The sequence below is a fragment of the Crotalus tigris genome, unplaced genomic scaffold, assembly GCF_016545835.1.
Source record: "Crotalus tigris isolate CLP2741 ecotype Arizona unplaced genomic scaffold, ASM1654583v1 scf7180000017638.2057652, whole genome shotgun sequence".
Lineage (NCBI taxonomy): Eukaryota > Metazoa > Chordata > Lepidosauria > Squamata > Viperidae > Crotalus > Crotalus tigris.
In genome coordinates, this window is record NW_024096531.1 from 997,369 (window position 1) to 1,069,457 (window position 72,089).

Here is a 72,089-nt window from a genome sequence, read left to right on the forward strand (position 1 = left end):
ATCACCGGGTGCCAGGTGGGCGTGGCCCACTGGGTGGGCGTCACTGTGGTGGTCATGGCAGATTGGGTGGGTGTGGCCAAGATGGGCATAATCACCTCAATGTTGCTCATGGGGAGGGACGTCTGTGGGGGCTGGGCAAGGTTGGGGAAGATCCAGGGGGTCTCTGGCAGGTGGGGCAGTGGGCTGGAGGCTCATCCTGCTGGGTGAGGCGAGGCAAGGCAAGGCAGGGCGGGAGTGTCATTGTCACAGGGAAAGGTGAGGCAGGGGTTGGGGTGGCTGCTGCCTGACACCATTGGCCCCTGCACACAGAGGCCAGCGAGCGCATGGGTGCTGGGATGCATCCGGCCATGTGGGACCTCGGCGAGTTAGTGGGCGGCTGGTTGAAGAGGGACAGTTGCCCTCTCTGGGTCATGGCACGCATGCCATAGGTTCGCCACCACTGGCCTATATCATAGTGTGGACCAGCTGAAACACATCAAACTAAATCATTATATTTAATCCTGTATAGATCCAGAAAAAGGTCAATATGCTGGATGTATTCTCATAACATGCTAAACTAAAAGAAGCTTGATTACAGTATGTCACAGGTTTAATGTTTAATGTTGCTTAAATGTTACCTGAATCTGAAAGTTTTGGATTTTGACAAATTGGATTTTTATTTACAGTTTATCACAAGTTACAAATGCCTGTTTCTGAAAACTCAGAATGGTATCCATTTCGAGATGTAACAATGTGATAAATCATAAATGTTGATTAAACAGCTATATTTGATGGGGAAAGATGGAAAATGGCAACATATTATCTGAACTTTTTTTAGAGGATATTGTACAAATGCAGTCATTATTTTACTAGAATTTCATCATACAACATTTTTTGAATAATCTGTAGCTAGCTACATGTAGTAAGAAAATAACATAGGTGTATCAAAAGAGCTTTAATCTAATTTTAGTCCATCTTTTTTCCAGACTGATGTCCTTGGGATGACCAAATTTACAAAATTTACAAAACCCAAATTTGCAAGCTTGGTAACAATACCTATTTCAGTGGGTACTGAGATAGCTGAAGACTTCTTAAGGTAAAATTGATTCTAACTAAAAAATACTACAAATTCTTTCTCATTGCTTGATCTTAGACAGATGCCCATATAAAAGCATGTAGCTGACAAAAACTATCTTCTAGTCAGGTCTGCTATTCTCATCATCTGTTTTGAGTTAAACATCAAACAGAGCCACATCATTCTTTGTTACATTCAAATCTTTTAACAGTGAGCCCTTGTTCAAGAAGAGGCAAGCCGTTCCTGACCAAAGCACACTGGGTTGAGTAAGTAAATGATTATATCTAGGCACTATGTACTTTTTTAGAACATAGAATAATAGGATTGGAAGGGACCTTGGAGGTCTTCTAGTCCGATTCACTGCCCATGGCAGGAGACTCTATACTATTCCAGACAAATAGTTGTCCAGTCTTTTCTTGAAAACCTGCAGTGATGGAGCACCCGCAACTTCTGGAGACAAAGCCATTCCGCTGATTAATTGTTCTGTCAGGAAATCTCTCCTTAGTTGTAGGTTGGGTCTCTCTTTGATAAGTTTCCATCTGTTACTTCTTGTCCTGCCCTCAGGTGCTTTGGAGAATAGGTTGACCCCCTCTTCTTGGTGACAGCTCCTCAAGTACTGAAGGCTGCTATCATATCCCTCCCTAGTCCTTCTCTTCATTAGATTAGACATACTTATTTCCCTCAATTGTTCATCATATGGTTTAGTCTCCAGATCCCTTATTCCAGGGATGTCAAACTGCCGGCCCACGGGCTGGATCCGTCATGCCAAAACCATGCCCACCCCATTGCCAGCAATGGAAAAAAAGTCCCCATACATTGCGACACGTCACATGATGTTGCGAGTTTGACACCCCTGCCTTAGTCTCTTTGTTGCTCTTCTCTGCACTCTTTCTAGGGTCTCAACGTCTTTTTTTTGTATCATGGTGACTGGTATTGGATGCAATATTCTAACTCTAGCTAAATCATGAAGTAACCTAGCAAATGCAAGAGGACTGCTATTATATAATGGGGGGAGGGGAGAAAAAAGTTGCCCCAGTTGGGAAGATTTTGGAAGGCATTCAAATGTGCACATTTAGAATGGGATTGATCTTCTCAGGAACCACCAGAAGCAAACAATTCCAGAGGACCTGTTTCCCTCTGAGAAGTAACAGTGGCTGCGTATATATCACCTTAACTAATGGGGAAATGTGCAGATTTATTCCATACATCTTAATGACAATTTGTAGCAAATACAACATTATTTCTTATAAGCAGTCATGGTGTAGTACTGCAAGTAAAATACCAGCTGGTTTATTGAAATCTTTCCATTACAACACCTCTTCACCCTGTCCCAGCCTCTAATTACACTTGAAATTATTGCAGTGAAGTTCTAGCATTATTAAGCACTCCAAAACCCTTTCATATTTCTTGATATGGCTGGTATTTGAAGTTAAAGACTAAATTACAATTTCCCATAATCTTTAACAGTCATCACCTTTGTTGGTAAATGTTAAAAGTGTTTCCATGTGGCTGGCAGAATTGGCTTATATGCCATAAAATGCCTTCTCAATTGACACAAAGCTACAAATTACATTCCTACATTGTACAGCTTAAGTGGTCCTTTCGTTTAATTGACTTCACAGGCAATTATATTTTCAATTCAAGATTGGAGATTGTTTAAAAATATAAGTGCTTTTAAACCTTTCTGGGCCAGAGTCACTATTTTTAGAGATCCAAGGACATACATTTTTTTTTTCTGCACTAAAATCAAGTAGTTCATGGAGATAGGGCTAATTTTCCGAAACCCTTCAGCAATATGATTATTTTAAGTTGCATTATCATTGGCTTCATCTTGGCAATTCAAAAACTCCCAGTGGGAATTCAAAACACAAAATGCAGCCCTGTGACTTGGGGGATATTACAATACACAAATACACATTTTCTCTGGAGATTCTTTTATTCTGTATCAGAAAACCTGGATAATCTTTCATAACTTTTTATCTTCCAGATAGTGAACTATAGTTCCATCAAACTACAGGTAGTTAGTCACTGAATTGAATGTTAAACATCACTAGCTGTGATGCCCCCTTGAGTCTCCAGGAACACTGTCTGTAAAGGAAGGGTCTAAACAGGCAAAATGGTGGCAACATAGAAGCAGGGGCTTCACTTGCAATGCAATTACTGATATTTTGTCCTTTTTCAAACATATTACAATTCGCACCCCCCCACCCTGGCAAATGAATGATGGTGGTCTCTAGGCAGAACGGAGAGGAAATGTACTTCTAATCCACAACTGTATACATACTAATTGCTTTTTTTCCATGAATTTTTGAATAAACTGCAATTTCCTGCCTTGATTAAATTATTGAGCTATCATTTGGTTTTACGAGAATGCATCCTCTGAAGTTTGAATTCATAAAGCATAGCTTGCACAGCACAGTGCTTATATTCCTACAATGTCAAAATCTAACAAGTCATATTACAATTCAATAGTCTATAACAAAAGAAGGCAGTCAAGTGCGTTGGGATTTCCCCTTTGCTTTTTCAGAGAAATAGAATTGTTTTGTAATTAATTGTTCAGTTCTGTTCCGTAATGGGGAAAAATGTTCAAATGTTGAACCATAAAAATTGTTTTGTTTTACTGTTATGTTTGAACAAGGTCACATAGCTTGGTCCATATAACATAGTTTATAATTACATTATCTGTGAATTTGGCCAGTGGATCAAATCACAGAAGCCCACTGTGTTATGCAGAAGACCCCCAGAAAATGAGGGGCTTCTTCACTAAGTTGGGAAAGACAACTTCTCAATGAACCAAGGTTTACAGTTTTCCCTTAACTTTTCATTTTATACAAATTTTGCTCAGCCCAGCAAAATAACTTCAAACTGAATTAAGAACTAAAGAAGTTATCAGAATGCTAGCATTTGATGTGCTGTACTAAGCTACAAGCCACCACATAGATTCCAAGGCACTTTGACTCTCCTATAAAGAAATTATTTGTTGGATAACTGAAAACACCTGAGTGCATAGAATTTCCTGCTGCAGTTCAGCCTTATTTCCTCCGATAGCAAAAAAAAAAAAAAAAGTGAAAGCAAGCACCCATCAGAATAAGTTGCCAATGCACTGTAGCAATGATAGTATTTTCAAAATTAAATTCTAACCTCCTCATGATTTGTTCTAAGTTACTTTTATTCAAACCATTCATCTGCCCCACCTTTTGTGTTTTAAGAACTTTTGTGTAGAACTCCATAATTATTAACATCAGTTTCCCAGTCTACCATTTCTGTGATCAGATATGTGGACCAAAACTATTGGTTTTGCTTGCTTGAATAATTGTACTGTATTGTGACTTTCTCTAAAGTTATTTAACACCAAAGTTATAAACATTTTCCTCTGCTCATCAATATTCATGGAAAGGATAGGGAGGAAGAAAATAGCTCTATTGAGTGGAGAGGCAGTTGTTTCATACTGCTTACTGGACACGGTTACACGCCCCCATACTGAGCTTGTGTACAATTTGGGGTCCTTCTGGATGCAGAGCTCCTGGTTGAGGAGCAGGTGGCAGCTAGGGGCCATTTGCACAGGTGCATCTTTTGTGCCAATTGTGCCCATTCCTGGATTAAGAGGCCTTGCTCACCATCGCTCATACCTTAGTAAGTTCCAGCTGAATTACAGCTCCATACAGGCTTTCCCTTGAAAACCATTCAGAAGTATTGATGAACTGATGAACTGATCCAGTTGTGCACACATTTTCTTCTTTTAGAAAAAAGAATGTTCAGTTTAGTAGCAATGCCCACGTTGCAGTTTTAAAATTTTATTCCAACAGTCTCTTTAATCTTTTCCATTTCATCACCTAGACACAAATCAGAAGTTTAACTTATTGTGAAGGGTTTCTCCAGTCAGTGATAAATGAAAGGCATCAGCCAGTGTCATCCACATAAATTGGAACAACCAGATCATGATGCATGATTTGAGTACAGTACACACTAGCTTTCAGTTAATGGTGTCTTTGGCTGTTTCTCCACATTTTTCTGTTTTCTTATGCTTTTGCTTTTTTGTTCCTTTTTACTTCCTATAAAGCAAATTGTATCCTTAATTTAAGTACTATAACTGAAAGGTTCCTCATATACATTTAATTTTTGTTTCAGGTGGTTTTGTACAAATAGAGTTAACATAATAATGAACCTTTCACTTAAATGATTTCTTCTTCATCACAACATTCTTGTCTTATTTTAAATACAAAGAAACACCCTTTTCTTTGTTACACCACAACCAAAATTTTGACAATTTATGGAGAAGTCTGGAAAAAAATAATCTAGTGCTAAGGAACAAAATTGAAGCACTTGCTTTTATATCACTTTTAAAAAAATCCATACAGCGCATGAATTTCTTTTGTGGACAATATTACGCTCTAGTTTATTCTATGTATTTTTAAAATCTATTTTTAAAATCTGTTGTATGGAGTCTCCTGCTTGAGCAGGAGGTTAGAATAGAAGACTCCAAGGTCTTTTCCAATTCTGTTATGTTATTTAAGGGGATTTTTTTTCCTAATGATATATGCAAGTGTTCACAGTGCCCTCTGCTGGTTGAAAATAAGAACTGCACCGTTTCTGCTAGCATTTCCCCTTTCAAGACAAAGGAAATTCTTTTACATTTCATAACATATTGTGAATTGTATTTATTTTGAAATATATGTTACTTTGTATAGTTGTAATATCCAATTCATATTTAGTACCAACTCTTTTTTACCCTTTGTATCCTGTATCTTTTATTTTGATTTTATCAGTGAGTTCATTTATATTCTGCCCATTCTCAACCTGCAAGCTGGCCCATAATGGATAATAACAGAATAAGTTACGTAATTTAAAAAGAAGAAAACATAATTTTATGTTTATTTATTAGTCTATCTAAAACTATAAGGAAGCACAATTAAATCAAACATAAAACAAGGCATAATTTTTAAAACATAACTAAGAGCCTGATTTGTCTCTATGCCCTCTTAATACGTTAATAGGATAAAGAAGGTCCATTTCACTGAAGTGTTTGGCTATGCACAAAAAGGGTTATATCACTAATCTTCCTTTAAGAACATCAGAGCTGGGGGCTAGGGAAGAATTGGCAGAACCCTAGTACCATCTTCTTTAATTGCATGGAACTTATATTCCTGATTACTACATGGGCTGGTGAGGGGAATGTCTCACTTCTAAACACATCATGTCCCTATCATGCTTTCCTCTCCTTATTTGGAATATCCACACCTTTCTTCACTTTTTGTCAGTTTGTTCTTTATAACACTTAGAGCGTTCTTATCACATCTAACTGCCCTCAGGACTCTATTCAAAACTTCCTTCATTATCTTCCAATCCATTAATACTTCCAGTACAGGATGTTTCTTTTCCTTAAATGGTGGGTTGTGGTGGGTTTTTTTTTTTTTTTTAGTCCCTCATTGGCTTGGCCTTTTTTTCTGATGATGATGATACTTATTCCTCCAAACCTAATCAATCAATCAATAGACTCTTAATGGACTTTATTCTTTGTTGCAAGTTGCTATAAATGAAGTCCTGAAAGTATCCATGGCTCCATACTATATATTTTTATTTCTTGAGTATTATTATCTTCTGCATTCTCATTCAATGACAGGAACTGCCTGCTTTATATGTGGAAATATGCAATCATGGCCACCTAAAAGCACTTGAAAGTCTTACCAGATCAGAAACATTCACATTTAAACAGAATGATCAGTATTGTTTATACATGTTTCAGTTAGATAGGTATAAAATTGGATTTTTAAACTATTTACAATTTAATATTAAGACAACTTTAGGATATGCTCATTTATTGCAATAGTAACAATGTGAACCTAAACTCAGAATCTTGATATTGTGCTCTGTCCTTGGGTTTTTGCAAATGTTATATCAACTAAACAAGTCAGAGCCATTTATTCTGTCTCTGAACTTCTGTTGCTGATCCCAAACACACGGATGCTGTAGTAGGAAAAAACCCTAGAGGGAATGAAACAAACTGGTTCTACAAAATATCACTGCCACTAAACATGGCTTTTATGAACCAGTGCTAATGCCCTGAAATTTGGACAGCTGTTCATGAGGTCCAATTTTGAAAGAGAACTCCTGGAATTAATTAAGAGCCTGGGAAGCAGAATTCTCCAGAATACAGGCTAGGATGCATCATTGCCAGCAATGGCAAAAAAGTCGCAATATGTCATTAACACATCACATGACATTGCGAGTTTGACACCCCTGGGCTAGATCATTCCGGAAATAAAAGATGCTGAAAATCTGCAGCAGAGGGAGAATGCATACATGTGCTTTGACTTCAACCTTTTCCCAGTGATGTACTTTAGCTTCTACCATCTTCTGAATCTCACTTTTTTAGGTGGGAGGTGACCAGCCATCATTTCTTTATACACTTGCATTTGGGCAATCTTTACTACTTTAATCATCCTTAAGAACCAGGAGCTAGGAACTGTAGGAGTGCAAGGATGATTATTTGTACATACGTGCAACCATTAAATGCAAATAAATACGGTATTTAAAAGAACCGTGTTTTGCTCTTATGACTATTTCATGTGATGCATGAATGTCAAATATATTTATTAAATGTATATGCTGGGAACAATTGGGAACAAGGGGCAGTAATCATAACCATATAAAATTTTCTGACATAGAGATAACCTTAGGTTGTGAACATCATTTCACTACAGGTTGACCATAGGACCAGGCACAAGGATTTGCTTCATGCAGAGCACTGATTGGTATGGATCTGAATCAAGTTGATGAACAATGAAACAATGAACATATTTTTTGTTCTACCCTTGAATCTGCTTAGAACAAGGCAATAAAATACATCATTACCAGCCCTTCCTAATCAATACACTCACCTTCACATTTACCTCATTTAAAAGGGGCTGTGACTCTGATTATCTCTGGACACGAGAAACACAAGAAAGGGGCAGGTTAATAGCTACTGATTATGTATTATTATGTTCAGGAACTGATTTGTTCACTGGATATACAAATCCTAGATAACAGAAGGAGAGTTGATTTGTCCAACAGGGAGGTCCCATATAATAAGCTAACAATTTTGCATTTTATTTATTTTTACCATATGTAGCCTGCAGTCTGACTCCTTTTTATCTTTCTGTTCACTCAGTGCTGGAAAATCATCTGTTTCAAACTTTTTAAAAAACTGTTGCCAATGCATCAATTTACAAAGATGTTTAACTCTTATTTATATTCAAGCACAATTTAACCTTGATTGTAAGAAAAATCATAAATTTTCTCCCTAGTGAAGCATTCAAAAATACAAAAACGCAGATGAGTTTATGTATTTCTATGTATTTTCATTTCTATTTATGGATCAAATGACTGTATCTCATTTCTAACTTTAGAAAAATTTAGACATTTGATGGATTAAAATACAAGCCTTAGCAGAGTTCTACTTTTGAACAGTAAAGCCAAAGCTTAAAATTTTCTATTTGAAAATTTTGGAAGATTGTAATTCAAGTTTAATTAAGCATAGCTATATTCTATTAAAATGTTGACGAGGAGGGATAATCTTAAGCCAATTTTTGTATAATTAAAATAAATAATATCGTTTCATACTTAGAAGTATCGATAACATCCAGAAAGGCTGTGGATAAGGAATTTTACTATTTGTTTTTGGGTATGAAATAAAATGTAAGAATCGTGTTCAGGATCAGCTTCATTATTTTTATAATATAACTTTATCATTAGAGAATTCAACTATACTTCTTGAAGATGTGTGACAAAGGAGATACTGGGTCTTATCCACCAACTGAGAAACATATTGTACAGTATTGTGGCTGTAATAATTCAACATGTGTAATACTAAGAATATATTAAAAAGTACTACATTTCTTCTTTTGTATGCTGATAAATGTATTAGTGATAATCTCCAAATGTCTTCCTAAGATGCAGCATCTTCTTCAGTTCTGACCAATCAGCATATTTCCCTAACATTATGAATTTGTATCGAACACTTGAAATAAAAAAGACCATTGTTTTCTGGTACATTAATACTATACCTTTTTCTCTTTCTGAAGAGAAGTGAGGTAATCAACTTTTTCATTTTTAAATCAAATTAATAGTGGAAAAATATTTGTATTAATATGTTTATTTCTAGTTGTTTGTTTGGGAGCTGTGGCACTTGATAGCATCTGTTTCAGAATCAATTACTGATCTTCTCTGGTACCATTTTCATGTTGAAATACATATGAACGTTACATATCTTCTATTATATTATTCCTATGTTCAGATGTCAAATGGACATAACAGATTCTCTTAGTCAACACTAATGATAAGACTCTAACTTGCATCATTCACATTTTGGTAGCTCAACTGCCACATCTCCCTGTTATCTGTCATCTGAAGCAAATGCATCATTAATTTAATTACTACCTGAAAAAGTGACCAGACTGCTTGTGGTCAAGAGGTGTTATGCAAGTATTCCATTCCTCTTTTCATTTAAGATAAATAAAACAATAGGAAATCAGACAAAGGTTACGAACAGAAGATGGACTCATTTGCACTCCACATAATGTTCCCTGCATTAGAGATAGTTGTCTGAGATGAACATGGTTTATTCATTGCTAACAGTATCTTCATGGCATCAATATTAAATAACTGATCTTCTATTTTTTGTGAATGGTTCTGCTGCTCATTTTACAAACTCCAAAAACTCTTTGAAAAGAATGGAATAGAAATCAAAGTTGTGATTTTGACATAACCATTAATATTGAAATGGCTGTATCTCTCTTCTCTTTGATGCATCTTCATTATTGCTTTGCTGAGCAAACTACCTCATTACATAGGTAGTTTGTAGTTATTTAGTTTAAAAATGTTGCTTACATTTTTTTATAAACATGTTATAGTTCATTGTTGGATTTAAATTATTTGCAGTGGTAAGGAATCCACATTTTCTATTTTAGGTTACTAATTTCATCTCTTCCCAAATTTACAATCTGTAACAGATTAAAAAACTGTAATGAAGACCAAAAAAGCATTTTCCTGCAAATGAAATATTTAATTGAAAGACAAAAAAATTGCTCTTTCTTTTCATGTAAATGTGCCCACTCTATTACATTTCAATAAAATAAAATATATTTTATTTATCCATATTTGTGATGATCATGGAAGGACCTGTAACCAACTATGTGGAAGAACGATTAACTTGTACTGTAAGAAAGCAAAGTTCATTATATTCCAGTGTTTCCATTTATTCTGCTTATTGTGAGGTTCAATTACATGAGGGATGGGGAGCTATAAAGTTCAGTCCTGGACCCTGAAGTCTGCATGTTTTGATTAATTTTAAAGAAGTAGCGTTCTTCAAGCAATTATTGTACCAGGGACAAAGGGACAGGCATCAGCAAAGGAGAGGCGCTTTTTTTTTTTTTTTTTTGTGCAGCAGAAGACGCCAGCGGCTCTCCTCGGGGATAGGAGAGAGCCAGAGGGAGCCTTTCGAGCCAGTTGCCAAGCCGCCGCTCCCTCTTCTACCCCAGGTTCGTCCCGGCAGGCGGCCGTCGAGCCAAGGGAGACCCAGCAGGCGGAGCCGCAGGGGGACTTACCTGCGGTCCCCTCGGCGCGGAGGCCTGGCAGCAGCGCCCCCTCACCGCTGCCCACCGTCCACGCCCCCCGCAGATCCAGGGAGCCTCCACGGCTGCTCGCCAGCCGAGAGAGGGTAAGCGGCGGCGGGGCCCTCTGTGCGGGGCCCCCCGCTGGGAGAGAGGCAGGCGGAAAAGGAGGGAGGAGCGCTACCCAGCAACGCGGCGGTGTTCAAAACGTCGCGGAAGCGAAGGGAGGGAGGGAGGAAAGAAGGAAGGAAGAAAGAAGGGAGGGAGGGAGGAAGAAAGGGAGAAAAGAAGGAAGGAAGGCCGAGGCCGCCGCCGAGCTAGCAAGCGAACGCGCCGCGTTTCTTCCCCGAGGCGGCGGCGGAGGAGGGGATGTGACGAGCGCTGCGCGCTGTGCATTGTGGGAGCCCTGCAGTTCGGCCGAGTCGTTCCAGTTCATGCGCGACGGAGCTCAGAAGGAAGCGAGAGACGCCGGGGGACATATTGCTGCCGCTGCTGCGTTGTAAGTGATCCACGCCGCGTTTCTTTCCCGGAGCCTCCAGGACGCGAACGCTGCCAGGCGCGGGGCTTGTCCTTTGTATGCCCACCGCTCTTCTCCCGGTCGCTTGGGAAGGTGCGGCTGGGAACGGCTGGGTCTTCGCTCTCTTTCTCTTCCCGTTGCAGCACCGAAGGTGGCCGTTGTGCAGGCAGCAGAAGCTGTCTTGCCTGCCCGGGAGTCGCCGTCGAGTTAAGCTCTTGAGCGATCTTTGGGAGAGCCCAGCCGCGACTTTTTTTTGGCAACTGTGATCTCGGTAGGGGGGGGCCTGGGGCATAGGAGATAAAAGATCCCTCTCTATCCGCCTGAGAACGGGATCGACAGGGTTAAGGGAGAGCTGGAAGACTTCTCCGTTGTGCCCTTAAAAGAGAATCAAGAAATAAACTCTCTCTTCCCTCGCAGGGTCGTTGCATCTATTCTCATTTTGACTTCATCTCGAGCTACGGGTAGGATTGGGAAGCGATCCGCAAAACCAGAGGAAACAAGCTCCGTTGCACCATAATGTTAAATAGTTAAAAAAAAAAAAATGATTTGGCTTGCTCCAGAAACGTTTCTCCTTCCCTCCCTCCGACTGTCCTTCACTTTCCTCTTTCATGTCATCCAGGTCATTGGACACGAACAGATAATGAACGGGGATTGCAAATATAAATGCTGGGGGGTTAATGGGGGTCATGTTCCCTGTTTCAGGGCAAAGGGTGCTCCTGGCCCCAACTTATTGGCTCAAAAGAAGCTTTTTAAACTATTATCAAAGAGATGGCTGAAATAATATGAGAGAAAATACCATGTCAGGAAAGGGGGGGGGGGACCTCTAGACAGTATTTTAGAAATCTGAACCAAAGCTATGATAATGAAGCTGCAAGATTTATCCTGTCTTCTGGAGCAGTGAACCATAAGAAAATGAATAATGAATGTGTTAAAAGGTTTTATAATTCTTGGATTATGATATGGTTGTCCCAAACAACTTTGGGACTTTAGAAGGTGAATTGAGGAAATAAAAATTAAGAATCAAAGCCAGTCATAGCCCATCCAAGAGAATAAAGTCCAAATTGAGGTAGTTCTGCTTGTTTACATATGGTCCACTGTCATTAATAAGATACTGTTTGAATCTGTTCAAAGTATGAAGTACACTTCTTACTGATTAGGATATTTCTCTGAAGTGTACATGCATGAAATTTTAAACTTACTTCCTGGCAAGTGTGTGTTGTCATTTTCTCTTTTGGGGACCAAATTGTATCTTGACTTAATTCATAACTCCATATGTAGATTTTTGCAATGTCGAGTTGTATCAGTTTTTTCAGGATCTGAGATTTTGTTCATCTCACTAGAGTATTAATATTTATGTGTTACGCCTATTGTGAGAATGTCACTTAGCAACAGGTGTATGGGGATTACTCTAGCTTACATGCTTCTCCTTCTGTTTCTTAGGGTTTGAAAATAACAAGCCCCAAAGTTAGTCATTCTTTCATTCAGACAAGAAATGCCTGGGTCGGTGAAGAGAGATCTATAGTAGGACTCTATATACTTTAGATTTGATTTCATAATAGCCATTTGGAGCATATAGAGGAATAAATGTAGCATCTGTGTGCAAGTTTTTGAAGCATCTGCATTTTGTTTTGGTATTGCATGGCTGTTCTCTGTAAACTGTATATGAACCCTGGAAAAGATGTGACTACTTTAAAGAGGAGTTTTAGGTATTACCGTATATTCCGGCGTATAGGGCGACCTGGTGTATAAGACGACCCCCCTAGTTCGACGCCGGGTCGCAGGACGATCGACGCTGAGTCACAAGACAATCGATGCCGAGTCGCATGCCTAGAAAGTCGTCTTATATGCTGGAAACTACCGGTATTTTCGGCATATAAGACGATCGATGCCGAGTTGCATGCCTAGAAAGTCGTCTTATATGCCGGAAACTACATTATTTCCGGCGTATAAGACGACACCGAGTCACATGCCTAGAAAGTCGTCTTATACGCCAGAAACTACCTTATTTCCGGCGTATAAGACAACTCAGCATATAAGCCGACCCCCGAGTTCAGAGGCTGTTTCGATGCTCTCAAAAGTCTTATACGCCAGAATATACGGTACATTAATGCACCCTCATAATCCAAAGCAGTGTTTTGGAATCATATCCAAAACATTGCATAATCCTAATATTTAAAGCAGTCAGAAACCAGAATAGCAGTTACTGATGTCTGAGAATACATTAATTTACTAAGAAATTTCTGTTGTGGGTTATAGTATATTTTGTTCTTGACACATATTCACCAATTTTCTTCTTTGACTAAATCTTTAGATTTAACTAAAACTATGTTTTTCTTTCTCTAACCAGATTCTAAAATAAGAAATGAGCAGTAATGCCTATACTTTGTGTATAATTAAAATCTTAATTATAAGTATTGATTATTATCAACTGCTGTATATATTTCAACTGTTTCTGCTATAGCTTTACACTAGTGTAATTGAGAACAGAATGTGAATACCATATTTTCCGGCATATAAGACGACTTTCTAAACCATGAAAATCTTCTCAAAAGTCGGGGATCGTCTTATACGCCGGGTGTCCTCTTATAGGGCTGGTGCTGAAACTTACCGAGCCGGACTGGAGAATCTGCGGCGCGTTAGTGCTGCAAGGGTGGGCCAGACGGGTGAAAGAGGCGTGTTTTTCTGGGCACAGTGCCGCTCTTGCTGCACTAACGCTGCCCCTGGGCACTTGCCAGACCTCATCATAAGTCTTTTTTGGAAGATCTCAGTGAGGGACAGCGTTAATAAAGGTACGGTACTTTTGAAATGTGGCCAAAGCAGTCTTTAACCTGATCTGAGCAGTCTAAAATGCTCAGATCAGGTGACAGACTCCCTTGAAGCAGCCCCCTCTCCCTGCTCTCTATCACATTGCGCTACTGCTCGGATTGTCTTGGAGACAGAGAGGGCTGGGCAGGCAGGGAGAGCTGACCCACCCAATCCAAGCAGGCTTTGTATACAACAACCAGCCAATCACCGGTAAGGTACATCACTTGCCGTGATTGGCTGGTTGTTGTATACTGGGTACATACAGTATAGCACCAGTATCTGTACCAGTTCATACAGTACAGCACCAGTACATACAGTACAATATACAAATGTCCAACAGTCAAGACCCCATCATGGCTCCACCAACAAGAAGAAAGAAATATGAAGTCAGTTTCAAACTTAAAGTTGTAAACTTTGCCATGGAACATAATAACGGTGCTGCAAGACAATATGGAGTAACAGAAAAGATGGTTCGGGACTGGAAAGCAAATGAAAAAACATTAAAGAATATGCCAAGGGGTAAGTGTGCATTAAGAAGAGGCACCTCCCATTGGCCAGAACTCGAAAAACATGTAGCAGACATGATGAATGAGCATCGCCAAAACGGTTATGTAGTGACACGAAATAAAATATGTTTGTTTGCACTTCAGTGGGCCAAATCTAACCCAGATCACAGCAACAGATTTAAGGCCACTGTATCCTGGTGTGCTAGATTCTTGGGAAGGCATAATATGGTACTGAGGCAAAAGACGAAAATTGCACAAAAATTACCTGCAGATCTTGATAGCAAAGTAGATAGTTTCCATCGATACGTAATACAACAGCGCACTAAACATGGCTATGCGTTAAGTAGTATTGGAAATATGGATGAAACTCCAATGAATTTTGATATGGTTGGAAATAAAACTGTCCATCAAAAAGGTGAAAAAACAATTTTAATTAAAACAACAGGACATGAGAAGTCCAGTTTTACAGTGGTACTAGTATGCACAGCTGATGGTGCCAAACTGAGACCAATGATTATTTTTAAAAGAAAAACAATGCCAAAACTCAAGTTCCCTGTTGGTTGTTTTGTACATGTGAATGAAAAAGGCTGGATGGATGAAGAAGGGGTAAAGCTATGGCTTGATAATGTATGGAGCAGGCGACCAGGTAGACTTATCCAAAAACGTAGTCTACTGGTGTGGGATATGTTCAGGGCTCATTTAACTCCCAGCACCAAGCAAAGGTTTTCAAGAATAAACACAGATGCAGCAGTTATTTCTGCAGGATTGACATCGTTGGTACAGCCACTGGATGTGTACCTAAACAAGCCATTTAAAGATTGCATTCGAGAACAGTGGAATGAATGGATGGTTAGCGGTGAAAAGTCATTCACAAAAGGAGGAAACATGCGTGCTCCACAGTTGGATGTTTTGTGCAAGTTTGTCATAAAAGCCTGGAATGATATTGATGCAGAAACAGTAATCAAATCTTTCAAGAAGTGTGGCATATCAAATTCATTAGATGGTATGGAGGACAACTACTTGTGGCAAGATGAAGAGGAAGCCGAAGCTGAGACCACACCATCTGATACGGAATTCGATCCATACGATGACTGCCTTACAAATGTATCACAAGATGCCATTGATGTACTTATGATATCAGATGATGAACAGGATGATTTTGAAGGCTTTTAAAGGGAAACTGTCACGCAGCAAAACCTGTAAAAATAATTTGCAGTTATGATGGGCGTTGCTGACTCGCCAGGGACTTGCCCGGCACTTGCTCTCTCTATTGTTTGTTATCTTCCTCCTATCATCAGTTCCAGTTTGGTTGACAGCTTAGAAAACAAACAGCATGGCAGCTCCCATGGGTTTATTGTCTTATCCTTCCTTTCAGCTTTAGAGTGAATTAGGAAAAGTTTAATCCACTTGCACTGTTTTATGTTTACATGTTTGATGACAAACAGCCTTATGTTTATAAGTGACAGTTTTCCTGCTAAGTACCTGCATGTCATAAGCATTTGAATTAAAATTACCATATTGAAATCAAATCTGAAGTTTTTTAATTTTTTATTTGGCGTGCGTTGGAAGAGGGGTAGTCTTATACGGCGAGTATAGCCCAAACTCTATATTTTAACTGGAAAAGTTGGGGATCGTCTTATACGCCCAGTCATCTTATATGCCGGAAAATACGGTAATTTGGTTCAAGTGACAGTGACAAATTTGGAGTTTGCATCTGAATGCAGTACATAGTCTTTGATTAGGGAATACACTGGCAGTTGTAGAGTCATTGAAATTTGGAGTTTGGAATTCTGCCAGTAGTAGACTTTAAAAGAACATAATTGGAAATAAAAGGGTTGTACCATTTGAGAACTGAAATAAAAGTGTGTATGTGCATGTAAGCACCATCCCAGAATATCAAAATGATTCAGTAAAAACTACTTGACAAACTTGAGGATGAATGGATATAAAATAACTGTCATTGTGCTCAGCTTTTTCCTGCATTCTATGTATTTATGTTGTCTCATGCTGAGAGTATATGTAAATAGGATCTCACACTAGAAGAAGTGCATACATAAGTTTTATGACACGATTACAGAAAAATACAAAAACACTGCAGAATGAGGAAATAGAGAGCATATACATTGCAACCGTAAATATTGCCAACCACGTCAGCGTTTTCTTTTACTTTGCCTCATTGGTTATACTTGGTCATATTTATTAGCATAATATGTGTTCCTTCAGCAGAGATAAAATGGAAAGGCCCAGTTCCACTTGTCTACCTTGTAGGTCAAACCTTCGTTATTCCACCAGATATGCTTTCCTGCCTCCCTGGGTGTGTGTGTCATTAATGCTTTGTTAATAGCTTCAAAAAGCAGATTTATACTATGCTTTAAAAAAAAGATTGTGAGAAGACTGTAAGTACTTACACATTCATTCTTTTTTTTTTTAAAGTTTGTCTAAGTGCTTTAGGTATACACTGTAACAGAATCAATGGCTAGGTTGGGTATTTATTTATTTATTTATTTATGAGACTTATATACCGCTTTAAGTGCAAGCACTCTCTAAGCGGTGTACACCAGTAAGCAATGTATATATATATATTTACATTGCCCCCAACAATCTGGGTCCTCATTTTACCTACCCCGGAAGGATGCAAGGCTGAGTCAACCTTGAGCCGGTGAGATTTGAACCGCTGACCTGCTGAACACAGTCAGCTAAAATGGCCTGCAGTACTGCACTCTAACTGCTGCGCCACCTCGGCTCAATCCGGGTATCATGTGTAAGTCCGTTCAACCAGGGTTTATTGATTTTAAGAGAAAATAAGATGAGGGTATTTAAACAGATTTGCTTTTGGTTCAGTCTTCATTAACAAAGAGAATTTATGTTCCATCAGGCAACTGTGAAGAACAGGAATTAAAGTTGAGGTTGACAGAGCCAGAGGTAGAGAATATTTCTTTTGAATGTATTTAAATCTCAGTGCATCCTAGAATACTGAAGGAATGTTGATAGTCTGGCCGAAATGTTATATATTACCTTTCAGAAACTTGCAGAAGTGAGTACCAGATAAATGGAAAAGTATAAAGCTCTCTGTCTTCAAAATCAGGAAAAAGGGGGAACTCTAAACCTGTAAAGGAAGTGCTGTGTTGCTTACAGGCGCACACTTTTCTTTCAATTCTTAAATGGTGTGCCACTTTCATTTACAATTGTCTTCTTTTAAAATCTAATACCACTGTTAGAATTCCAAACAAATTAAGAAAATATGTGGGAAGAAGTAAAGTAAAAAGACAACTCAGTTCTGGAAAAGGGGAAAGTGTGAGAAAGACACTCAAGATAATCCCACTTTTATTCTGTTCGCTATAAGAGAGGGAAGAGGGAAACTCTGCCAAAGTCTCAAGATTCAGTACAATTCCTCTAACCCTTGCACTGTTTCATGACTTGGCCTACCTCAAAACGTAGATTCATATGAATACTCGGGAAGATTCTAGACCAGATCACAAAGAGATGTATGTGTGAGCACTTTAAAAGGAACACAAATTAACAAATTTGCAGATGACTCTCAATTATTGGGATTATTTTGATGGGATAGAGAAATGGGCTGAAATTGCAAAATAAGTATTGAATGGAAACATATTCTTAGCTGTTTAAATAAAATGAAATTCTCAGATGTAAGTTATGGGATAATCAGCTTGGTAATAATACTTAGGAAAGATTTCTTGGAACATGTAGTGCAGCTGAATGCTTACTGAACATGAGTCAGCAGTATAATGTGGCTACACGAAAGCAAATGCAATGTGCGTGCCATCAAGAGAATGCTTGATCAGATCCCAGCTTGAATATTGATCGAATATTGAATATTTACAATCTCCAATTGCCAACTTCATTACATAAGTTCAAGTTGAAGCTTGATGCCTGTATGGTAGGGATGCTTTAATTAAGATTCTTGCTGCACTAAACAAAGGATTGGACTTCATGGCCTAAGAGACCCTTGATTTCAGTTGACCTGAATCATGGTGGTTTTACACAAAACCCTAAGCTAAAGCCAGACCTTATTGTGAAATACAGTGTGTGAATCAAGTCTTCACCAAACTAGGATGCTTTAAAAAGAAAATAGGGAATTTATGAAAAACATGCCAGTGCTTAGTTATTCTGGATATATTTTATATATCTTGTTGTCAGTGATTTGGGACTGAGATCTTGCTATTGTACTGATACTCAGTTTGTAACCTTCAGCTTGGTGTCTAAATGGTCACCAAGATTCCTAATAAGATAAGTCTTTTGTTTGATTCAGCAAGGATAACCGTATGGTCTTAAAGCTTGTTCTTGCTTGAATTTCCCAAGGACACATAAAAAGATGTCAGCAGTGGTGATTACTTTTTGTCAGCATTTCAATAGTTCAAGGAGAAAGATGTGGATAGTTCCAAAGAGATCTGCATCTTCTTTTGAAATAGCCGGTTTATTTTGGTCAGACATAGTTTTCCTGTGTCATAATAATTAGTTGGGTCCAAATGTACTGATTCTATAAATAATTTGAATGTTCAGGGTTCATGGGCTTGAATGTTGCTTTGATCTCACTATCTTAAATATACAGTATAGACCAGGAGTCTTCAAACTTGGCCCTTTTATGACTTGTGAACTTCAACTCCCAGAATTCCTCAGCCAGGCATGCTGGCTGAGGTATTCTGGGAGTTAAAGTCCACAAGTCATAAAAGGGCCAAGTTTGAAGACTCCTGGTATAGACAAATGATTCTACATAGAGCTGGAAGTAGAACTTTCTTGAACAGTCTCGGCAGTAGAAAGTTGAGTATCAAAATATTTCAAGTTCCACAATTCTGGGTGGAAAGACCGCTTCTAGCGTCATCTCTGTAGCAAGCACTGTGTTTTAAGTGCTGAATAAAGAGGAAGAACACAGTGAGTGGTATGTACAAGTGTTTTTTGTTTTTTTTAACACAGCCCCACTTTACATTGAGTAACTTTCTTGATGCTGTTACACAACTTGTAATGTGGTGTTAATCTGGGATTCTACCCTATCTGTCAATAAGAGTGCAAGAGACAGTATTACATCTTGGAGAAAAAAACAAGAAATTCTGAACAGCAGAACTTGATTGGCAGTAGTGTATTGTAAAAGGAACATCGTTCAGCTGAATACAACAGCAGAGAAATCAATAGATAAGTACACTGTGCTACACAGCGAAGGCCTGAATATAAATCTCAGCTCTTAGTTTGCAGAAATATTTTCTTTCCATAGTCAACTTCACATGCTTCTTATGAAGGTATCATGTGGGAGTTGCATCCCCTTAATTTCACACTACTAATATGGAGAGCCATATAAATGAATAAAATGAGTTCTGATGGGCTAGGTTGAAACGGTAGCCATCTGATGGCTATGAATTCACAGTCTGCTGGCTGTTCAAGATATAAATGGAGTTCTAATTCGGCTTGGCTTTTATCCAGCCTTAGGAGCTTATTATCTAGTAGCAGTGCTGTATGTAACAAAATCTGACATGTGTATGCAAGCAGTCACTGTCCAAATGCATTCCAGAAGAAACAAGCCACTGCCACATAGATATTAAAAATGAACTCGGCTGAAATATGCCCAACTTCTGAGGGCCAGCTGTCAGTCTGTTATTAAGTTAACCTTGCCAAAAATGCTTCAGAAGCTAGCTTTGTCAGTGTGAAACATGTGGCCCAACTTGCTCATTGGTACAGTCTTCATCTCTTAAGATTGTGAGATGATGTAGTGATATGTGAAAGTTGCCTTAGGAGAGGGTTGGAAGAGCTGCAGATTGGACAATCAATGTGTAAAACTACATCAGCCCAGAGAGGGCATGGGAAACATTTTAGAAGTGTGAGCCACCTTTGTTTTCTGGAGAATAAAAGAAAAGGAGGGAAGAAATACTTTTTTGCATGATTTTGTTACTATAGCTTTAAAATAAACATAGAGCTACTATTTCTGGTTGTGCTTTTTGTCTGGACTACATTGCAGTGGTGACATCCTTTTAGTTGAGCTTGATTTCTGGTGACTTCATGGTCTTGCCATATAGTTTTGTGGCAATAATATTATTTTCTTCAAGATTTTTTCCCCAATCTGGTTTGTAGTCTTAGTAATTGATGAGGTATTCAAGTCCTAACCTAGTTCAATTTTGCTTAGCTTTTTAAGATCAGTTGCATGCTATCACTAATGGGGATACAACATTGTAACACACCCAATGAAATTGGAGCACTTCTGATTAGATATAACTCCCCCCCCCAACTTTCAATCTCCTGTCTTCATTTCTGAGCTACCAGCAGAAGTTTAGCATCTTAAGGCTAAGAATATGTAGCCATGGCTGATTCCCTAAGAATATTATTTGAATTTGACCAAAATGGCTTGTTCCAATTCTGTGATTCTTTTGGAAAATGCTAGATTGGACAGCTTTGTGAAAATTGTCACATTGCAGCAATATGTATATTAATTTTAAGAAAATACGTTAAACAATTTAACTTCAGATGGCATCTCAGTTTGTAACTGTTATTAATAAACCAGTCTCTTCTCAATTACTGGTAGATTTTTTAAAAATTAATAGATGTTGCTTTAAAGTTGTTTTAAATGATTTAGATTGAAATTTCAATTCAAAATATGAAAAAATCAATTACTATTATTTTATTTAGAGGTAAATGGTTTTATAATGCTCAATTTTCAGATTGACTAAGACCTCTATTGTTTTTAAAGACTGGTAGAAGACCCAGAATTAACCAGATGTTTTGTTAGTTACATGCCAGTTTTCATTTTTGTTTTAATTCCAGAATGAAAAGAATAATGAGATGGAGTAAAGCTTCTTAACTTTTTTTTTTACAATGTTTCCTTAAGTTTCTGAACAATAGTTGCTGCTGTGATAAGAGGCTAAAACATATAAGGAATGGTTGCTGGAATTGGATATGTCTAGTTTAACGAAGAGAAGGACAAGGGGGGACATGATAGCAGTGTTCCAATATCTCAGGGGTTGCCACAGAGAAGAGGGAATCAAGCTATTTTCCAAAGCGCCTGAAGGCAGGACAAGAAGCAACGGGTGGAAACTAACCAAAGAGAGAAGCAAAGCCACAGCACAAAATCAAAAGTGTAAGATTTTGGAAAGTTTTTTTTTTTTTTAACCACCAGTTCCCAACAGAACCACAATTTCTGAGCTTGTAAACTACTCCTCTCCATGGAGCTTTTTAGCATTTTATGGTAATGCCTATCCTCTTAGAAAAATGCAAGATAAAAATTGCAGTCACTCTGCAGAATTGTCCATAGTAAATGGACAATTGGTAGTAAATTAACTTGCAGGTTTTGGGCATTTTCATGGGTGTCAAGTGCAATTATGTTTGTGGAAAGTAGTTGTCAGACTGAAGTTTATGAAACTCCATCTGGGGAATGGCATAAAAGCCTGGTTGGTAAAGAGATGAATTCTACCATTCCACATTCCAGGAATTTAATTGCAACTCTTTATCCTTTCCAAAAAGATAAAAGAACTATATATTATATATGCAAGTGTTGTTTACAGGGCTTAGTAGGAAGTAGGCCTTGCTAGCCTTGGAATTTGCTTTAAAGGTCAGTCCAAAAACTTAAAAGATACATTGAAGTCTAGTATACTTTCATGTGAAAAATGCCTGTAGCAAACTTTATTCAAGTGGGACTAATCAGAACCATATTGTGCATCCTATCTTTGTCCCTCCTTCCCTCCCTATCTCTTGCAACAATCAGTAGAGGAAGTTTCCATGTCTTTATAAAAACAGGAAGCAAAATTACCCATTTCTAGAAACAACTAGTAGGTGGAAAAATTAGGCTAGGGAGAATTAGTGTTGTTGTATCAACAGGCTTTTCCGATCTGGAAATTAGTTGGGAATGTTATTGCACATTGTCCAAATCCCAGGCATGTTTTATATACTTGATGCACGTGTATTGGGTGGTATTTGTACATCTTTTGTTTCACCATTATAAATAAATAAATACACACACATATATGGTTTCAGTAGAAACTATTGAAAATAATACAGGAACTCTGCTGTTTTAAACAACTATCTATTATCAGTTATATATCTTTTGTAAGAAAATAAAACATCAAATGTAAGCAGAAACGTATAACAGGATAGAAGCCATACTTTTCATCTGAATAATATTTATGTAATTATATAGGTAAACTTGGACAATCTTGGATTTGATATTTTCAAAGTCCCTATTAGGACTCTTAGTGGTTTTAAGAAAATATAATGCACATTTCCTGGAGATGAAAACTGTTGAGATTTATTCCTTAATAAAGAAGCACTGAAATGTATTTCTGAAACATCAGATTTATTATTCTATTTTTACTTTGTTTTCTTTCTCCTAAATATATCATTATGGATGTACATATTGCTGTTGCTCTGGGTTTTTAAGCTATCACAAAATACCTGGTTGGGAAAAGTGCTTTTTAGTATGCTTATAACTGTTGTTCTGACCCTGTTATAAATTTAATGAATGTGGTCCTCTGAAATTCCATCATCTGTCAAAGATACTAACAATAAAATGCAAACATCAACTAATCTGCAGTTAATACGTTTTTTAAAAAAATGTGGCCATCCACAACTGACTGTTTTGAAATTTCTGTTTTGTGTTGCAGTGTTATCTTATTTACAATTGTCATGTTTTATAGAGAAAATGGAACGAACAATTGCACATTACACATAAATAGCAAAATCTAGAGCAAGGGTTCCCAACCAGGGGGGCTTGCACTCCCTGGGGGTGTGAGACAATATTCCAGGGGGTGCGAAAACTTGGGTTTTCAAAATTATAGTGTATATGCATAATTTGTTGCCGTTATTTCGAACTTCATAAGGGGTACAAGAATATATAAGGAGCATTCTAGGGGTGCAGGGTATAGAAAAGGTTGGGAGCCGCTGCTGTAGAGTAAGTGGATACATATGTGCACCTTGGTATAATGTTTGCTAAAGATAAGACAGTAGATGAAGAAATACTAAAATATGCAAATGCTGTTAATACAAAGTAGAAGGTAATGTGTGGTTGGTTGTGAGGAATGAATGGCCAAGGAAGCAAAAGTGGCTTCTGTCAATTTTTTATATAGAAGTAAAAGTTGTGTGTGTCAAGAGAAACACAATCTCAGGGGCTGCCACAAAGAAGAGGGAGTCAAGCTATTCTCCAAAGCACCTGAGGGCAGGACAAGAAGCAACGGATGGAAACTAATCAAGGAGAGAAGCAACCTAGAACTAAGGAGAAACTTCCTGACAGTTAGAACAATTAACCAGTGGAAAAAACCTGCCTCCAGAAGTGGTGAATGCTCCAACGCTAGAAGTTTTAAAGAAGAGACTGGACAGCCATTCGTCCGAAATGGTATGGGTTTCCTGCCTGGCAGGGAGTTGGACTAGATGACCTCCAAGGTCCCTTCCAACTTTATCATTATTATTATAACATCACATAACATTCATTCTACATGAATGCTATAGGAACGGGGCACTTTAAGATGTAAAGCAAGAAAGAGTCAAGAATGAATAGGTGCTGAATAAACATGGCTATATATAAAAGCGAGTGACCAAACCTACATTGAAGTGGTATGGTTACATAAGGAGAATGAATGAGACTGTTATCCTAAAGCAAATATATAAAGAAAGACATGGCGGCAGCCACCCCAGCCCTGCCAAACTTCACCATCCATCCAAGCATCCATCCCACCCACCCAGCAGCAGCACATTCCTGTCTGCTGGGCTGCTGGCAACCCACTGAGGACTTACAACTTTCTACAGGCTTCCCCACTGACTTTTTTCTTCTTAGAAACTGACAAAGTTGCAAGGACATCCTCGTTCAACAACTTCATCCTTAATGATAGCAATGGAAACTGCAAAGATTGCCATCACTAAACAATGTGGTCATGTGACATCAACTGCATCACTTAGTAATGAAAGTTGTGGTCCCAATACTTGAGGACCACCTGTATTACATTCTCCACCACATCTTGAAATGGTGATTGTGGACATCCATATGCTTTATTATCAGAATTAGAATTATGTCATTTTGCAAAATTAATTGGCGCATATATGCTTTTCACAATTCACTTCTAGAAGCTGAATTCATGTTGGCAAAGAGTGACGTAGACTATTTCAATTCTGTAATGTTCTTTTGAATTAAATATAACTTTTGCTTTAGAGATTTTATCAGGCCTTTTTTATATCTCTTCTGTTATCTCTTCTTTGCCACATAACCTAAAAGAACTCTACTCTCCAAAAAGCTGCATCATGCATGGAAATATTGATTATTTTGGAGGCTGTTTTTGCTTACATACTAACAATGCTTAATTCCATTTCCATTGTTGAAATACATTAAATATCCTATGATTGTGATAATATGGCAACTGAAATTGCAAAGTGCACTTAGAAACCATAGACCTTATTTAGTTGTTAATATTTTGTAATATTAAGGTTTTATTATTATTTGAAATAAATATTATGGAACGTATGGGTAGTCTTACTTTTTTCTTTGTTTTTAGTGTGCTGATCCAGACCCCCTTGAAAAAAAATGTCCAGCAGGGGTGGAAAGAAAAAGTCAACCAAAACATCTCGCTCAGCAAAGGCTGGGGTCATATTCCCTGTTGGACGAATGCTTCGTTATATTAAGAAAGGTCATCCAAAATACAGAATTGGAGTCGGTGCTCCAGTATATATGGCAGCAGTACTTGAATACTTGACTGGTAAGTTCATCTTAATAAGAGAATAGTGAGAAAGCAATAAAAAATATAAAATAATCATAAAAGTAATTCATTAACAAAGTGAGGACGAGGTTTGGTATAGAAACATTATCCACATAATCCAGTTTGTCACGTTTTAATCCACGTTCCTTTTTTCTAATTCTTGGAAGTACTGTGCCATATAATTTGAGCAGTTGTAAATGGTTTTTTAATGGGATTTACAATAGATTTCTCTTAAGATTTGTAGCTTTTGAATAATTGTTTGTAATGCTTAAATACCAATGCACCCCTATAGTAAGTAGATCAATATTAAATAATATCAATATAAAACTAAAGTATTCCTACTATTCAGTTTATGTGCCCTTAAGTCTAACTCAATTACTGATTACATGGATGCGTCCATATTGTTTCTTGATAAACTGTGCAGATGGCTCTCCATTATTCCCTTAAGGATGTGAGGTTTTTTTCAATTTTTTCAGATCTGACATTTCCTAAATCTTTCATTCAAATACTAATCAGGTTTGACTCTGCTTAATTTTTCAAGATCAACCATGGTCATCTAGAAATTGCCACTTGTTAAGGCTGCCAGGTCTTCTATTAGCCTCTAAATATGTCATTTGAGATCAAAATAGTGTATTCTTGAGTTAGTCTATTATTGTGATCTAAATATCTAAATTTGTATCATTATGCATTTTCTTGGGAATAAAAAGAATGCTTCTATCAGACGTGAAATCTAAATCAAAATATTCAAAACTGCATGTCCTTTTACAAAATAGTCTTTACCGTGTGTCTTATTTAAAAGAACAACTTGCAACTACATGTATTGCTAGAAATGTTTATGAGCAACACATGCCTCCAATTATGTAACTGTTTTCCTCACTTCTGTCAGCTGAAGTATCTTGAACAGAGAAATAAAACGAAGCATGAAGATCAAATTTGGAGGTTGGCAAGGATTGGAGGGGGGATAGAAGAATCTGGCAACTTGAGAATTTGTAAACATGGTCTGCATTAACTAAGGAAGATATTATAGAAAGAACTGAGAAGAAGCCATTGTCTACTTTTAATTAGTTCCATTATGAGGAACTGTGATTACCTGTGTATGTATTCATGCACATGTTTTCTTTTAATTGCCTTCATGGTTTTTCTGTTTGACTAATTTTTTAAAGAAGCAAATGGCTGATTACTCTAATGGCTGTCCCCATTTAAAATGCATTATGATAAAAAATGAAATTGTTTATTTGCAGTGGCAATGTGTCATTATAGCTATTTGCTTTTATGAAACAAACAAACAAGTACTCCATTTCACAGTCCTTTGAAATGTCAATCTAGAATACTGTTTTTCAACCTTAACAAATTTAAGATGCGTGAACTTCGACTCCCAGAATTAGTGCCTAGCTGAATGCTGGCTGTGGAATTCTGGGAGTTGAAGTCCACACATTCTAAAGTTGTCAAGATTAGAAACTAGTCAAGACGATCAAGTAAAATTCATCCATTAGACAGCTTCAGTTCAGTTCAGTAATTAAGTAATGTTACCTAGCAGTAAGTAAGTAAGCAAGTAAGCAGCATGTGTCTTCTGGAACAGCACCCCTACAAAGGTTTACAGGACCATCCCCTATCTCAGCAGCCTTTAAAAGAGCATTAAAACCATGGCTTTTTCTATAGGCCTTGGGGTTCCCAACCGGGGATGCAAGACAATATTCCAGGGAGTGTGAAAACTTGGGTTTTCAAAAGTATAGTGTAAATGCATAATTCGTTGCCGTTATTTCAGACTTTTGTAAGGGGCATGAGAATATATCAGAATATAGGGATGCGGGGTATAGAAAAGGTTGGAAGATGCTGCTCTAGGTCTTGGGGTTGGATGATAGAGGAGGGCTGTTCATTTTTTATCTCCACTGGGGGAAAGAATTGGTTGATACTTACTCCAGATGATGATATCTATTGAATTCTTAAGGGTAGTCCTCAACGTATGACCATAGTTGGGACCAGAATTTTGGCTGCCAAGTGTTGCGGTCATAAAGTGAAGCATCAGGTGACAGGATTACTTAGCCCAGTGGTAGTGAACCTATGGCATATGAGCCAGAGTCGGGACCCCATTTGGGGTCGAACAACCATTTCACGGGGGTCGCCAAACAACGCAGTCTGCCATTTTTTTCCCCTTTTCCTTAGCTGTGCTACTCCCTTTTATTTTTGTTGGCTTTTGAAAGCCAAGAATAGACTCTCTTGAATAGAGTCTAATTCTATTGGCTTTCAAAAGCCAATAGGAATTGTCCAGGCTGTCTCTGCCCTGCTGAGCCCACCAAAAGTCCCATTCTGCAAACGGTGCTGCACCAGTTGAATAGTCCTTGACTTAGATCGGTTGAGTAGTCCTCGACTTACGACCGGTTGGGGGTCGCAGCATTAAAAAGGTTGAGAACCACTGATCTAGACAATCCCCACTGCTGTCATTAAGTGAAAATTACTGGTCTTCAGTCAATCCAAGGCATTCCAAGCTTAGTTTCTCCCAGTCGTGAGCCTCAGTAAGCCTCAGTAAAGGTAAAGAACTGCCTCCAACTTCCCCCCACCCAGCTTTCTCTCCCTATCTCTGTTCTTTTGGTCACTCTGAGAACTGTATGGCTCTGGGGCTGCTTGCAATGCTCCAGAAGCTGCAGCCACCCACCATTCCCAATCACCCTGTGCTATGGGACCCCTGCCACTCTGTGCTCTGTCGCCCCAGGTCACCTTTGCTTCTTCCTTTTTTTTTGCTCCTGTAGCTGCTGAGAGATGCCTAGCCTGGTTGCTGGGTCAGGTTGGGGCTTTGCACTATGCTGTAGCTTAGGGATTGCTTCCCTCTCCCCACCCCCCAGAGCTGCAACACGCCAAAATACCCCTTTGCACCGTGCTACCAGGCAGGGCTGGAGCTGGCTTTGGGCAATGAAAAAGAAAAAAAAAAGCTGGGCATTCATTATTAGCAAGGGGAGCCACAAATCAGCAAAGTTCAGGTGTTGTGATGGAGGGCAGGCAGCAGGGGGCCAAAAGGGCAGAGATGGGGGAAGATAGGTGGGTAAGGGAAGATGCAGCACCCCTGCAATCACTAAGTGCAGGTAGGCAACCAAGCACACATATTGTGATCACATAACGTGTGTGTGTGTGTGTTCGCAGCGGCTGTAACTTCAGGCATGGGTCAAAAACCCCTTCATTCAGCCCTATCTAACAGTCACTGAATAAATGGACGTAAATCGTGGACTCCCTGTATTCTGGATTTTACTCTTGATATGTGTTAAACAGCCTAGAGTTGTTGGAGCTGGAGTTGATTGGCCTAGAAAACTGATTAATAAATAAAATGTTTATAATCTTTGTCTCAATCCTGTCAGTTGTACATTGTGACTAAGGCTAAGATTTTGGGTACAAAAATCCAGGTTAACCCTAGATGGCACTTCGAACTCTCTGTAGGTTTTTTTGTTATCTAGTAGCCATCTGGAGTTGGGCAGCCTATGTATATTTATTTAATTATTCACTTATTATTTACTGCATTTATACCACAGCTTTCCACGGGATAACATGCAAGGTGCCTCACCCTTAATTTTAAACTAACAATAACCTTGTGAAGTAGTACAAAGTCAGAGATAGTGACTTTCCCATAGTAAACCAGTTATCCTTTCGTCACTGAGAATATATAGGAATCTGGATTTCTCTACTCCTAGTCCAGCACCTTAACCAAAGCTCCTAATTTCAATGAACATGTTAAGATGCTTGTGAATTTAAGATTTAAAATATTGAAAGAATTCAAAAAATGAGAATAGGTGATTGTAAATATCGTATATGTATTTCTTTGACCTGAGAACTCATGACAGTTACAGAGTATTGACGTTTTGTTCAAAAAAGGAGCTTTAAAATAGCTTTGGTCTCTTTGCTTCCTAAATTGCAATGCTGTTTTTCTGTTTCTTCTAAGATTATTGTAATTCTAGAACATTAACAAAATGTAGAGGCTCTTAGAGTCATTAGTCTATGATGAATGGATTTGTGACATACTATATTTATGAATATGTCAAACACTATGCTGTTTTGCTTTTTTCTTTAAACTAAAATTATTTTATAGGAAATTCAGTATGCTGTACTGTATTAATATAGTCCCATTTACAGTGACCCCATGTGTTCATAAAACATTAAAATATGCAGACATAAAAATTTGGTAGAGAAAATTTAAAGACAATAGAAATGAACTTTATGGAAATTTCTGTTAATTTCTTGCTGTACTGAATTGAAGAAAACCACAACAATGAAAGAATGAAGTTTATAAAACTGCAGGTGATGTACAAAACATACATTCCTCAAATATACTTGTTTATAGTTTGTTAGAAAAGTGCAGTAGGAAGAATCCTGGACCTGTCTGCTTTGCCTATTAACATTTTCCTTAACTGGAAATGACTTGCCAATACATGCATTTTATAAATTCAAAACAAACAAATGCAAAAAAAAAAAAAAAAAATAGCCTAGTATTGTAACTTGCCCTTGGAGGTGCTGATTTTGAGGTTTTATTCTTGTGTATCATGGCATCACCAAAATCCCCAAGAAGTTTCAGATAGTATAGATTCAGATTTCTGTTGAATCCTAATTCATTAATAGGATGGAAATTTATGCTAAGTCATTGAATGCTTGAACAATAAAGCTCTCTCCTACTAGTGTGTTTTACTTATCATTTTAAGTCCTTATTATATTAGTTGTCAGAAGTCATTAGCTTGAACTCATTTAACCCACAATGTTACTTTTTTTCCTTCTCTGGAAAAATTGAAGTAATTTAAAAGCATGGGGCAACTGTGTCCAAGTCAAAAAACATAATTGTTTAAAGAATGTTGATTGAAACATCTGAGAGGTGTAAAAACTAATTTGATTTGATGAATAACATTTAAAGGCTTTGAATATTACTTAAAATGCATCACAAGAAGGAATAAAAAGTTTTCAGTGGAAAATGATAGTATCCTTTTGAACACATGACATTCCTGCATATTGTTGTGTGTATGATTTCTATTTATGTTATGCGTGTCCAAGTTAAATGGCTCAACTAATACCCAAAACAAAATATATTTTCTTGAAACCTTCTCAAATTGGTACAGCCAACAATCCCCTTGATAAGCAGCAAGGATGATATTGTTCTGATAACAAAGGTCTAAAGAAGGTTCCGTGTTATATGGGACAGGGAATGTTGTTGAAGGACTGAAATCTCAGAATTGCTGACTCCCATCCAGGAGGCTTTCCACTGTAGTCACACAACTGCCTGTTCTGAAGGAGGTCACATAAGCAGGCACCAGAGAGCAGAACAGGCAGAGAAGTTAGGAGGAAATTACAAAAGGTAATGAAAGAAGTGAGATTGGGATGAGGAAATGCAGGGCCTCTTAACAAGGATTGCCGTTATTGAACTGTTGGCTCTGTATACTGTTCTCTAAAGTGGCAAGAATAAGCAAAACACTTTTATAGTTAAAATTATTGAAGTTTGCTGCTGTCTTTGAAAAAGGAGTCATGTACCATTACAGGTAGTCCTTGACTTAACAACCATTCATTTTGTGGATGAGAAGCAAAACATTTTCAAGAAAAAAAATAAGAAAATCCAGTTGTCTTAGGTCGTGCATGACCATACAAAATTACAGCAGCACTGAAAACAGTGACTTATGACCATTTTTCACTCTTAACAACTGTTGCAGAATCCCCATGGTCATGTGATCAAAATTCAGATGCTTGACAGCTGATTCATATTTATAGCAGTTGCCATGTCCCAGGATCATGTTTTGTTACCTTCTGACAAGGTAACAATCTTGGGGAAGCCAGATTCACTCTACATTGGTGTTACTAATTTAACAATTGCAGCGATTCACTTAACAACTGTGGTTAAAAAAAGTCTTAAAATGGAGCAAAACCCACTTAATAACTGTCTCACTTGGCAGTGGAAATTTTGGGCTCAACTGTGGTCATAAGTTGAGGACTACTTGGATTCTATTATTGTTCCTTTTAAGTGAAAGCCAATGAGAAAGTATGAATTAAGTGCATTTACAGCTTTAAAAATACACAAAACAAAGAGCTTAACAGTTTGTTTTAATAATTACTTTTCTGTCTTCTGACTATGCTTTACTTGTTTGGATTTCGGTTCTAATTCTTGTTTTTGTTTTCATCTTTTCCCTAATTTTTGTCCTGTCTTTTCACTAACTATTTATCCCATCTAAAAAGCAGCAGTATTTATTTCTGTGATTGCATCATATAAATGCTGATGGATGCCGCATTGAGGGTGTTTGAAAAACATAATAGCTTGCCAATGTCTCATGGTCACTTTGGCAGGAGGTTTAATAGACAGTATCAATATTTGAGATTAGAATGTTCCTTATTATCTTAACTAGTAACTTATCTTCCATAGTAAACCATCTCTATGGTTAAGTGTTAGAGTCCTTCCATTATATCCATCATATTTAAAAAAATCTATCTTTTGCAAAAACAGATATAAAAGCATTATTTATAACACAGATTTCAATTTGGTATTTTTTTTCTGATTTGATATTTCAGTGCTATGCTTGAATTTAATAACAGACTTGGGTCTTTTATTGACATAAACTCTTATTTGATAACTTTTAAATATTCTATATTTTAGTGGTATATTTCATGTTGTAGTTGTTGTTTTTTCTTCTGTACCCATTTTTTCAAAAATTGAATAGGCACAAATCTCTCTCTTTCTCCTCCCTTCTCTCTCTCTCACATACACAAATCTGCCTCACAGCCACACATTTGAATGTTCTGTTTCTGCTGCTTTTCAATTAGCCTGGTTCATTAAGGTAAGGAAATCACTCATAAGCCCTATTCCTGTGAAATTCTTTATTGGGTTCATAAAGTTAGAAGCCCCTTTATGGATTACTGCCTTGTCGTGGCGAAGGGGCTTGCGTAACTCAATGAAGCTATAAGCTATGCCGTGCAGGGCCACCCAAGACGGACAGGTTATAGCAGAGAGTTCTGACAAAATGTGATCCACTGGAGAAGGAAATGGCAAACCACTCCAGTATCTTTGCCATGAAAACCCCATGGACAGTACTAAAAGGAAAAAAGATATGACGCTGGAAGATGAGCCCCTCAGGTCGGAAGGTGTCCAATATGCTACTGGGGAAGAGCAGAGGGCTAGTACTAGTAGCGCCAGAAAGAATGAAGCGACTGGGCCAAAGCCGAAAGGACGCTCAGCTGTGGATATATCTGGTGGTGAAAGGAAAGTCCGATGCTGTAAAGATTTTTTCTCCATAGGAACCTGGAATGTAAGATCCATGAATCAAGGCAAGCTAGACGTAGTCAAAAAAGAGATGACAAGACTGAACATCGACATCTTAGGAATCAGCGAACTAAAATGGACAGGAATGGGTGAATTTAACTCAGATGACCATCAGGTATACTACTGTGGGCAAGAATCCCTCAGAAGAAATGGAGTAGCCTTCATAGTCAATAAAAGAATAGGAAAAGCAATACTGGGATACAATCCCCAAAATGACAGAATGATCTCAATTCGAATCCAAGGCAAACCATTCAATATCACAGTAGTCCAAATCTATGCCCCAACCACTGGTGCTGAAGAGGATGAAATTGACCGGTTCTATGAAGCCCTACAGCACCTTATAGAATTAACACCAAAAAATGATGTCCTTATCATCATGGGGGATTGGAATGCTAAGGTAGGAAGCCAAAAGATAACCGGAATAACAGGCAAGTTTGGCCTTGGAGTACAAAATGAAGCAGGGCACAGGCTAATAGAATTTTGTCAAGAGAATACGATGGTCATAACAAACACTCTTTTCCAACAACCCAAGAGACGGCTCTACACATGGACATCACCAGACGGTCAACATAGAAATCAGATTGACTATGTACTCTGCAGCCAAAGATGGAGAAGCTCTATACAGTCAGTAAAAACAAGACCAGGAGCTGACTGTGGCTCAGATCATGAGCTTCTCGTTGCAAAATTTAGGCTTAAATTGAAAAAAGTAGGGAAAAGCACTAGGCCACTCAGGTATGAACTAAATCATATTCCTGATGAATATACAGTAGAGGTGACAAATAGATTTAAAGAACTGGATCTGATAGACAGAATGCCTGAAGAACTATGGATGGAAGTTCGCAACATTGTACAAGAGGTAGCAACTAAAACCATCCCAAAGAAAAAGAAATGCAAGAAAGCAAAATGGCTGTCTGAGGAAGCTTTGCAAATAGCTGAGGAAAGAAGGGAAGCGAAAGGCAAAGGAGAAAGAGAAAGATACACCCAATTGAATGCAGAATTCCAGAGAGTAGCTAGAAGAGATAAGAATGCCTTCTTAAATGAACAGTGCAAAGAAATAGAAGAAAACAACAGAACAGGGAGGACCAGAGATCTCTTCAAGAAAATTGGAGATATGAAGGGAACGTTTCATGCAAAGATGGGCATGATAAAGGACCAAAATGGCAGAGACCTAACAGAGGCAGAAGAGATTAAGAAGAGATGGCAAAACTACACAGAAGAACTATACAAGAATGAGCTTAACATCCCAGATAACCACAATGAGATGGTCACTGACCTCGAACCAGACATCCTAGAATGTGAAGTGAAATGGGCCTTAGAAAATCTGAGCAACAACAAAGCTAGTGGAGGTGACAGTATTCCAGCTGAGCTATTCAAAATCTTAAAAGACGATGCAGTAAAAGTGCTACACTCAATTTGCCAGCAAATTTGGAAAACTCAACAGTGGCCACAGGATTGGAAAAGGTCAGTTTACATTCCAATTCCAAAGAAAGGCAATGCCAAAGAATGTTCAAACTATCGCACCATTGCACTCATTTCACATGCTAGTAAAGTTATGCTTAAAATCCTACAAGCTAGACTCCAGCAGTATGTGGATCGAGAACTACCAGAAGTACAGGCAGGATTTCGAAGAGGCAGAGGAACTAGAGATCAAATTGCCAACATACGCTGGATCATGGAGAAAGCTAGGGAGTTCCAGAAAAACATCTACTTCTGCTTCATTGACTATGCAAAAGCCTTTGATTGTGTGGATCACAACAAATTGTGGCAAGTTCTTAAAGAGATGGGAGTACCAGACCATCTCATTTGTCTCTTGAGAAACCTATATGCGGGTCAAGAAGCAACAGTGAGAACCGAACACGGAACCACTGATTGGTTCAAAATTGGAAAAGGAGTCCGGCAAGGCTGTATACTGTCGCCCTGCCTATTTAACTTATATGCAGAGCACATCATGAGAAAGGCAGGGCTAGATGAATCAAAAGTTGGAATTAAGATTGCCGGGAGAAATATCAACAACCTAAGATATGCAGATGATACCACTCTAATGGCAGAAAGTGAAGAGGAACTAAAGAGCCTCTTGATGCGGGTGAAGAAGGAGAGTGCAAAAGTTGGCTTGAAACTCAACATTAAGAAAACCAAAATCATGGCATCCGGCCCTCTCAATTCCTGGCAAATAGATGGGGAAGAAATGGAGGTAGTGACAGATTTTATTTTTCTGGGCTCCAAGATCACCTCAGATGGGGACTGCAGCCAAGAAATTAAAAGACGCTTGCTCCTGGGGAGGAAAGCTATGGCAAATCTAGACAGCATTCTAAAAAGCAGAGACATCACCCTGCCAACAAAAGTGCGTATAGTCCAGGCCATGGTTTTCCCAGTTGCAATGTATGGCTGTGAAAGTTGGACCATAAGAAAGGCTGAGCGCAAAAGAATTGAGGCCTTTGAACTATGGTGCTGGAGAAGACTCCTGCGAGTCCCTTGGACTGCAAGGCGTTCAAACCGGTCAGTCCTAGAAGAGATCAACCCCGACTGCTCTTTAGAAGGCCAGATCCTGAAGTTGAAACTCAAATACTTTGGCCACCTAATGAGAAGGAAGGACTCACTGGAGAAGAGCCTAATGCTGGGAAAGATTGAGGGCAATAGAAGAAGGGGACGACAGAGAATGAGATGGCTGGATGGAGTCACTGAAGCAGTAGGTGTGAATTTAAATGGACTCCAGAAGATGGTAGAGGACAGGAAGACCTGGAGGAATGTTGTCCATGGGGTCGCGATGGGTCGGACACGACTTCGCAATTAACAACAACAACAAAGTTAGAAGTGGATAAGGTTCAACCAGATCTTCCTGTGGTGCCAGCAACCATAACTGTGCCACTGGTAATTTATTTTTCAAGTTTTTTTTTTAATTGGGGAAAAAGAAAGTGAAGCTCAAAGACTAGCTTTCTTTAGGAGGCTTAGATTATTGAAAAATCTTGCCATTGTAGTACAAATCCAGCTATTCCTAATTTGTGTGATGCCAAATCTGGTACAAGGGAGATTTATTAATTTGTTCAAATCATGGAATAAGCACATAATAGGAATGAATGATTGTGGCTAAAGTTAGGCCTCACTTTCTTTTCTACCTGTAATGTACCCTTAATCAAGCGTGAAAGAGGTAACCCTCTGCTCCAGCAGAAGGTACAAGGACTTGTCCAGTGTTGTATCCAAAGAAATTAGTACTTTGTAATTATTGATGTTAATGTATAAGGGGACACACTTTCAATGTGATTGGTGTCTAATTTGTGTAATTACTAGTTTATAACAAATGCCCTTGGAACTTAAGGATGTAAGCCAAGAGCAAATTTAAGAGCACAAGACCTGTCTTGAGTTGTAAACTAATTGAGCCAAAACTTGCATACTGCTTTCACTCAAGCAACATCTGGCAGTTCTTAGTCTAATCATGTTTAGATGTGTTTAAAAGGGGGGAAAAGCATGTGTAAACTGTTAAAGAGTAACAATGAAGTGTAAACTGGTAGGCAAAGGAAACACCATTTTACAGACTAATTGAGAGAAGGAAAAAGAAAGAATGGGGACAGAGGAAGCTAGTATGAAAGGATAAAAGTTTTGACTTCTTTTTATTAGAGTCTATAAGAAAACAGCTTATATTTACATTTGTTATCAGGTTTTGGTCCTTTCAGTTCTTTTTTTTTTTTTAAAGCATCTTAAAATCATAGAATCATAGGGCTGAAAGGGACCTTGGAGGTCTTTTAGTCCAATCCCCTGCCCAAGGCAGAAGTCCTTATACTATCCTGGATAAATGGTTGTCCAATCTTTTGTTGAAAACTTCCATTAATGGAGCACTCAAAATTCTAGAAGCCAAGCAATTCCATTGATTAATTGTTCTTACTGTCAGAAAATTCCTCCTTATTTCCAGGTTGAATCCAGTGAGCTTCCACCCATTGCTTCTTGTCCTGCCTTCAGATGCCATGCCACACTCTCTTCTCTGTGATAGCCTTTCAAGTATTGGAAGACTGCTATCATGTCTCTTCTGAGCCTTTTCTTCATTAAGTTAAACCTATATAGTTCCCTTAGCTGTTCATTGTATGATTTATCCTACAGATATCTTATCATCTTTGTTGCTCTTCTCTGCAATCTTTCTAGGGTCTCAATATCTTTTTTGTATCATGGTGACCAGAACTGGACGCAGTATTCCAAATGTGGCCTCACTACACTATATATTTCTTGTAGTTCAAAAGTAATTTGAGAAGAAGCTCCACTGAACTCCATTAAGAGCTAAAGTAATATGGTGTTTAATAGTTACATTCCCATTTGGATGACTTTGGCCAATTGATCTCTCTAAACCCAATTTACCACACTAGGTTATTGTGAGGATAAAAACAGGATTTGAAATTTCTGTATGCTGTTATGAATTTCTAGTGAAAAATGTGATAGAAATGCAATAAATAATAATTGAATGTCTAAATATGCATGGAGTCACACTCCTGTTGTAAAGTTATTAAGTCAAGCATCAGACATATCAAAGAAACGATTCCAACAAAATTTGTCCAGTGCTGCTTCCAAGTAGCTTCTGCCATGTGCTTGTCCTTGCTTATTGTTGGACGTTCACAGGAGTGATTCCTACAAGAAACCTAAAATAGATTTCCACCTAATATTTTTTCCACCACTTCTTCTATAGCCAATTAAAATGGAAAGAAGAATACAGCTGAGCAAAGCATTTGAAAGAGGTGCTTCAAAAAGTACATTAACCTGAATAAAGGACACTCTTTGAAGCATTAAATCAATCATGTCCTTGCATGGTTTATATGACTGCTTCAAAAGCTACTCTTGATTGGTTTGCATGTGTGTTTTCACAGATACTATCTTATGCTTCAAAGGGAACTGCTTTGTTCACCTCAGCATGTTTTATAGAACACTTAATTATGTAGCACAGCCTTAAAAAATAACATCTCCTTTCTTACCTCCCTTTTGCTTTTTGGAAGCCTACCTTTTAGAAACACCTGCAAGGTTGAAGGAAAGGATAGAATAGTAATTTGGCTTGGGGGGGATTTTAATTCCCAGAGGTTTCTAAAATGAAAATGTAAATTCCATTAAACACTGTTCAGTCAGCTGCATTGTTAAAAGCTGTCCCTTAAACATTTAATGCACAGGCTGGGTGAACAGGTTTTTCAAGATACATCTGTGGAATGATCACTGTTGACTGTTAATTATGGCAAAGGTAAGCCTGGCATTTTTTAAAGAATTATTTCTAGAGAAAAGAAGTACTTTTTTCAAAATAAAGGAATGTTCAAGAAAAACAATGCTAATTCTGTTAAAATAATTCAAAATTATAAGATGATCTAATCAACTAGTCACTAATAGAAGACTAATTTATGTATGTGTATAACAGGGAAAGGGAATAAGAATAAAGTATCTGTATGGCTTAGAAATTGTTTATTACAGTTTTTTTAAAATTGTGAATGCTAATATCTCTCAGTTTGTGGAGTTTTTCTCAGATTTCTTTTTGGCTGAAGGATTGAGTTTCACACACTTTTTACACTTTGGCTTTGAGGGTGTTGGAAATGCTGGCAACTGCTCAGCATGTCATCTGTTAGCTGTTAGAAACTAAATTCTCAACATTATGACTTCATTGCAATGAAGTAAAGAATGGCAAATGTTTTTGAAATCAGAGAAATGGTTTTACTCAAGACATAAAATTTCTACCCAGAAGGGGAAACAAAATCTAATCAGACTTTGGATGAAGTCAGAATTCCTAGCTGTCAGGTATATTCATATTTGCATAGCAAAAGTCCAGGTCCTGAACACCTGACAATTACCAAGGACTTTTTGCTTGAATTAAGTATTGAGAAAAGAAACCATCATGCAAATTTAGCGTTTAACTTGTGTTGTATAATGAACAACAGATTTGACATGAGAGCTGACATTTAACCTACATTTAAATTTCAAAAGTATGAAATTGCAGAATCATTCCATATAAATTTCCATAGGGTACATCAAACTTTGAGTTTGATCAGTTACTTCCATTTCAGTACTGTTTTATATGTAAGGCTCTGCTTTAAAACATCATGGGAGTTCTACAGTATTTGGAACACCATTGTGAAAAAGAATGAATGCAGTATGTTCAGAGCTCTGACCTTGGTTAATGCCATATATCATGAATCTCATTAGAAATTTATTGTGCATGTAAAAATGTTTACAATCAGAGATCACAGATTTATGGGGTTTGTAACCAAAGTTGCTAGAAAATGCCTATTTCTCCCAGTTGTCTGAGATTATAGGATATAATAAGAGCATGATTATTGTGAAAAGTACTACTCTTCTTAGAAAATTCAAAATTTTCCAAATTATGATATCCACTTTGTATTTTCTATTAATTTTTACAACAGTGAATAAAATTGTGAGAGACAAAAAAAAAACAGGTTAGCGTGCAAAAGAGGAGGCATGGAATTCTTTACAAATTTTAACCCTTTTAAAACGGAATCCTTAAATTGTGACGTTGTTATCTGATTTCTGAGTAGGAAACTCTCCAGATTGAGATTTAGGTGGAACTGGGAAATACCTGCATTTCAAACATTTGCTAGTAGCTTACCTTCTCTTGGTATATTGCTAGTAGCTTGGATCTCAATTTTGTTTTTAACCCCGATTGTTTATTTGAGAACTGACCATGACTATGGTTTTGGATTTTTATGCCTCCCTGGATACCAGCATTTGACTGGACTTTCTACTCAGTAATGCTGTTGCTACTGACTTTCTTCAAATTTGATTTGGTTATTTGCTTTCCATTCAAGAGCCCCAAACAAGATAAATTGCCCTCACCTCCAAATCCTTGGAATTGGGGAAGAAAAAAGAACTTGTAGGGAAGTCACAATTTCCAGCAACTGTTAGGCATGTTGTTGAAAAATTTTCAGGCATGTGTTGTGGAACAATGTCTAAGTGTACAGTATGTATCTTTTTCCTGTGGTCCAAGATACCCCTATTAAACCTTGGGATTCTAAATCTCATAGGCTTTCCCTACTCTGATATTTAATACATACTTTCAAATTGGGCTAGGCCTGTGTCAAATTATATTAATGGAAATCTGGTATAAAAACCAGAATGTTTCATGAGAACCAAAGAGCTGCAGGTGTAAGTTACATATGAAGTTTCCTGTTTGCTACAAGCTGGAAAAGTTCTGTGTGTCTGTTTCCTTTCCTGAAGAAGTTGCTGGTTTGGAGGTTCAGGTTTTTAAGTAGTGGGTTGCAGGCTTGGTTTGTTTTTTGTAAAATATAACTATTGGTCACTTGTTGTATTAAAAGGAAAAGTTCCTCAAACTATCTGTAAAATTCCCCAAACTAGATGGAAAAATGTACTGTGGTTATATTGTGTCAATCAAGGACTGTGAGAATGGGATGCATGTGTTTCTCTTCTGTACTTGCATTCTTTTTGCTGTATCTCCAATTTAAATTCTCCCAGTATATTTGCATCTTGTATTTGACAAGAGATTGAGATATCCAAAGATCTCTAAATGATTATTTGGGGTGGGGGGTCCCTTTTACAGAGATAACCTTAGAACATTTTAAGAGATAGGTGAAGGACAAAAAAATAATTCCAGTAGAATTTTAGAGACTACTCTAGACTGTATGATATGACTTTTTCCATGTTAGATCAGATGTTAAGTTAAAATCTGTTCCTAGTCTCTAATTAAAGGCAATGAATGGAATTGCTTGCTACCATGTAGTTATTAATATAGTTATGGAAGAGAGAATCCTATCCCCAAACTGAACAGTGCAATTCATCATAATGGATATTGATAACAAGTACAGTGGAGTATGAATTAGGTAGAAGATAAAATTAGCAAGGCTGTCATCATTTTGACTGAAGCACTGAAAAATTATTTTCTTATTAATGAAATATATTCACAGCTTGTCACAGATTTCCCAATAAACTTTAATGACCAGATTATTGGTAAAAAAAAAAAGTCCAGAAAGCATCTGTAGAAGTATACACCCTCTGATCTTGTTAAATGTATTCAATATTCTTTTATTACTGAATTTACCTCAATTTTCATATATTCCAGTGCTGAAGCAGTTTACAATGCAAATAAGTTTAAGAAACCACAAAACTGATATAACTAAAAGCAACATTAAAATGAGCCATTAAAATAATTAACAGAATTTCTGTAGAATAGGGTGCTTTGTTGAAGTTGTTTAAACAAATTCTATTATTGCTTTTAAATATACCAATAACTAAATATGTTTATGTATACAGTATGCATATTTTAGTTATTTATTAAATCTTCTATATCCATTCTGCTTGCTGATTTTGCATTCTTGATCTATTAACTATTTTTATAATTATCTGTGCAATTCTTTCCATTTAAATCTTCTTGCTTCCTTTAACTGTAGTTGCTTTTTAGTGTACATTGCCATGAAACATAGAAAATTTGGGTATTTCCATTGTTTATTTAGCTGGACAGCTAATCCTTGCTCTTTCCTTACATATGTTATGTACATAGTTATTAACTTTTTTACAGATCAAGTTATTATTAGCAAAACCCTTAAAAATCTGGTTGATTTTCAAGACTATCAGATGTGTAAAATACATTTAAAATACTTCCTGAAAGTATTTTTAGAGAACATCTTTGGAGAAAACTAGCACAGATGAGTATTTCTGATGTCACATAGAATTATATTGTCCTCCCTCCCTATGCTGAAATAAGATGTTACCAGATTATGTGCAATTAATTCTTATCAAACATATTTTCCTATTTATTTTATCTTAATGTTATTGTAACAGTTATAGTTCTTTTACTGATTTTAAGATTGCATTTTTAAAATTCCTGGATAATGTTATGCATTCTATTTTTAAAATAAGAAAAAAGACTGAAAACAATTTTACCTTTCTTGGCAGCGGAAATTCTTGAATTGGCTGGAAATGCAGCACGAGATAACAAGAAAGGCCGTGTCACCCCTAGACATATCTTGCTGGCTGTAGCAAATGACGAAGAGTTAAATCAGGTGAAAATACATTCCGTGGTTTTAGGGGTTCATTTTTCTTTCTTTTTTAATTTCCTGCGTATTCTGCCTAAAAATGTAACATCTGTTAAATAAGTCGAAATTGCTTCAGTTGAATTATATCATTAGAAAATATATCAGCAGTTGTTAACTCTGAAATTGTCATAGAGTCTCATAACTCAGTAAGGACTCGACTCTTAATTTGGGTATTTCATTATCCTTTTCTTCAGAATCAAAATCTTAGTGTCTTCAAGTTTTAAAAATCCTCAGAGATATCTTTTTGTTCCACTTCTTTTTAAGTTGTTGAAAGGTGTCACCATAGCCAGTGGTGGTGTATTACCAAATATTCACCCAGAGTTGTTGGCCAAAAAGCGGGGTTCAAAAGGAAAATTGGAAGCCATCATCACTCCACCCCCAGCTAAAAAAGCAAAGTCGCCACCACAGAAGAAAACCACAACAAAGAAAACAAGTGCAAAGAAAGTAGCAAGAAAGTCTAAGGTATGCTTTTTTCCCCCCCTATAATCCATTTTTACGCATTTTTGCTCAGAAACAATTAAGTTGCTAGATGATTAGTAAAATATATCTCCAGTCTAATATATTGTAAAAGGCAATTACACTAAATTATTCTAATTCATAAAAATATCTATATTGGATCTAGGTATTTCAAAAGGGGATATGTAAAATATTGACTTTTCAGATACCTGCTAATAAAAATTCAACTTCTTTTATAGATTTGGATGTATAGATAGACTTTAGGGCAGTGCAGAGTGTTACATTTTCAATTCTAGTTTATCTGCTCATTCATTCCTAGCTATAAAGAGAGTCCAAAAAGCCAACTATTTTTGGTGCTATTACACCAATTATTATTTGTTTTTTAATACAAGAAAATAGATGTTGCTCTTGAAAAGAGATGTGGGAGGGATGGCCTGACTTCAGCATTTAATTTAAAAATCAAAATTTGTGCTAATTTTCTTTTCTCTCTGGAATCTGCTTATCCCAGCATATACCATATTTTCTGGCGTATAAGACGACTTTCTAAAGCATGCAAATTGGCTCCAAAGTTGGGGGTCATCTTATATGCCGAGTTGTCTTATACACCAGAAATTACGGTAGTTTCCGGCATATAAGACGAGTTTCTAAGCATGCAAATCGGCTCCAAAGTCGGGGGTCGTCTTATACACCGAGTCGTCTTATACGCCGGAAAATACGGTAGTTACTCTCTCCCTCTTCCTCTCCATGTGTGTGTGTGTGTGTTGGTTATATAATGTTTAATTAAACTTGGATTTGCTAATAAGCTGATTGGTTAACTGATTTATATGTGAAAAGAAACAGGGAGAAGTCAGTAAATCAGCAAGTGCTGACAGCACAACAGAAGGCACCCCAACAGATGGTTTCACTGTCTTATCCACCAAAAGTCTATTTCTTGGGCAAAAGGTAGGTTTGTGCATTTAATCAAAATATTCTGTGTGTGTGTGTGTGTGTGTGTGTGTGTGTGTGTGTGTGTATGCGTGCGTGGGTGTAGTACATGCACTTAATTGAACCTAGAGATATACATGAATAAAAGGGCATATCTGCAACTTATTTTACATGTATTGTAAATTATACATATTAAGTACAGAATGCCATCAATTTATAAAATGTAATTGATTAAAAAACCAGACCCCACTCCAAAGAACAGTAAAATTTAAACAGACATAAGATTAATAATAAATATGAATGAATACAGTTATGTACACTTGAAACTCCGTTACAATTGGGAATAATGATTTGGAGGTTAATACAAAAGTCTCAGAAAAGACAGACCTCTAGGTTAGGCATCCCCAATCCCCGGGCTGTGGACCAGCCCTAGTCCATAGCTTGCCAGGCACTGGGCTGTGCAAGCGAGCAAAGCCCCATATGCCCATATGTGGGGTCCAGGCGGCATGCGAAACCATGCCTACTCCAGTCCACAAAACAGTGCTCTCCATGGAAGCAGTCCTTGACATCCAAAAGGTTGGGGAGGGGACACTGTTCTAAGTATTCGTAAGAGGAAGACACATTGCTTTTATTTCCAAGAAGAGAGAGAGAGAGAGGAAAGTAGTCTTCAAGTGGATTACTCTGGCAGAATAGAGGGAACCAAAGACTGGGCAGAAAGTTTTAAAAAATAGGTGAAAGTACAGCCATGAAGAAGTCAGGACATTGCATTTATTTTGGATATAAAACAGAATAAAAACCTAGTAAAGGATATTGATGAGGAACACCATTTGGCTAAGTAAATGATTCATAAAACTGAAACATTTTCGTAGCGATTTAATAGAGATAAAAAGCCTGAACTATAATTGTAAGGAAAGGGTTTCAGTAATCCAGAGTAGCAATAATTAAGCACAAGAGAAAAAAAGAGGGAAAGTGGGCAATATCAAGCTTAGAATTAAGGTTATCATCCTCGAAATAAGTTGCAAGCATAAATAGGGACAGGAGGGGATTAACTTAGTAACCCAGAGTTACAAATTAACGTGAATAGAATTTACGGCAATAAAAGAAGCATGCATCAGTTTCTAAAAAGGATGTGCTACTATATAGTAAATGATAATTCTGGTAAGTGGAGCTATTGCAAGAGGATTCAAAGACCTTTCACACAGGCTTAACCCAATCCCAACTCATACACTGAATGCATCTAAGGGAGGAAAGAATTTTGAAAACATTGGAGGGATTGGTGGGTGAGAGAGACAGGTCTTCGTACTTGACCTCTCCACTTCTTAGGTTTTTCAAGGCATATGAGGACTTAAAAACTGCATATTTTTATGCAGTTCACATGTTGCTACAAATTTCCCTTGCAATTTAAAAGTTAAATTTCTTCAACATGAATTACATCAAGAAAATGATTAAAAATAAAGTGTACCATATTTTGTTACAAAAATTGTAAACAGATTTCTTCAGGTGTCATAGTGTCACATTTCATTGGCTGTTATATTGCATTGAAATACTAGAGCTTGATATACATATAAGAAACTTTCAGAGATAAATTTTCACAGGAATAGAGAAGATTGTTAATGCGTTCAGAATACATTTGTCTTTTAACATGATTTATATTCATATAGCTTCTAATCATATTATTCTACTGTACTGGCATGATGATAATTGAAATTCTTCATTAAGACACATCCATAAGTATTAAGAGCTATTTGCTAAAGGTTGAGCAATAAATACTGGTTTATAAATAATAATGTATGGAGATATTCAAGATAATATGAGATTGTATCATAGCAAGAATCCATATATACAAATAGAGAATTTTTTTGTACCCAAGAAGGCTTTGCGTATATATTTAGCCATATCTACAAAGTTTAACCCTGCTGTTCTAAATGTTATTGTTTGTTATCATAAGCTTTGAATACTGAGCTAAAATATTATCTTATTTTATATTGTATTTATTATATTACATTGATTATATTTATTAGTCATATTATATTACTTTACTATGTGTGAGGCCCAAAAAAATATATGTTACGAATCAGTAGTGGTTAAATGAAAGTGATGTCAAAAGACTGTTACGTGGAGCATTCTTAATCTCAACCCTCTTAATCCTGTTAATGTCATGGTGTTCTAACCACATTCATTTCACAAGCTGCTAGTAACATACATGGAAGCCTGTAAGAAGTCAAAGAAATCTTTGGCTCTTGGAAAGACACTAATCTGAAATAGTGGCAGCAGATAATAACAATAGAAATACCTCCCTTTTTTAAGTTGTATAACTGGAATTATACCATATACAGACTGGTTTCGAACTAACGCTTATCCATGACATAATCAACCCACGTAGCTATCATGTGCCGTACAGTATAAATTGAAGAGAAAAACATCTTTTGTGACAGTGGGGGGAGCCTAAGGGACAATATCGCCATCTGCCATGCTTCCATTCAAAAGAACTCCTTTCAACAAGCAGGAGAATGTTCTGCTGTCTAATGGGGGAGGGCACTGAACATTTCCTTTGAGAAAAGAATTGTTTTGCACAAAATACAATTTGTTGTTTACAAGCTTAAGTGTGTAAACTCTCCACTAAACATACAACATGCTAAATACATTTTCTTTTTCTATGCCTTTTTTATTGGGTCTAAATGCATAATTGGAAATTTATTTTCAAATTAAGATCCTTCTCTTACTGGATTTGTACAGTAGGCTGTCTTTCAGTATGTGCTTATTACTTATGGCATTTTGAAAACAGTGGAATGTAAGCAATGGATTGATTCAGACATAACATGTGTTGATTTAACTGAAATTCAGAAAGCAGGAATAGATGACTGGTATTAGCATTTCCATGTTTTCTTTGCTTTAGGCAAGTCCGCTATCTTACCTCTCATTTAGTTACAAATGAAATATTAAAATAATAATTAAGACTATAATCCAGCCAGAACTTCGTACATATACATATAACAGCATGAACCCTTCCTTCATTAATATTTCATTTCCTTTTTAGATGAGTCTGATTTTTTTCTTCTACCCCCCCCCCCCACTTTTTTTTTTTTTTGCAATCTTAGTACAAGTTTCAAACAACAGAACATAAAAAAAAACCCCAGAAAATATTAGAAAAGAATAAGATATTTTACCATGTCTCTGGTGGTGTTTAAGAATGGATATTTATATCATTCATTTTAATCCAAAAGTAAAATTTTAAAATGGAAGTACTACAATCAAACTTTTCCGGGCGTCTCTGCCCTGTTTGCAATGCAGTCCATGTCTATTGGGAAGTACATCTTACTGGCTTCAGTTGAAATTACTCTTGATTTTAGGATGCTTCTTACTGTTTTAACTCAAAAACTATGTAGTGATACTCATGCATTCTGCCAAAATAATTTGAACAAATATGACCTCTCTACCCATCACAAAAAATAACAAACGAGTAATGTGAAGGAAGGCTATTTTCATATCAGTTTAAATGGATACCCTGTGTAATTCCAGCTATTATGATCAATAGGCTTGCATGAGCAAGATTTAGTAGCAATTCCGAGCAACTTAGCATCCTTGGACTTTTCCAGACCCTTCCTGTCTGGCATTACAATTCGTAAACTAAGCCCTGTTATGTCAAATTTTGACTTCCCATGTGGAGAATCATGTTAGTGTCTAGAGTTTGAAACATATTCTATGTTTGTTTATAAGCAACTTTCTTTATGGCCTGCTGTTTATTTTTTGCACATTTGCCTTCAGAGATGCTATCCTCATCTATGTTGCAAAGCTTACTTTGACTGCAGCTTCTCTGTGATTTCCCAACTGTCCTGTTGTTATTTCCCACCTCATGCTTTTCTTTTCAGCTGAACCTAATTCACAGTGAAATCAGTAATTTAGCCGGCTTCGAAGTGGAGGCCATTATCAATCCCACCAATGCTGACATTGACCTTAAAGATGATCTAGGTAAATGGGGAATGGGTGGCTATAACTAACAGTCACATGAAAATTATGGAATTTGCAGATTATTTTCATGTAATAAATTTAATATTTTATCGTGCAACTGAATGCATGTTCCTCAGATACAAATCCCATTTGATTGCACGGGGACTTAACACAGGTAAGAAGATAGAGGAGCGCATCTTTAGTATTTAAAATACATAGTGGAAAGACTATTAATATGTGGTAGCATTCTCTGGATACTACTTGCATGAAAATGACTCTCTGAGTAACTCTGAAATCATTGAAATGTTGTTCCATAATAATCAGATGTGACTGTTGGTTCCCTTGGGAATATTTTGCATATAAATTCTGAGGACTGAAATAGCTCTTTATATCATCAAGTTGGCTTCAGACTAAGCAGTTTCTCCATTCTGATTTCAGTTTTCTATTTTCATTGTTTTAGCTAAAGACAAAAATGGATAGACATAAATAGTTAAGGATGCAGTCCTACACTGACTTACATGGGAACAAACTCCATTCAATACAATGGGAATTGGTTAGGATAGCTCTATAGCATTGTGTCCTTCTGGGGGTTTTCTCTAGGCAACTGTCTTATATAAAATATAAAAGTATAAAATATAAATATAAAAGTATCATCTTTTGGAACTTAAACTAGGAAACTAGTACTTTTTTCATTAAAATGAAAAACCATGGTGAATTTCATACAGTCCCATGTTTCTGTTTATTTAGAAGTTATAGAACAAATATGCTGAAATCTCTACATATATTTATTCTTGGATTTTCAGTTCCTTAGTCATAAATCTACTAGTGGGAACTCTAGAGCACATTATAATCTATTATTTGCAAATTATTTACATCCTTCAAAGAGCTAGTACTTGGTCATATGGTTGTTTCCTATTATTAGTTTCAGAGGGAGAATTTAAAAATTTTGCCTCAGGATAACATCGCCATTGCATTCATCTCCACCACCACTGCTTATTCAGGCCAGAATGACTCCAGTGGACTGTCAAAGTAAAAGGCTATGTTTCATTTTCTCCCTTGCCCCCAAGACATTCAAGATATCTACCCCTTTCAACAGGGTTAAGCAGTCAGTAAGTAGCTATAGTACTGCAAGCTGAAAACGCTCCCAGAACCTCTGGGGAGTTAAACTGCACACTGATTTCTGTAGGTCCTAATGCATAAATATTCCCAGCATGATTAATACATTGTTAGAGGGAAAAAAAAATCAAGGAATATTGTAAAGATAGTATATCAGAATGGAGAAAGTTGCTTTGTTAGATTTGATGAGCCAGATTGGATGATGTTATCATCATGTTTTTTAAGATTACATTTTTACAGGTTCTGCAAAACCATGAAGAATCTAGCTGTTCTTTATACTTCCTTCCTGAAATGCAGTGTCTTTGACCTATTGGTCAAGTATTAAAAGTTATGTATTTGATGTTTCTCTATCTTCTCCTTTCATTCTCCCTTTTCTCAGCACATACCTGTACACTGACTCTTAGGCTTTATTGTGATGGTTTATTATACATATTTTGGATCCCAAAAGGTAGGATAAAGAAGGATGTTGGTATGTACATAAATGTAGATCCTGTTCTGGGTCTTTGACCAACATGGTTGATACACATTTGTTTACCTATTGTAGTTGCAAGTTGTTCAGGCTGACATTGCCACAATCGACAGTGATGCTGTCGTTCACCCGACAAATTCTGACTTCTACACCGGTGGTGAAGTAGGTAATGGAGAGTTCAGTGCTGCAGACTTTGTGTGTGTATGCATGACCAATCAGCAGCAGCAACCTTGTCTCTGCTCTGCAGAGCTGTATTCTTTTCTCACTTCCAGCAATCCACCTCAATTTCAGAACAAATTCTAAATGCTTAAGTGAAAAAAAACCTCCTTTTTTTCAAAGCCACCTTGATTGATCTTGAAAAAAAACTAAACAAGGTTGGACAGGGTTGGTGCATAGATGCAAATCCATCTGAAATCCACAATTCTCTGCAATAGACTAGCAAGTGAATATAAAAGAGTTTTAGAAAAAACACAAGGCAAGAAAATCTAGGTGTATGGTTACTAATAATTTGTTTATTAATTTTGGGACGTTTCAACTTTACCTCTATCACATAAACAGTGATTCTGCCTCATTGTATAGTAAGAATGAGTTACTTCCCTTGCCCTAAAAACTAGAGCTACATGTGGAACATTTAAGAGAGGTACCATTTAACAGAGGCATCTCACTAAAGTGCATTTTTTTTGAGAGAACACTAATTTCACAAGCTTAAATCCAATTTTGATTGTTCGATTATGTGACATCAAGTCAGTATGGACTCTTAAAGACCACATAGATAGGTATTCTCCAACACAAATATTACTTATTAATAATTGTGAAGATTAAGTAATACCATCAAAGCATAATAATACTGGGCACCTGTTCCTAACTGATGTTCTGGAGGTGTGGGGGATCTGAAGAAGAAACAATTTGGGAAGTGTGTTTGGAAAGATGAGCCTGTGGGAAGCATGGAATGACAGCCTACGAATGTATTATCAAATTAAGGGACTGTCAGTATTAAAACAATATTTGGGAGGTAAATTCATAGCATAGCAAATTACAATAATAAGAAATACTAGGAACCACTGCAGGATCAAGATACAATGACATTAGTATTTGAATGCTAATAACTTTAATCTCCTTAAATCAACTATGTTAACAATCTTACCATAGTCAGTGCATTTATTACTGGGTATTATAATGCTTTAATACCTGAATCTCTTAGTTTGGAAAATATATGACAACCTAATCAGGGACACCATTTCAGTGAGGCAAATAAAACATTTAAAAATAAAAGTCCATCATAAAGCATAAAGGCCACATTGTATTTCTATATACATTCTCAATATAAGGTCGCAAAACATAAGATTGTCTTAAAGAATCTCTGTAGTAAAGTACTATAGGTACCTGATTCTTCAGACAATATAAAGAATATAACTTTAGTTACATTTGGAAATGTTTTATCCCTATTATTTATCAATAACAAATGTGCAGTTTTGAGAGCCATGTACATTTTCATTAAGCTGCCATATCCAGTTCTCCACCTATTTTTTTTTCCTGCATATTGTAAGGACATAGGAAACATGGCCAAAACTAGGTTTTGTGCAGAATTTCACATGGAATATCATAGATCAGAAACCATATACATTTTAAAGTAATCATTTGATCCATTCTACCTTGGTGATGCTTATTTCCATTGAAATCAATGGAAAAATTTACATATATATTATATCCTTTATTTTGACTTATAGAACCCATAATTTCTAAAAATAGAAATATGTATGTGAGTAACAATGTTTGATTTGGGAGAAGAAGACCCGAATTATTTCATTCAGTAACATATGGTCTTCTAATTGCCTGTGGCTGCTGGAAGAAAGAATAGAACTGCATAAATGCTTAGCTTCAAATGATTAACTTTTATTTCTATATAGACCTTTCTAACCGCAGTGTATGTTGGGGAAATATTTCACAAATTTTATAGGCATCTGCTGTTGTCACCATTATACCAATGCCTGCTTTGACAGCATGAAATAGTGACATTATTCTATGGGAGTAACACATATATTTATGCTTGTGTTGAGCAAAGAGCCACTCAGCTGAAAGCTGCAGAGCATGATGAAAACAGAAAGACACCCCGCCCTTCTAATGTAAAATGGAGACAGCATTTCATTCCTTAAATACAAGTTAATAACTTCCACAATACAACTATATCATCAATAGTAAAAAAAAATGCTCATAGTTTTTAAAGTGGTATAAAAATATAGACTCAGGAAGATTTTTGAGTAATAATTTAAAAGATTATTGTCAGCCCAGCCTTAAATGGCAAATCATGTGTATAAAAATTGCCGTAGGAAATTGATAAAAGCCCTGTCTACATTCTTCCAATCAAAAAGTCAAAATATATTTTTCTTTAAAATCATTTCAGGCTTTCAGAACTGATTCTTGCTGAATGTTTGCATTTGGCCAGTATAGCATCTTTCAAGGAGTTATTTTCAGTTACCTTTGAGGAAGTTACAGTACACAGTTCCTTTATAGCCATTGTGATCACTTCCAAATGGTCACTGTTCCCATAAACATTTCTGTCAAGTTTCTTGACACTGAATCAATGTAGCTTGAGACAGTCCATTTTCATTTAGAGTTCTGTGCAATGAATGTCAGCAGTTTCACACATGTCAAATCTTAGGCTCTCCCTGTCTTTTTCAGATATTATGGAAAAAGCATGAAAGCTTTTACATGCAAAACATATGCCTTACCATATGACAGACAGTCCTCATTTCTATTTTCTATTACTACTGCAAAAATTGTTTGAAAATCAAGAGTCTGTTCGTTTATTTATTAAATTTTTATGCTGCCCATCTCGCCTGCAAGCTTACTGTGGAGTGAATCTGTTGATCTGGAGTTTCCTACCTATAGTTCAGCAGTATAACTCCTGTGGAACAGAGAAGCAGTGCAAACAAATAAATAAAAGATCAGGAGCCACAGTTTATAGACTGTGGGCTAACAATATTTTAAAAAATGTGTGAGTCATTTATATTCTTTTCTTTCAATAACTTATTTTGCTACTTCCAAGGTCAGTTTTCCAGGAACTGAGGATATGTGGATCTAGTCCATGCTTGGAGAAGAAAACACGTGGAACCCTCCTTAATGATAAAATGGGTCCGGGATAGAAGGAAGGCAGGATATGCATGTATCAAACTTATCAATTCAACTCCCAGAATTCCCCAGCCAGCCAAAATAAAATCAATAAATATCTTCTCAGATTAGGCTGTGATATCAAATAAAGCATAATAGATTCACAGTAGTTATAGATACTTGGTTTCAATACGTACTACCAAGTTAAGAAGTATTTTTCAATGAGCAAATAATATGTGGACTTCCATTAGAAATTACAGCCCCCCCTCCCCTATATCACTTGAGTGAATTCATTTTGGAAAAAGAGTTCTAAAGCATCAAAAGCCTGACCCTACACATGTTTACCTGGAAGTAAGCTTTGCTGAATTTGGCAAAGGTTGGCACCTGAGGCTCTGTTTCTAAGTATCTTCACGAATTCTCTTGAAATAAGCCCTGAGTTATTTACTGGGTAAATATGTTTATGATTAGGCTGCAGAGATCAATTTACAAAGTTACTGCTTTAATCCAGAATTAATCCAGTCTCACTGTCACTGTTTCTTTGCCTCACTCCTTGTATAATCACAGAACAAATGCAATGTGATTTGGGTGCTTCGTTAGGAATGAACCTTTTCCAGCTACGTTCTGTTTTCTCTGTATTAAAGTGAGGCTGCAAAATAAGATCTAAACCAGTTCATGGTGGACTGCCTTTGCGCAAACCTCAGCCAGTAATGGAAATGATGCAGCTCCCTTCCTAACTCGAGCAGCATTTGTTACACTTCCGTAGCTGTAGTGAAGCAATTCAGTGGAGGGAAGGGGGAACCCTAGAGAATCTCCTTATTTCTGAGGCTCTTCCTCTTGGTTAAAGGTGGTTCAACAAGCCGGGCAGTTGTCAAGTAAAGCAGCCAGTTGCACTCACAAGACTGTTACACTCCCGGGGGCCACCTGTTGGGGTCAGGGATGAAGATGAGGTGAGTTTCAAGTTCTTCTTATGGCAACTTTGTCTTTAAAGCAGTCTGTAACAGAAAGGGGGAATCTTGCCCTCCATGGGAAAACGTTGGTACAAGAGTCAAATCTCACTGCCGTTAGCCCACTCTCCGGAAGACATGTCTACTGTGGTTCTGTGGAAGCAGCAGCAAGAACTGTCACTGCCCTGCTGGTTGGCATTGCAAATTGCATCAGGTTATATCCCGTGGGAGGGCGAATTTTTAAAAAGACGGAGATCAAAAGGGAACTGTTACTTTGGACCAGTCCTCAAAGGTTTAGATCTTACTTTGCAGTCCCCCCCACCCCCGTTTTTTGCTCAGAGAAATCTGTGATGTGTAGCCACCTGAAGTGATAAATGCTCTGTTGGATGTGGAACAGTCACCGCTCTGTTCTTGCACAGGAAGCACATTGGAGAAGCGGGGTGGAAAAGAATTCCTGGAGGCTGTTGTTGAACTTCGCAAAAAGAACGGGCCATTGGACACAGCAGGAGGTGCAGTTTAAATCCTTGGAAAATGGGGGACATTTTATCTATGTGTACCATAGATGGCAGTTCAATTTAGCTTGGATTCTGTTAAATAACCATAATGTCAGCATATCATTGATGAGGATTGTGTCAAAAAGGCTTTCGGACCTGGGTTTATAAGAAGGTATTAATACTACATTGAAAATAATAAAACAAGAGAAATGGGGAAAAAAAATAAACTATGCATACATTCAATTTTAAAACGCTACTAGCATATACACTAATTCAAACTGCTATATTTGTAAAATTTAAAAAAATTAGAGGCATATAATCTTATGCAAGTCAACTGCATTTGGAAGTGTGAATGATTGAAGGATATAGAATCCTAGATAATCAAAAATTAAAAACTAAGTAAGTACATAGAGCTTACTTACTTATAAAGCAGTGGTTCTCAACCTTTTTAATGCCACGACCCCCAACCGGTCGTAAGTCGAGGACTACTCAACCTGTCGTAAGTTGAGGACTACTCAACTGGTGCAGCACCGTTTGCAGAATGGGACTTTTGGCAGGCTCAGCAGGGCAGAGACAGCCTGGACAATTCCTATTGGCTTTTGAAAGCCAATAGAATTAGACTCTATTCAAGACACTCTATTCTATTGGCTTTCATAAGCCAATAGAATAAAAGGGAGTAGCACAGCTAAGGAAAAGGGGAAAAAAATGGTGGACTGCGTTTTTTGGCGACCCCCGTGAAATGGTCGTTCGACCCCAAATGGGGTCCCGACCCACAGGTTGAGAACCACTGTTATAAAGTATTACCTATATATTAATGGTAAGCATTATGCCATTTGAGGGGGAAATCGGTGTGAATTTGTAATGAATTTGTATTTCACTACTGACCTAACTCATGTGAGTACAACCAAAGATTATGGGTTTGTAGAGTACAAGGCATGCCAGCACCAAATTATAGTTTAATGTTATGTCTAAATTTAGTACTGGGCATAAATATAGTCACATTCAGTATGCAGAATAGGTGATCCATTGGAGTAAAGAACTATGTATCCTTCATTGCTGAATTATACTGTTCCAATTGTATTTTCCAAAATGTTAAATACAGTCTTATTTTTTTCCTCAACCAGCTGTTGTCAGTTCAGGACATGGATTGCCTGCAAAATTCGTGATCCATTGCAATAGCCCCAGTTGGGGTTCAGACAAATGTGAGGAGTTGTTGGAAAAGACAGTGAAAAACTGCTTAGCACTAGCAGATGAAAAGAAGCTGAAGTCAATTGCATTTCCTTCCATTGGAAGTGGCAGGTAAACCTGGAATTCATCCAGTTTGTCCCCAAATCTATATTCACACAACATGCTAGACAATAAAGTGATTATTTTTTGTGGCTTGGCAACATTGTGCTTTATAATCCAAGGTTTATGTTTTGGCATGATAAATTACTTACTATAAACCATGATTTAGTGTTAATATGATCCCTGACAGTTCTGCTTGCTTCTTATTACTAACCACTGTGGATTATATTAAGCAACCATTTCCTTCTATTGATTTAAGATGAAGTCTTTATAATTTCCAAACTTAGAGCTGAAAGGTATTTTTCTTTTCTATAAAACCTAAAACATACAAATGTGCCATAGCCTAAATTACTGCATAATACTGGCTTCTGTATCTCAAAAAATACTATGTTGCACAATGATTAAATCCTTGCAGTTTATATGTTACAGCTTGCTATACACCATGGGTGTCAAATTCGTCACGTAACGTGTAGCGATGTGTGGCAACTCTTTTTGCATTGCTGGCAGCGGGATGGGTGCAGCTTCGGTATGATGAAACCAGTCTGTGGGCCAGCAGTTTGACACCCCTGCTATACACTGTTCTTTAATATTGGCTTATTGCTTCGCCATGTTTCTGAACAGCCACTTAGTGAGACAAATGATTAAGCTGGGTGACTCAGCAGTGCCTTTTTATCTTTAGTGGTGCAAACAATAATGATGACATTCGTTTCTGTCTACAATCTTTAGTGAAGTCAGACCTATAACCTTGGTAACATTTTAGCCATGGCTAGAACGATTAAATGTTAGGAAATGTGTAGTTAGAGGAGCCAATATTATGAAAAGCATTTTTGTAGGTAAAATGTTTATAAAACAATGTTACACTGTTTCCTTGATGAATTGAGTTTTCTCTCTCTCATCTCTGAAAGTGTTATATTTTAAGGAATTGTCCCAAATAACCAGGAATAGGAATGTCTTAATATTTTAAATATTAATTACAACATGAAAAAAATGTTTACTATATGATAAAGTTATCTTGTGTGGGGCTGTGTGTGTATATAGAGGGAAGTTTAATAGTATTGAATCAGATTGACATTCCAAGTGAAAATGTGTCCCTTTAAAGAATAGCATACTCATCTTGTCAGTTCAGTTCAACAAATCTGAAGAATGGTAAATAAAAATCTTAAAACATAAAAAAGTTTTTTAAGAGCAGCATTTTCTCTCAGTCCCAACACATGTACACAGCTGTTCCAGGACAGACATCTGTCAAGCAGACATTACTCGTTAAATCTATATAAACAGTTCTGTCCAATTTTATGGATAAAACATGAGTTTACATGGGGTGATTCATTATAAGTATGTGTATTTCAAGAAAAGAGGGAAAGGGGGAGGAGGCACAATGGGCAATATATAATTGTTATGCCAGATGTTCTACAGTGTCTGATTTCAGCAAACCAAATTTGTAGAATGGCATTTTAAAAGTTCAAAGTTCTATATACTCTTCTCTAAAGTAACAAGTACGGTTGTTTAAATGTAGATTTCAGAGCATATCTTCAAAGTCCTTTAAAAGCTTGCATTATTCAACTGCTGTTATTGGAACTGATCAAGAATCCCCTTTGTTCACTGTTTGTTTCTTAGGATTTACAATCACTTGGTTAGTTAAGCATTCCCTGAAAATATGAAAAAATTTATATGAGTTGTTTCCAGCCATAAGTTCAACATTACTGTAGCATAGCGGTACATAACATTTTTAGGTCAAGAGGATAAGGACATACTGTAGATCCAGCAACCACAAAAATAAATCCAGCAAAATGATAATTTGTTTCAAATTAACGCACATGTTCAATTTAACATGACATTAAATACAATTAATTAAAATTTAATTTGTAATATTTCCCATTATGTCACATTAAAAATTAAGATTCATTCAGGACATTTGGAATAGGTTTGGAGGGGGGTTGACAATAAATTTCTAGGGATCCACTGATTATATATTGCTGCCTAAGCTGAACTGAGCCAACTTTTACAAGCTCTTCCATAGCTTATGTTTGGTTATTAGCAATGAGTGCTTAACAAGCCATGGTGGTTTAAGAAATCAGTCTACAAAGAGAAGGTGGGGCTTGTCAAGAAGGAAAGAGCTACCATTAATTCCTGCTTTCTGTTTTTGTCTCTGCTCTTCAGATAAGTGAAAAAAGAACAAGGGTCTCCCTCATTTCCTTTTGAATCTCATCCCATATATTCCTCCTTCAAGCTTCTGCAAGCTGCACATCACATTCCTATACAGAGAGAGAGAGAGAGAGGGAGGGAGAGGGAGAGAGAGGGGGAGAGAGATTTCAGTGGTTGTACTCCCAGGCATGTAGATACAGGAATTCATTATAAACATCATTATAAAATTCCTTTGTACTAGGAAACCACATTTTGTTGCAAGCCTCATTAGGATTTTGTGACATTTCTTTAAACATATATTGAGATTCCTATGCATCTTTCAACTTTTTTAAAACAAATTTTAATTATTTTTTCTCTCCAAAATTCTGTGAATAGGAATGGTTTCCCAAAGCAGACTGCTGCTCAGCTGATCCTGAAAGCCATTTCCAGCTATTTTGTATCAACGATGTCCTCTTCAATCAAGACAGTCTATTTTGTTCTCTTTGATAGTGAGAGTATAGGGATTTATGTGCAAGAAATGGCCAAGTTAGATGCCAACTAAGCCTAGAAAGCAAACGATACTTGCCTCTTTGCCCAGACCCATCTCCTTAAATTCCTCATTGTAAAACAGAGAGCCCCTTATTTTAAAGTTCATTCATCTAGGGAATAAAGATGGGCTTTTTTTTTACTTTCAAAAATATTTTATGTTGGCACTGATAGTTGACATTACTGCTGTTTAATGCCCTGTATTCCAGGCATTGTCTGAATTTAGTGTAATCTAGGAGATTTTATAGTTTTATTTTAATGAATTATGCATTGATTGGAAAGTTGTTAGCAGTCCATAGTCTTTTTATTTGTGAAAGAAGAAACCGGCAGATCCTATTTTGTAATAGTGTTGTGGTGCTTTTATCAGGTGGCATTCCTTTCTCATCTTTTTAAAGAAGAAAAAAATGCTACATATCTATTTTGTGTTTATTTCATGTCTTAATGATGAATCCAAGGAGAAAAGTACCCCATTGACCTTAATTATATTTGCAATTTGGAATTTGTGTGAATTGATTTAGTAAAAGGATTGAAATGGTCTTGGTGTCGTCTGAATTAATGATTTGTAAGTCTTAGATAAAAATGGTGGTTGGAGCAATGTCTCAGCAGTTAAAGATGCAGAGCGTGTCAGCTTCAGACCCAAGCACCACACCACAGAGTAAGCTCCCATTACTTGCCTCAGCTCCTGCCCACCTAGCAGTTGGATAGCATGCATATGCAAGTAGATAAATAGGTACCACTTTGATGGGGAAGTAACAGCATTCCAACAGCAAGGCCTGGAGACTAAAGTATATGAAGAATGGCTGCAGGACTTGGGTTTGACTTGTCTAAAGAAAAGATGAAATAGGGGTGGCATGATAGCAGTATTCTAGTATTTGAGAGGCTGCCACAAAGAAGAGGGGTTCAAATTATTCTCCAATAATGGTTGGAAACTGATCAAAGAGAGAAGCAACCTGGAATTAAAGAGAAAGTTCCTAACAGTGAGGACAATTAACAACCAGTGGAACAGCTTGCCTTCAGAAATCGTGGGCACTCCATCACTGGAGTTTTAAGGAGAGACGAGACCAGTGGTGGCGAACCTATGGCACACGTGCCAGAGGCAGCACTCAGAGCCCTCTCTGTGGGCACACGGGCCGTTGCCCCAGCCCCACCTCCTCCTGCAGCCCCCTCTTCACCAGCAGCCCCCCTGGAGGAGAGTCGTCCCCGGGTGTGGCCCTCACGGAGCAGCACAGCCAAGGATATTGTGGGGCAGCAGGGACAAGATTCCGCCCTCATGCCCCATAGCGTGCAGATGATGTTGCAGGGTGTGGGCGGAGGGCGCGGCTGCCATGGCACTGTAGGGCTGCCTGGGCGATCTGCGGTGGGCCATGGAGACGGTGTGTGGCCCTGCGGGCGGGTGGGGCGGAGCAGGCAGGGCGGGAGGGGGGGCAGGGGGTGGTTTTTGGGCACTTGGTCTCTAAAAGGTTCACCATCACTGGACTAGACAGTCACTTGTCTGAGATGGCATAGGTTCTGCTTGAGCGGGGGGCTGGACTAGAAGATCTCCAAGGTCCCTTCCAACATTATTATTATTATTATTATTATTATTATTATTATTATTATTATTATTATTATTATTATTATTATATTCTATTCTCTCCTCGGTGTATAGTCATGCTGGCCACATGACCACAGAAATGTTCAGACACAGTCTATTGATATTCTCAGTCATCCAGGTCATATTTATCCCAAAGATGCTTTTTCAAGAGGCAACTGGACTTTCTTGTTTTTCTTTGAAGATGTTTCGCTTCTCATCTAAGAAGCTTCTTCAGCTCTGACTGGATGGTGGGGAGTGGAAGGATTTATATTGCTTTCAGACAGATGGTCATTTGCATTCCTTTGGAGAGTTGTTGAAATCATTTTGGAGGTTTATCTGTGTTTCAAGGACTCTAAAGGAATGTCTGCAAGCAATATAAATCCTTCCACTCCCCACCATCTAGTCAGAGCTGAAGAAGCTTCTTGGATGAGAAGCGAAATGTCTTCAAAGAAAAACAAGAAAGTCCAGTTACCGTGGGAAATAAAGCATATTTGGGATCTTCAGACAAAGATGGCTGGCTCCCTTGGCTAAGAAACTGAGATGAGCATTTCCCCCTAGAGCAGTGGTTCTCAACCTGTGGGTCGGGACCCCATTTGGGGTCGAACGACCATTTCACGGGGGTCGCCAAACAAGGCTGTCCGCCATTTTTTTCCCTTTTTCCTTAGCTGTGCTACTCCCTTTTATTCTATTGGCTTTTGAAAGCCAATAGAATAGAGTCTCTTGAATAGAGTCTAATTCTATTGGCTTTCAAAAGCCAATAGGAATTGTCCAGGCTGTCTCTGCCCTGCTGAGCCCGCCAAAAGTCCCATTCTGCAAACGGTGCTGCACCAGTTGAGTAGTCCTCGACTTACGACTGGTTGAGTAGTCCTCGACCTACGACCGGTTGGGGGGTCGCTGCATTAAAAAGGTTGAGAACCACTGCCCTAGAGTCAGACATGACTAGACAGGGGAAACTGCCTTTATCTTTAGTTAAAAATGAAGCAGTCTGTTTGGATGTTACCAAACAATGACCAAGTGATAAGTTATATTTCAGTAAAATACTCATATTAATTTTCATAGCTTATGGAAACAATGGAAGTTTCTGCTGAGTAATCACATTTTCAATCCTGCCAGGATAATGCATGTGTGACACACGTAGAAAGGGGCAAAAGTTTTGATTATGTGATTATGGCTATCATCTATCTATCTTTCCTTCCTTCCTTCCTTCCTTCCTTCCTTCCTTCCTTCCTTCCTTCCTTCCTTCCTTCCTTCCTTCTTTCTTTCTTTCTTTCTTTCTTTCTTTCTTTCTTCTTTCGTCTTTCTTACAGACACACACAAAGTGAGACCACTTTTCTTCTGTTTTTTTCTGTCAGTTGCTTCCAAAGAGTTCTTTGGTTAGTAGAATTCTAAAAGAAGAGCCCATTAGTTGAGATCCTGATTCCAAGACAAAGCAGAATAATTTGAATAAAGTGTCCATCTGGAATGTCCACTGCAGAGTTAATAAATGGGTTTTAGGTATCATACAAGAATATCTAATTCAATTAGTCTTTCCAATTCATGCAATAACTCTCTATATCTTTTCAAATTTTACACTTGAAATAGTGGTACCCTATTATTTGTCCCTCGCATCCGGTATTCTCACAAATAAGCATTTGTTTTTATTATTACAAAATTATAGCCTATTATTCAAAATGTTCTCAATGGTATTAATATTATCAATTTACTAGCAATTGAAGCCATTTGGGAGTCAGTTGGCCTGAATTTATTTGATGCCTACATATTTCAAAATTCAGAAAAATCAATAAAAACAATATGGAATGGAATGCAGCCCTTTTCTGTTTAGAATGATTGAATCAAGTAGATCAAATTGATCTAACATTGCTTGTTAGCAGTTTTCTCCTATATGAGCAATTGTGGCTCCAATCTTCAGACACATGGCTAATTGAAACAAATATTCAAGTCAGGGGAGCTGCTTAAAAACTGGATCCAGCCCATAGATCAGAACTGGAGATCTATGGCTCATACAATCTTTAGCTAGCCCAGCCCATTAGACTTAATGACAGGATATATAGTGCCATTGTTTTGACAAGAAAGCACTAATGTTCAGAGTGGGCCAGGTTCTCTTATCTCAAAAATAATTCATAACAATTTATTAAATTTATATAGCCGCCCATCTCACAAAAAGTGACCCTGGGCTACGTACAACAATCCAATAATCCAATAAATCAATTCCTATTAATATAAAACAATCATTACTTAAAACCATTATATAATATTTAAAAAACTATAAAAGCAGAAACAAAAAAGGAATAGATGAACGGGTGCTGATGATAATGGAGCCACCTCACAAGTTGGCACATAACCAGGTCTTGTTTCCTTTTAAACTGCCTCTTAAATTACCTTTTAATTTTGGCTACGTTACACTATTGTGAAAGTTTTCCCATGTAATAGAATAGTTTATCATTAGTTGAGATTTTAATTATATCACTCTTTTTAATAGTCAAAATGTCATTATATGTTAAAAATCTATTTAAAAGTAGAGGATTATTAAACAAATAATAATCTGCTAGCATGTCATATATGTGCTTGTGTTTGATCCTCTAATGTCCACTAAGTGTCACTAGAGGGATTGTAAGAATCTGGAAAACATCCATTACTGCTTTGGAATATTTCCTGTAAGAGGCCAAATTTAGTTTGTCAGTAGCTTTCCGATGAACATTATATTTGCAATATCCCAAACACAAATGGAGAATTAGATGCCTTATATGCTATTTGTGAAGAAAATGCTGTGGGTGTGAGAATTTGAAACTATAATATTGGGTGTCAGAATTGTGAAATGACTGGATGCTGTCTTACATCATTTTCAGCCAGTAAATGAAAAGCAAATGTTCTTCCTTCAGCCCAGCCTCATTGCACAATTCAAATGCAATAAAGAACAAAATACAGTTTATAATATCCTTCAACCTGAATAAATTCTTGATACATATGTGTATTTCTCCAGTTACAATGACTATGAGCATATTGAGAACTCTCAAGCCATTTTGAAGCAGACATTTGGCTGAAGTTAAAAATACTTACAAAATATGTCAAGATACTTGTGTGGCATTCTATCTCTAACAGAGAGATGCCTGTGCTATTTCTTTCATGTACACCATGTAATGTAGTTGAGTCCAAACCTATATGTAACTAAAGGTGAAAGCCTAGCTCTCAGGAGTGGGCTTCCACCAGTTTGCACCAAGTTGTCTTTAGAGATCACAAATACAATGAATGTGAAGCTGTGGGACAAATATTATGGGGTTACCTCCTCCTTTTCACCATTTGTAAAATGTGGCTTCAGTTCATTGCTTTAATTTTGTACATTACCCCCCAAAGGATATGTGAGACGGGTGACTATATAAATTTATCAAACAAACAAATAAAACTCAAACTAAGCTGTATTTATTTTGGCCACTCCTATTTTTAACTCGTACCCAATGTCAGATAAAGCAGGTTCAGTGCAAAAGAAATCAAGATGTTGCCACAGTTTCTGTAGGAGGACAGATTTGCATTGGGCTTTGTACTGTAGAAGAATGACAGTTCACAGAAACACCCAGGGCCACGTAGTTAAAAAAACTTGCAATATGCTCAAGTTGCCTTACGCAAGGCCGGTTTATGGCCGCTCTTGTGGAAATTAAGGAAGGGTGGCTTTCTTAACACCTATTAACTGGAGAGACTAATGGATTCAGCATAATTCTCATACTATATGCCACCATAAAAAAGAGATGAAAGCCTTTCCCTGCAAAGGTTACTAAGCAGAGGCGTTTGTCTTAATGAGGTTGGAAATGAGATGCTGAGTCAGACTGATGTTGGTTGGATCTAGTAAAAACAAGCCTTGTGGTCTTGGATTGTAACCAATCTTACTAGTGGGAAATACATGAGGTAAGAATTATCTGCTAGTGTTTGCACAAACACTGGAAGTCCAACTGGCACAGGCCACACCCAGCCCAAAGAATGAGTGAGTAATGAAGTAGTTTGTGCATGTAAAATCAAAGTATTGGGACTTAATAGCTACACAAGGGTAAAATGAGGTTTGCATAAAATCTAGGAGCTTTGTGGTTGCTGGATTCTTCTGTTGATTTATACTCTCAAGATAAAGGTTGGCTGTTGTTTTTACATGTCTTTATTGGCCATGGTAAAAGTTGAGGATGTCTTTCCACATATCCCACCTTCCAAAATGTTATATGCAACATACTAATAACATACAAACTCATTCAAACAGATTAATTGGCTTGATCACATAGCTGACAACATTCCCTCCAATATAAACACATACGAATATTTTGAATGCTGTTTACTCCCTACTTCACCCAGTGATTGAGAATTAACTGGGAGGATAATCCAAGCAGATTTATTGCTGTGACCTTAGGCCCATTCCAGCATTGCCTTTGCATGTTCCGTCCCACGTGTTGGATTGAATACCCAGAAGCTATGCCTAAACAGGCAACTGAGTTTTTGCCTAATAAGCAGGTTATCAATATCCACTGATACACTCAGGAGCTGAAGTAGGAGAATGTGCTTTGTAAGAACAAAGATGATAGGATTTCCTTCTATGAAATTGTAGGCAAAATCAAAGCCTTTTTTTCAGAGCTAGAATACACATGAAGTACAGACAGTACTTCACAGAGCTAGAATACACATGAAGTACAGACAGCGATGCAATCATACTTCAAATCCTATTCAGTATCCTATTTAGTATGTTATGACAAAGGGAAACTGGCTGTTTGAATTCTGCCATTATATTTCCTACAATTCTAAAATTAAAACGTTACATTCAACTTTTTCTCCCTTTGGGAGATACTTTAGTTTAATACAAAGTCCACTCCTGAGTAAGAATTGAATAAATCTGACTAATTCACAATTTTGTGGATTCCAGTAAGGCATCCTGCATCCTATAACTGTTTTGTTTTTGTTTTTAATCCAATGCGCCAGTATAACAAAAGTCAATGTAACTTCAAAGCTTTGTTTATGTGGCTATTTTCCTTGTAAGATCACGACGCAGACAAATTATTCTTTCTCATATACTGGGAACTGAGTGATGTTAAGTCTGATCCAGCAGAACTCTCTTATGTCCAAGAATTTGAAGATAACGTACTCAACAGAGCCAACTGATGCCATAAGCACAGCCCAACCATGATGCCCCTCACTCTTTCTATTGCTTGACTGACAGGATATTAAACCTCAGTAAAACTAAGTGTAAGAATGGAAAAGTTAACAGCATGATAGCTGTGGTGCCCCTCTTCCATTGGTGCCCTAAATCAGACTTTCCCAACCTTTCTGATTTGGTGACCCGGAGGGGGAAAAGAGGGAATGGTTGTGTGGGAGGGGCAAGTATATGCGTGAGCATGAGCACCTGTTGCTCACGCGAGTGGGACCAAGAGTATCCATGATGCTCATGCAAGTGAGGCCTTGAGCACCTGCGACACTCACGCAAATGGGGCCACAAGCCCCTGCAACGATCGCACAAGTGCACGAGCATCCATGATACTTGCGTGAGTGGTTCTGTGCATGCACATGCGCATGCACCAGCTAGCCACTTACATGACCCGGTTGCAAATAGGCCATGGACTGGTAATGGGTCATGGCCCACAAGTTGGGACCCCTGCCCTAAATATTAAGCCTTTCCTTAAAGGTTCATCCAAGGCTGGTCCTCTGTAAGAATGCTTTGGCCTTGCTGAGGACACTGAATAAGCCAACAAGGACTTAATTACACATAGATAATTGAAGAGATGTAATAGATTCAGCAGAACCAGGGCACTGGAGATTTTACTGCACAAACTGTACAGAGTAAGTTAGCATTCAGGAAGACAGCTGTTGTTTGCGCTCTTATCTGTGATCAGCTGAGATCTTAAGTAAAAGTCCAAGTAATGTTTCATCTCCAATGTTGCCATTAGAAGAAAAAGGCCTTGGTCCTTTCTAAGTTCAGGTTCCTGAGAAACCTCAGAAGAAATATGGAAGAACCCTTGCCTAAGCAATCAGATAATACGAAGACTACATACTGAAGTTGCAGGACAAAAGAGGTGAAAGCAGTGATGGAATTCACCCAGTTCATACCACTTCGGCAGAACTAGTAGCTAATTTTTTGTTGCCCAGGCCCAGAATGGACTTCTGGAAGTGGCATCTACACAGAGAACCGGTTGTTTACATATTTGAATCCCACCATTGGGTGAATCCTTGTATTCAGGATCCTACTATAGGTGAGTTGTTTTTCATTCTCCTGAGTGGGGGGAAAACTTCTAATTTGTTCTTATGCTCATGATATTTTTTTCATAATACTATGTCAATATATGCAGTTGCTTTTTCTTCAAGACTTTTTACTATCTTATTTAGCTTTGTGTGAAACCTTATTTATCAATATGAACCTTTGCATACAATTTATGTGTGTGTGTATATATACACACACACACATATATGCAAGCTCTGTAATTTCCATTCTCATGTATAGTTTTGAATAAATATATTGAAACTTTGCATTTAAAGAATTTAATAAGAAACATAGGCAAATATTAAATGAATTTATAACTATTCAAAACAAAAAAACAAAGTAATAAATTAAGCTTGGCACCAGGATCAGATGGGTTTATCAGTCAATGTAATAAAGAACTGGAGGATGAACTACTAGAATCCCTGCAAAATGAATGAAATCTCAGAGATAACGGCAGTACCACATTCATGGTAAGAAGGAAATATAACTTTGGTTCGTAAGGAAGAGAAACCAATAAGATGGACCAATCTTCTTACTGAATGTTGATTTCAAAATTTTCACTATAGTGTTAGCAACCACTTAAAGAAGTGGTACAATAGAGATGCATCAGGCAGGTTATATTCTCAAGAGGACCAGCCAGGACAACAGTGGATTCATAAAAAAACGCAATAGGTTATCAATAAAATGATGGAAACAAATAACAATATTTTTTCTGGATGCAGAAAAGCCTTTGAGAATTTGGAATGGCCATTTTTACTTGCAGTATTGAGTAATAAATGCCACCATACAGTTTAAAGCTCTAGTTAAAAACATACATCAGTGACACAGAGAAAAGATTATAGCTAATGGAACATTATTAATTTTTTCAATCAATAAAGGTACCAGATAAAGATGTCCTCTATTTTCTCGTATATTTTTAGACATATTAGCAAATATTGGGGAAAAAATACACAGCGTTATTCAAAATTTAAATAAAACAAGCATTTGAATTGACAACCCCCTCCAATTTTTCCTACTAGAATCTTTCCAGAATAAAGAAACAGAAAATATCATAGCTAATTTAAGATCACACTGATTGCTTCAAAGACAAATTTGATTGTACATTGGAAAATGTACAAGCTTGTTGACAATATCAGACTCAGAAAGTAAACTTGAGGAATACGCTGCAATGGCTAAATTAATGGTCTGACTAAATTTAAGCAAGAGCTTCCAAATATATTACATATCATCCAATAAGGCAATTTCAAACATTTAGACTACAGGTCTTAAGGAAGAAATATTCAATGTAAAGGTGACAGCCAGAAGCAATTTTAACATTTCTAAATATTCAATATAATCATCAGTCAAGCAGAGTAGAATGCAATTTAGAATTTAAAATTGTTTTTATCAATTCTTTATCACTTATTCATTTTTCTTTTCTTTTCAATAAGGTCATGTGCATTTATTTTATAAATAAAGATAAATAGTGGTGATATCTATATAAATATTAATACAGTCTCCTAATGATTTTCAATTATTTATTAAGGTGATATAGTGAGTAGCTATAAATATTCAGTTCATTATCAATAAAATAATGAATTTTAAATATTTCAACAACTGTAAATTCTTGTTCATTTACTGATATTTTATTTTCTATCCATTATGTTTGTGATATTTCTTCTTTTTTTCTTTGTATGTAGTCATTTGTTTGCTTCCTTAAATGTTTATATATATATATATATATATATATATATATATATATATGAAGATACTGTGTCTGGTATATAAAGTCATTCACTGAGTTTTGTGGCTGAAAAAGGACTTGAATTTTGATGTCCTATGTGCCAGTTCAAATGTTGGAGATTTAAAACTAATTTCATATTTTATACCAAAACTTTATATTCTATAATTCCAAGTAAGCAAAGATGAAATGATTGCTTTGCTCCAGAGAATCTTGTTTTGTTTTAGAAAAAAAAATCACAATTTTCCAGCTGTTATAGATGCAAAAAGAGATGTTTTGAATTGTGGAGCCTCTATCAAGAAGACAAAAAGGAAAAAAAACCCAATTGCATGGAAAAAAAAATTAGTTTCTAAAGTTCCTCAGAGTGTTCTGAACTTGTATTGGCCAAGCATGACGAGATCAGCTTCACCATGACTTGAATGGAATGCTTTTCTGTTGTTTTAATAATTGCTGAATGAGTCTATTGATTCTCAAGGAGTGTGCTGAACAAAATGTAATTCAATCAAAACAGAGTATTGATTTGTTTATTCATTGAGACATTTTTCTCTGAAAAGACAATTTATGTTACAGTGCATTTGGGACCTTGGAATCCTGCTGGTCAATAAATCTTTCTTGCACCAAATCATTTGCCTTCTCATCATTGTTCTAAATCTTGTTTCCCAAACATTGGTAGCTCAGATGCGATGAGGCCCAATATCGTCTACAACTCTACATCTATATAGCTATATAAATATATCAATATCTATTTATCATCTATCTATCATTTATCTATATCTCTTTTCCACCTCTTATGTTAAAGAAAGAAAACAGAAAAAAAACATATATCCAACAGTAACAAAACAACAACAAAAATGTATACAGAAAAAAGAAAAAAGAAAAAAAGGACTCAAGCATCCAATATTAAATGTTAAAAAAAACACCCACCTTGACTGGATGCTGAAAAGAAAAAAAAAACCCTGATAAATTCTCCTCCTCTTACATAATGGGTCTGTAAATAGTTATAAATTTTTTCATCCTTATTTAATAAGAAAATATATAAACAAATATTTCAGATGAGGAGGTCTCTATCTAATAGTCAAACTGGTATCTGTCTGTCTGTATATAGAGATACACACACATACACATACATTATTTGTAAGTTTTATCTCTCAGTTTATTTCTGTATTATTTATTGGCATAGGGAGAACATTTGGCAGGCACTTCAGTATGTGTAAAGCATTGGGGAATTAAAACCAAAGGGTTGTGCCAATCTTCAAAACATATTTGGACAATGAAAATTTGATTGAAATTCCAAAGTGAAGAGATTCACGAACTGAAGGACAGATATACTTCAAAAAAACTAATCAAATCAGGGGGTTCCAAAGCACTATGTAGTCTTTTGAAGTCCTTTGTAGATTCAGTGGCTTTTTTACTGTTTTTGGAATTGCTATTAACATTATATCTGATGCTGTCATTAAGCAAATGCCACTGTTAGTACTTGCATCCCGGCACTGACCTAGGTACACATGATGACCCCCATCACAGGTGCCATTGTTTGATCCTCAGTTGGCCATTACAGGAGTTAGCTAGAGCATGGTAAGACTACTTGACAAGGCCTCTAATTTTCTGCTAATCTATTTATCCCATCATGTCAACCTATTTCTGCAACCAACCTGCTTTTATTGATTATCTAAATAACATAGAGCATTGGCAGCATGCTGCAACCTTGCAGATGTCTTATATTCTGCCAGTGAGGAGGAGACTCATCCCCCAAAAAGCAATCAGCTTGCCAACCAGCTGTGCCAATTGTCCTTGCACCCCAGAAATGATGATCACATTCAAGAAAACAAGCAGGTCCACTAGATAAACCAGTGATCCTTCTTTTGTGTCATGTCAAATCCAGTATCTGAGAAAAAGCAGTGGAAAAGCAAGAACTTAACTTTAAAACAGTTTTTTCCCTAGTATTTTATTTAAATTGGAATAGGAAACTTGCTGCATTGGTTCAGTATAATTTGATCTCTTTATTGGACAGTTTGGATGCTGATCAATCATTTCTAGCCCAGCATTCAAAGGTGTATTATGGTGAATTCCTTGAAAACATCCAGCTGAATCAAGGCAGGGTTATTGTCATCTAAGTGGTCAATCTTCCCTGCTATTTTCATTCCAATCTGTCCAAAGTGAAACAAGCCTTTATTGCTTCCCCACTGTAGACCACAGATCTTTTTATTCAGGTTAACTTTAACACAACTTAACATCACTTTGCTGCTGAATCAGAACCTCATACTGCATCATTCCCTTTTTAATCATGTCATGTCAAGGTCTGCAGGGGAGACAAAAAAGTCAACATGGAGGTTGTGATTGCAGCCCTGCCCTTTTGTGTGTTTGTGTAACATCAGCACATACAGGAGAAGATGTTCCTCAGTCACAACCAGGGCCTTGCTTTTTGTGAACTCTCCCTGGATGCTCAGGGTTAAATCAGGCTAAAAAAAACTAGCAAAATTATTAAAATCAAAACAAAGAATTTAGAGAAGAGGAACATGAAAAATACTGCTTTCCACTGACTTATCAGCTTCTAAAATTGTGAGTTGTGAACTAATATAGCTTGTTCATTAGAAAGAATGGCTCTCTTAATTTTTTTTAATTTTATTTTATTTTTGCTAAATGTAAGGTAGATGAATTCTACGGAAATGGGTTAATATCTTCTTAAAGTATGATACTTCCTCCAATTCTTCCCACACAAGACTTTTTATCAGCCCTTCATGGTAGGCCAGGGAAGGAAATATACTCCACAAATTCTGTAAATCTGCTTTTTTGTTGCAGGGTGTAATAATAGAATCTTAAAAGTATGGCATACTCTCTCTCTCTCTCTCTCTCTCTCTCTCTCTCTCTCTCTCTCTCTCTCTCTCTCTCTCTCATCAAAGCAGAGCATCTTGAGATTTTTCCTCATTCTCTCCTCCCTTTTAGAGCTCTGCTGTTGAATTCCTTCTTCAAGGCCATTTCTATACTCCTGTATAATATTGTATTTTGCAATTCATTGAATAAAAATGTGAGTGGGATCTCTCACTTCGTGTAACTCTATCAAATGTCTAGCTCACAACACAGATTTATCATTAGACAATTATAAGCTTAAGCGCAGATAAAATAGTGGCTCATCTCAGTTTAATACAAGACATGAAATTTGGATATTATCTCAGGCAGATATATGTATCAGAAGAAAAGCACTAAAATGCAATGTGCTAATGTGGGAAGAGGGAACCCCATCATTAGTATTGAGGCAACCTGTGTAGCATCAATCGTATCAATGCCACTTGAATTTTTACTTGTGCTTGAATTTTTTTCCTCAAAATGTCTATTAAACAATACAAAAAGTATGGAAGAAAATTAAAATTGATGCATTTGTAGAATATGTATTTACTGAATTGTGAAAAAATAACAACATTAAATCCATTAGATAACAATATAATGAAAATATTTTTTCATGAAATATATATTTTAGTAAAAAAAATTAGAATGCAAAGAGTGACATTGTTTTAAATTTTTGCAAATATCTTCGATCGCTGGCTAATAATTTTGATTTTGCAGAGCCCTGAAAAGTCCTTGAAGGGAGGCATGGGTCCTTGGACCACACTTTAAGAAGACTGATCTGATGGTTTAGACAAGGGGATTAAGGATGTCTGTGAATGGAGAGAAAGGCCACTAGGTGAATAGAACTACTATCATCTGAAGATGACTGAAGGTGAAAACAGATATAGTCCTATCTGTGTAGAAGGTTAGAAAGTAGCAATCTTATTGCTAGTGCAAACTTATAGACTGGCTCTTGTAGATAAATGAGATTTTCCAGTTGATAAATGTCAGGAACCCTGTGAATCTCAAGCCATCACAGTCTTGATAATCTGCTGAATTTGCCACAGCCTACTCTGTTGATAATTCATCAACAAACTCTGTAACATGAATACATTATACTGCAGAACTTAATTGCTTCAGTGAGCCTAAAGGGAGTCCCTCTTTTTTTGTTTCAGACTTGCAAGTTGACAACACTTATTTGATACGAATGTGATCATTTTAGTCTGGATATTAGTTACATTCAAGAATCAGTCTTCCCCTCTGCCTAACTAGCTGTATACTTTGTTCTGTATGTCCTTTGCAGACAGCCCTAATACCTAAAGCTGGAACTGCAACTCAGAAGCAACAGCAGCATAATTGATAGGCCTGAAGAGTGCAGGTAAGTAGAAGGACTGTATTTACATCCCTGCTCTGAACTCCACAGGGAACAAGACTGGTGCGCAATGGCTACAAAACTTGAAAATTGCCACAACTTCCTTTCTGTGTTTTGCTCTTCAGAGATTTAGTTCATTCCTCCATAGAATCCAACTTAATGCCTTCACAGCTCATGTTTAACCATTATCACTGCAACCAGTTCATAAGTGTCTTTGCTTTGGGCTGGATCTCACAAATAGGAATCAAGGGGAGATGATATTTGCTGTTTTTTAATAGCAAATGAATCGTGACAACATCTCCAAGCGTAGCCTATGAAATCCCAGCTCTACCGCATGTGTTTTTCTGCCGACTTTGGTTAACACAGGAAAGTTGATATTTCTGTACCTTGAAATGACTAGGCTTCTTAGGCTTAGGAGAATAAATTAAAGTTGAGTCAAAGTATGCCTCAGCTGCAGTGGATGGGCAGATTGATTTGCTTTCCATCTGGGAGATTAAATTCTACTGCCAAAAAAATGGCACCAGCATAATTAGCTGTCAGTCAAGTTGCAAAGAGACAGACTATGTGGGATAATTGAAAGCCCTGTAGCTTCTCATTACTTACTACAGTAGCTCTATTTGCAAATTTCCACCTTGAGGTGGTTCTCAGAATGTTGTCAGAAATTATAGTCATCCCTGCTGGCACATTCTTCCCAGTGCAAAAGAGGAATATCAGTCAAGGTGTGGATTAATGTTAAATACATTTTTTCACTTAACCTAACTTCATTGTAATATATTTGTCAACAGCTGTTGACAGCTCCACTAGGCTTGAATTACAGTCTTATCCACACAGCTAGAAGGAAATTATAGGTTCTCCACTCCTTTGCATCCTATAGAGATGTTTTGCAGGCACAAAAATCTCCTTCGTGATTGGACAGTGGACAAAATAGCATGACCTCATGTAAACATTTCCTGAAGGATCATTGTTACAACAAAACTCACAAAAAGTTTTGTGTGGCATCTTGGAGATATACAAAATATGATGGTGTAAAAATTTGGGGTTTCTAAAGCATTCCATCAGATGCAAATGAGATGTGGAGTTTGACAGGTGTTGATGGAATAACTCATAGCTTCGAGAAACGCTCATTAACCTGGGTGAGCTGATGACAATAATATTGAAAACAAGACCATTACATTCCTGTCTTGGAAAGGTGCTAGAGAAGAAATCACAGACTAGAAGGCTTATGACTTGATCTGGAAGCCCCACCCTCATTAAGCATTAGGTGATATGTGGATTGTGGATTTGATCCAGTTCAATGATTTAGATCAATTAGGAGAACAAAGCCAATTCAATTCAAGGCTTCAACACAAAATGTTATAACAATATGTGTGAGGGGGCGGTGGAAGCAAATTGGACTTTCTTTGGGAAAAAATGAAGAAAAAAATGAAAGAAATAAAAAACTGAGGAGAACATTGCCTGGTCTGTCATTAACTACTATCCATCCATTCTCAAAATGTATTTATCCAGACAACTGCTATGACTCCTCTCCTGAAG

At 37.1% G+C, this 72,089-nt stretch overlaps 1 protein-coding gene across 4 annotated transcripts; it reads left to right on the plus strand.

The window, feature by feature from the left end:
* Window positions 1–10,759: 10,759 nt before the first annotated feature.
* On the plus strand, window positions 10,760–57,384 carry LOC120304378 (core histone macro-H2A.1). Of its 4 annotated transcripts, none has more exons than XM_039334867.1 (9): window positions 10,760–11,143; window positions 24,948–25,148; window positions 41,296–41,402; window positions 41,700–41,897; window positions 42,732–42,833; window positions 46,685–46,784; window positions 52,820–52,909; window positions 54,019–54,193; window positions 56,699–57,384. In XM_039334867.1, the coding sequence occupies exons 2-9, from the start codon at window positions 24,977–24,979 to the stop codon at window positions 56,862–56,864; spliced, it is 1,110 nt and encodes a 369-aa protein (XP_039190801.1). In that variant the 5' UTR covers window positions 10,760–11,143; window positions 24,948–24,976; the 3' UTR covers window positions 56,865–57,384. The 4 variants fall into 4 exon arrangements, with proteins under 4 accessions (XP_039190801.1, XP_039190803.1, XP_039190800.1 ...); XM_039334869.1 differs by lacking the exon at window positions 46,685–46,784 and adding an exon at window positions 48,424–48,514 and having other exon boundaries at window positions 10,761–11,143; XM_039334866.1 differs by having other exon boundaries at window positions 10,762–11,143; window positions 42,726–42,833.
* The last annotated feature ends 14,705 nt before the right edge of the window (window positions 57,385–72,089 follow it).

What these genes read in the sequence shown, in the direction of transcription:
- LOC120304378 (XM_039334866.1), top strand. Translation starts at nt 24,977, where the DNA reads ATGTCCAGCAGGGGTGGAAAGAAAAAGTCAACCAAAACATCTCGCTCA. An exon ending in AGTACTTGAATACTTGACTG is followed by an intron (nt 25,149 to 41,295) that starts GTAAGTTCATCT and finishes CTTTCTTGGCAG; the next exon opens with CGGAAATTCTTGAATTGGCT. An exon ending in ATGACGAAGAGTTAAATCAG is followed by an intron (nt 41,403 to 41,699) that starts GTGAAAATACAT and finishes CTTCTTTTTAAG; the next exon opens with TTGTTGAAAGGTGTCACCAT.